At 34.8% G+C, this 72,089-nt stretch overlaps 1 protein-coding gene and 1 long non-coding RNA gene across 2 annotated transcripts in view; one reads left to right on the forward strand and one right to left on the reverse strand.

Moving 5' to 3' along the window:
- Positions 1–24,689: 24,689 nt before the first annotated feature.
- Positions 24,690–29,345, reverse strand: LOC136036859 (uncharacterized). Its single transcript, XR_010619794.1, has 2 exons — positions 29,186–29,345; positions 24,690–25,157 (listed from the first exon to the last, which is right to left on the reverse strand). It is a non-coding gene; the product is annotated as an uncharacterized LOC136036859 (long non-coding RNA).
- Positions 29,346–57,743: 28,398 nt separating this feature from the next.
- Positions 57,744–72,089, forward strand: part of LOC136037184 (uncharacterized) — a 78,876-nt gene continuing 64,530 nt past the window's right edge. The window contains exon 1 of the mRNA XM_065719740.1: positions 57,744–57,892. The gene's annotated coding sequence lies outside the window, so the exon portion shown is untranslated. The remainder of the gene's footprint in view (positions 57,893–72,089) is intronic.

Consider the following 72,089-nt stretch of genomic DNA (forward strand, 5'->3'; position numbering starts at 1 on the left):
ACTGGCTTCAAATTACGCTTAATCTCGACTATTGAATTTCCATCGTACCTGAATATTCGGCCTTGGACGAACAATTTGTCACCTCATAACTTTGGATCACTGCCGTCATTCTGCGCAAGAGTCAACATTTCCTTTAAATGTTTACGGGCCTCCCTTTGTACAGCTGTGTAATCCGGAGCCACCGATAAACCAAACCTTCTTAGTACGGAGCTCTTTCTTAAAATATAGTCTCTGATTTCCACCTAGTTTAGCTTTGCTACTATCGGCCCAGATTTCAATCTAAAAATGTCACGTATATCACTTGATTTATTCCGAGAGACGGCATAGTACGATTTAATAATCCCATTGTTTCTTGCTTCAGAGTATAATCGCCAAGTTGTTGAGGGGTATAATTATATAAGATTAAATTCGTTCTTGTCTGATCTGCTTCGGGCTTGTTGGCTCATTCATAAGAGACTGCTAGGTTAGATTTCACATTTTCCAGCTCTCTTTTAATTTCATCATTTGTCTTAGCATTGTTAGATAACTGCGTAATGATGCTACTTAACTGTACTTGTATGGCATCAATGCTATCCGAAAGTTCAGGAATCGTATTAGCTTTCTGAGAAAGCACCGGTAATAAATCCAGTTTAAAATTAATTTCTTGCAAGAACTGGGCACTTTGTATTTTCTCGGCCTCTCGTCTTTGGTCCGGCATTTACACCCTTGTAAACTTATCAAAGTGCAAAATGTAAAACCTTTATCACTCCTTGATTTGATCCAGTATCGTTAATTAGCAATAAGACTTCTTTTTTTTTCACCATTCGAAAAAAAAATCACAATATTGGCTCAAAGCCACGCAGGAGAGAAACGTTATTTCAATCTTGGTTTAAACTAGTTAGTTACACTTGGTAGATACCAATTGCCATAAAAACTATCTTTTTTCAACTGAAAGTAAGGAGCAAAATTAAAATTTACGACGAACAGTAATTATTCCGTACATGAAAGGGGCTGTTCCCTCCTAAACACCCCACTCTTTACGCTAAAGTTTGACTCTTTCTCACAACTTTACTTTTTAGGACAATAAAAAACCTTAGCATAAAGAGCGGGGCGTTCAGGAGGGAAGAGCCCCTGCATACCTGGAATAATTTCTGTTCGTTTTTAAGTTTTAATGTCGCTCCTTACTTTCAATAGAAAAAACGAGTTTTTTTTTTTATTTAATACATCTAAAGCGTCTAATCGTCAAATTGACTAAAGTACTCTTCTTTTTTTTGGTTTCAAGGTCAATGAAACTTTCTGTCTACCTTAAGTTTTAAAATTGTTTTTACTTTATAACAAGTGTTTGAATTTCTAATGAAAGTATAGACGAAAAAAAAAAAACTTTATTCATTAGAGTTCACTGCCCATTTTGATTTCGTAATAAATTTGAGCTGAACCAAATACTAAGTCTCTTTGAATGGAGAAGTTTTCTCTTTGTCCTGCACAATTTTCTGATTCAGCCAGTTTCATTTGAATTTTCGTGAAGCAAGCATCCTGTAAGGTAAGTTTTCGTTATTGATTAAATTAAAAAAAAAACAAGTTTTCGAACTGAAGGTAAGGAGCAACATTAAAACGAACCGAAATTACTCCTTATATGAAAGAGCTGTCCCCTCCTCAATGCCTCGCTCTTTACGCTTTAGTTTGACTCTTTCTCTCAACTCTACTTTTTAAAACAGTGAAAAACTTTAGCGTAAAGATTGGGGCGTTGAGCAGGGAACAGTCCCTTTTATATACGGAGTAATTTCTGTTCGTTTTAAGTTTTAATGTCGCTCCTTGCTTTCAGTTAGTAAATTATTAGTAAAAATGTACGTAACTTACGAATTCACTTATGTAGCGAAATCCCATATTCGTATGTTTTTATTACGTATATGAGGGGTTCGTCCCCTCGTCAATACCTCGCTATTTACACTAAAGCTTAAATTTTGTCCCAATTCCATAGTAATGATCCCTGTATGACAAATCCCGTAGAATAAACAGTTGAAATTAATAAGATTACTTTATCGTAAAGAGCGAAGTATTAGGAAAAGGTGAAACCTTCATATGCATAATAATTTCTGTTTGTTTCAAGTTTTAATGTCGCTCCTTGCTTTCAGTTAAAAAGAAAGATCTGTTTTCTTTTGTTTAATTTCTGAACGTTTTTGAATTAATGCATGTTTTGCTTTTGGCTCTCCGCATATGAATAATGAAAACAAAATTTGCGTATTAATTTTTTTTTTGGGGGGGGGGGCTAAGTGGCTTTCTCATAGTTTTGATCGGACGATTTTGAGAAAAAAAGGAGCAGGAGTGTAGACCGAGTTACCCTCCAATCCTTGAGTTACTTAAAAAGGCAACTAGAACTTTTAATTTTTTACGAACGTTTTTATTAGTAAAAATATACGTAACTTACGAATTCACTTATGTAGCGAACTCCTATATTCGTATGTTTTTATTACGTATATGAGGGGTTTGTCCCCTCGTCAATACCTCGCTCTTTACACTAAAGCTTAAATTTTGTCCCAATTCCATAGTAATGATCCCTGTATGACAAAGGCCGTAGAATAAACAGTTGAAATTAATAAGATTACTTTATCATAAAGAGCGAAGTATTAGGAAGAGGTGAACCCTTCATATGTGTAATAATTTCTGTTCGTTTTAAGTTTTAATGCTGATCCTTACTTTCAATTGAAAAAACTTTTCATATTTATGTTTTCATTGTTTTTTGAAAATTTGCTAATAAATCCTTCGCCCCCTTCATGGAAATTCTCTTCCCCCATGACAAATTTCTCCATGGAAAGTTCTCCTGCATCACCCTATCTCCTCAACCCCTCCCCGCAAACGAAAAATCCCCCTGAGAGCGTCTGTAAACTTCTCAATAACTATTACTTTATGTAAACAACGGTCAAAGTTTATAGCTTACAACCCCTCCCACGGGGACTGTGGGGGACTAAGTCGTCCCCAATGACATAGTTGTAAGTTTTTTGACTATGCTGAACAAAATGGCTATTTCAGAATTTTCATCCGGTAACTTTGAGAAAAAGGTGAGCATGGGAGGGGGCCTAGGTGCCCTCCAATTTTGGTCACTTAAAAAGGACACTAGAACTTTTAATTTCCATTAGAATGAACCCTCTCGCGACATTCTAGGACCACTGGGGAACCCCTCATCCCTGGGGAAAAACACACAAAAAAACAATAAAACAAGCATCCGTGATCTATCTTCTGGCAAAACATACAAAATTCCACACTTTCGTAGATAGGAGCTTGAAACGTCCTCTATAGAGTTCTCTGATACGCTGAAACTGATGGTGTGATCGTTAAGATTCTATGACTTTTAAAGGGTATTTCCCCCTATTTTCTAAAATCAGGCTAAATTTTCTCAGGCTCGTGACGTTTGATGGGTAAGACTAAACTTGATAAAACTTATATCTTTAAAATTAGCATTAAAACGCGATTCTTTTGATGTAACTATTGGTATGAAAATTTGTATCCGTTTTTTAGAGTTTCGGTCACTATTGAGCCGGGTCGCTCCTTACTACAGTTCGGGTACCACGAACTGTTGATTCTCTCACTTTTTTATAGTGTCATTTTTACTTCTAGCTATTAAGTTCTTTTCACATGCTGAATTAGTCGTAGCTATGATGAAAAATATTAAATTCAAAAATGCCTTAAACCGGTAGTTAGTTTTACCGTTAACATATTTAAGGTATGAGATTTTTAATTTGTAGGATGAAGAATATTTCTGCTAATCAGATTTTCATATTTTCGTTTATTATTACAGGCTACACTTCTTAAAATGATTTTGAATAATAATTTGGCAAATTATTATCTCACTTTCAATTCTACTACCAGGTGAAAAAAGTACTTATATTCTTGAATAATCATAGAATTATCAAAAAAATATCTTGATTTTTGATAAAATCATAAAACGCAAACATTGCAATTTAGCCCTACGAAAAGCTATTTCACATTATTCTTCCATTATGTAAGCTACTTAACACAAAAATATAGCGCTGTGATTAGCAAACTATGAATAATCCACTGATGAGACTTTTTTTCCATATTTTTGGAAAATAGGTAAATAGGGAGCAGTTAAATTTACTGATCTAGGAGTAAGTGGAACATACCACTCCATACCTTTTTTATGCTCTTTCTCGACATAATAACCGCTTTAGTCGCAAATTCAATTTTAATTCATTTATTGACCCTTAAAGGGAAATTAAGGAGTGACATTAAAACTTAAAACAAACAGAAATTACTCCGTATATGAAAGGGGCTGTCCCCTCCTCGACGCCTCACTCTTTACGCTAAAGTTTGACTCTTTTTCCCAACCCTACTTTTTAAAACAGTAAAAAAAACTTAAGAGTAAAGAGCGGGGCGTTGAGGAGGGAATAACCCCTTTCATATACAGAGTAATTTCTGTTCGTTTTAAGTTTTAATGTTGCTCCTTACTTTCAGTTAAGCAAAAAAATTTGTTAAGCAAAAAACGATTTTGAGAAAAAAAGGAGCAGGAGTGTAGACCGAGTTACCCTCCAATCTTTGAGTTACTTAAAAAGGCAACTAGAACTTTTAATTTCTTACGAACGTTTTTATTAGTAAAAATACACGTAACTTAGGAATTAACTTACGTAACGAACTTCTATTTTCGTATGTTTTTGTTACGTATATGAGGGTGTTCGTCCCCTCGCCAATACCTCGTTCTTTACACTAAAGACTAAATCTTGTCCCGATTTCTTAGAAATGACCCCTGTATGACAAAGGCTGTAGAATAAATAGTTGAAATTAATAAAATTACTTTATCGTAAAGAGCGAGGTATTAGTAGGAGGTGAATTCCTCATATGCGTAATAATTTCTATTTCGTTTTAATTTTAATGCTGCTCCTTAATTTCAGTTGAAAAAACTTTTCGTATGTATTTTTCATTGTTTTTTAAAAAATTGCTAAGAAATCTTACGCCCCTTCATGGAAATTCTCTTCCCCCATGAAAAATTCCTCCGTGGAAAGTTACCCCCGCATTAACCCCTCCCCTCAACCCCCCTCCCTTAACCCCTCCCCTCAAACTAAAAAAAATCCCCCTGACTTGTTGCAAAAAATACAAAATTCCGCATTTTTGTACATAGGAGCTTGAAACCTCTACTGTAAAGTTCTCTGATACACTGAATCTGATGGTGTGATTTTCGTTAAGATTCTATGATCTTTAAGGCGTATTTCCTCCTATTTTCTAAAAAAAAGGCAAATATTCTCAGGCTTGCAACTTTTGATGGGTAAGACTAAACTTGATGAAACTTATGTACTTAAAATCAGAATTAAAATACGATTCTTTTAATGTAACTATTGGTATCAAAATTCCATTTTTTAGAGTTTTGGCTACTATTGACCCGGGTCGCTCCTTACTACAGTTTGTTACCACGAACTGTTGATGTATGACATTTCTCTCACTTTTTTAGAGTCAGTTTTACTTCTAGCTATGAAGTTCTTTTCATATGCTGAATTAGTCATAGCTATGACGAAAAATATTAAATTCACAAATTTCCTAAACTGGTAGTTTTACCGTTAACATATATTGGCTATGAGAGTTTTAATTTATAGGATGAAGAATGTTTCCACTAATCAGATTATCATATTTTCTACAGGGTTACTACGCTTCTTCAAATGATTTTGAATAATAATTTGGCAAACAATTATCCTACCCTCAATGTTACTACCAGGCGAAAAAAGTACTTTTATTCTTGAATGATCATAAAATTAGCAAAAAAAAAAAAAATCACTTGATTTTTGAAAAAATCATACAACGCAAAAATTGCAATTTAGCCCTAAAAAAAGCTATTTCACATTGTTATTCCATAATGTAGGCTATTTAACACGAAAATATAGCGCTCTGATTAGTAAGCTATGAAAATTTCACTAATGAGATTTAAGTTCATATTTTTGAAGACCTCAAGTAATCCTTGTAAATAGAAAGCAGTTAAACTTACTGACCTAGGAATAAGTGGAACATACCGCTCAATACCTTTTTTATGCTCTTTCTCGATATAACAACCGTTTTAGTCGCAAATTCAATTTTAAGTCATTTATTGACCCTCAAAGATGACCCTACTCTTTTCTCGTGGCTACCCTAGCCCTTTACTGACCCTAACCTTTTCTCTTATTTTAGTTACCGCTTATATACCTCTTTTAGCGTCACTCTGGTTAAAACCGGTTTACCCGTAAATTGAATCGGTGTTGGCGAAATCCAGCATCTGAAAACGCATAAGAAATATATAACTTGGGCTAAATATTTTCACATGAAGGCGGGGGGGGGAGTAAGGGTGGAGAATAACGAAGCTACAATTGGAATGTATTAACTACAATTATTCTGCATACGATGAACTATGTGTTGTTTCTAATCCTTTTATATAACTAAAAATAAGAGATAAAGGTATCAAACAGTACGTGGTAACGAACTGTAGTAAGGAGCGACCCGGCTCAATAGTAAACGAAACTCTAAAAAACGGAATTTTGATACTAATAGATAGATCAAAAGAATCGCATTTTTCCAATGATTTTGAATATATATAAGTTTAATCAAATTTAGACATATCCATCAAAAGTTAGAAGAATTTGCTCCTTGAAAAAATTTGCCTTATTTTGGAAAGTAGGGGGAAAACATCCCCTAAAAGTCATAGAATCTTCACGAAAATAACACCATCGCATTGGGCGTATCAGAAAATCCCACTGTAGAACTTTCAACCTTCTATCTACAAAATTGTGGAATTTCATATTTTTTGCCAGAAGATCGACCAGTGGTGCGTGTTTATTTGTTTTCTTTTTTCCCCAGGGGTGATCGTATCGACCCAGTGGTGTTAGATTGTCACGAGACGGCTCATTCTAACGGAAATAAGAAATTTTAGTGCCCTTTATAAGTGACCTAAAAATAGGAGGTCAGCTAGACCCCCTCCCACGCTCATTTTACCCCCAAAGTCAACGGATCAAAATTTTAAGACAGCCATTTTGCTCAACATGGTAAAAAATCTAATAACAATGTATTTGAGGACGATTTACTCCCTCACAGTTCAAGGGGAGGGGCTGCAAGTTACAAATTTGATCAGCGTTGAGGTATAGTAATGGTTATTGGGAAGTGTACAGACGTTTCCAGGGGGATTTTTTGGTTGGGAGGGGGGAGGGTTGAGGGGAGGGGTTACGTGGGAGGATCTTTCCATGGAGGAATTTGTCATGGGAGAAGATAATTTCCATGAAGGGGGCACAGGATATTCTAGCACTATTTAAAACAAAAAAAAAAACAATTAAAAAATAAACATGGAAAAGTTTTTTCAACTGAAAGCAAGGATCAGCACGATTAAAATGCGATTCTTTTGATCTTTTGATGCGATTCAATCCCCTAAAATTCATAGAATCTTAACGAAAATCACACCGTCAGATTCAGCGTATCAGAGAACCCCACTGTTCAAGTTCCAAGCTCCTATCTACAAAAATGTGGAATTTTGTATTTTTTGCCAGAAGACAAGTCACGGATGCGTGTTTATTTTTTTTTTCTTTTTCCCAGGGGTAATCGTATCGACCCAGTGGTCCGAGAATTTTGCGAGAGGGCTCATTGGAACGGAAATGAAAAGTTTTAGTGCTCTTTTTAAGTGACCAAAAAAATTGGAGGGCACCTAGGCCCCCTCTCACGCTCATTTTTCCCAAAGTTGTCGGATGCAAATTCTGAGATAGCCATTTTATTTAGCATAGTCGAAAAAACTTACAACTATGTCTTTGGGACGACTTATTCCCCCACAGTCCCCATGGGAGGGGCTGCAAGTTGCAAATTTCGACCACTGTTTGCATATAGTAATGGTTATTGGGAAGTGTAGAGACGTTTTTAGGAGGATTTTTGGTTTGGAGGGGGGTCGAGAAGAAAGTATTATGTAGGGGAAATTTCCCATGGAGGAATTTGTCATGGGGGAAGAAGATTTCTATAAAGGGGGCGCAGCATTTTCTAGTATTATTTAAAAAAACAATGAGAAAATAAATATGAAAAAGTTTTTTTTCAACTGAAAGTAAGGAGTAGCATTAGAACTTAAAACGAACAGAAAATATTACACATGTAAGGGGTTCACCTCCTCCTAATACCTTACTCTTTACGCTAAAGGATTTTTAGTAATTTCAACTATTTATTCTACGGCCTTTGTGATTCAGGGGGACGAAAGTTAAGCTTTAATGTAAAGAGTTATTGACGAGTGGGTGAACCCTCTCATATACATAATAAAGACATACGAATATAGAATTTTGTTACGTAAGCTAATTCGTAAGTTACGTATATCTTTTACTAATGAAAACGTTCGTAAAAACTAAAAGTTCTAGTTGCCTTTTTAAGTACCCAAAAAATTGGCGGGCAACTAGGCCTCCTCCCCCTCCTTTTTTCTCAAAATCTTTCGATCAAAATAATGGGAAAGCCATTTAGCCAAATAAATAAATATGCAAATTTCGCTTTAATTACTCATCTGCGGAGAGCCGAAATCAATACATGGATTAATTAAAAAACGTTCAGAAATTAAATAAAAAAAAACAAGTTTTTTTTTAACTGAAAGTAAGGAGCGACATTAAAACTAAAACAGAACAGAAATTACCCCGTATATGAAAGGGGCTGCTCCCTCTTCAACGCCCTGCTCTTTACGGTACAGTTTTTAATGTTTTAAAAAGTAGAGTTGAGAGAAAGAGTCTAGTGCAAAGAGTTTAGCGCAAAGAGCAAGGCATTAAAGAGGGAGCATCCCCTTTCATATACGGGGTAATTTTTGTTCGTTTTAAGTTTTAATGTCGCTCCTTACTTTCAGTTAAAAAAAACTGTTAATTTTAAATTTTCATCTTTGAGGGTCCATAATGAGTTTAAAATTGAACTTGTAAGCAAAGCAATTATTATACTCTGAAGGAAAAAAGGTTTTGAGTCCAAAGAAAATAACCCCTTAAATATAAAGTCTTTTAATAAAGTCCCGTTAAAATACCCGTGGTTCACGTATATGCTATCAGCAGGCCACATTCTAGCTCTCTAGATACATTCATAGCAGCAGCTCACTCGTTCCTTAACACTCATCAGTCAGAATAATATCGCAATACTGATGATACTGACGTTGACAATTTAATATTATTTCCTTCCATAAATTATATATCCTACCAGTTGAATCATTAAAATAATGGCACCTGCAACCCTGCATCAAAAAATGTATCTCCCTCCTTTATAATAGGTTATGTGCATTTACAAGTAACTGCATATAATTTCTAGAAATAAGCGAAAAAATCAATTCTGGGAGAATTACCAAAGCTGATTCATGAATGATTAAATAAAAAAAAAGTAACAGAAAGTAAGGAGTGACATTAAAAGTTAAAATTAACAGAAATTATTCCGTATATAAAAGTGGGTGTCCCCTCCTCCACGCCTCGATCTTTACGCTAAAGTTTGACTCTTTGTCGCAACTCTAGCTTTTAAAACAAACATAGCTTTAGCGTAAAAAGTTAATATTCAAGGGGAAATGTTACACTGAGGGGATTTGACATAATATTTATACGACAATATTTTTAGTACTCTTGGATTCTCATTGCCGAAATTTTTTTATTTGGAGATGTTCCAGACGATTTTGGGGTTAAAAGGGGCTTGGGAGGGGGGCCAGCTGGTCTCCAATCTTTTTGGTCTCAGAAAAAAAGAAAAATAAACACACGTCTGTGATCTTTCTTCTGGAAAAAATTACCAAACTCCATGTTTTTGTGGATAGGAACTTGAAACCTCTATACTCGGGTTTGCTGATACACTGAATCTGGTGGTATGGTTTTCAATAACATTCTTTGACTTTTAGGAGTTATTCCCTCTCCATTTTCGAAAATCAAGAAAATTTTCTCAGGCTCATAGCATTTGATGGGTAACACTGAGTTTAATTAATCTTATACATTTGGAATCAGAATAATAAGTACATTCATTTGGTATGTCCATTGATATCAAATTGTCGTATTTTAAAGTTTTGGCTACTAGTGAGTCGCCTCGCTCCTCGCATACATTTAAGGAAGATATCCAGTGATGTATCCATTTTCATCCTTGCTAAATTATCTCGGAAACTGTAAATCTACTGAAATGGCAATTTTTTCTCCCTAGACAGTTTTTTTCAGAAACATTTCTTAGAGTTTTGGTTACCATGCGCTATTTTGAACTCTCTTAGCCCCTTTAAAGGTTCAAACTGTAATTTCATCGAAACGATTACTGAAAAAAAGAGCATAAAACACAGGATCAAGTGATGTATTCAATTTGGGCATTTGGCCATAATAATGTACTTTTTGATGTCTCAAGCATACTCTCCTCCCCACTTACATCAAAATTCACCGGTCGTATTCTCTATTTGCTGATCAGTTTGTATACAGACGACTATAACGAACCGAAAAAACTGACAAAACAACAATGAGGATAGTTTTTGAGTATATTAATAATGAAACAAAGTAAATAATTTGGCAAGGACTTTCGTTAAGATGGTAAAAAACTAACCTTCCGAATTTCTCACGAATCAAATTTGAAGATTTGAGATTCAAATTTGAAGATTCAAAGCTTGAAGAAAAGAAGAAGGGAAAAGAGAAAGAAAATGGGGCCCAACTACTGGTAATGAAAGACAAAGGGTGACAGAAAGTTAGAACTAAATGATTTGGGTTTTTAAAGCGTTAAGGGCCAGAGCAGAATCAAAATCTTCGGTTTTACTCTTAGACTTTAGACACTTTGTTGTTGAAAGTTTATGTTCATGTAAAATGGAATTAGTTCATAGACCGTTTTCATCTTTTTAAGGTATTGCTAAATCGATGGGATGCAGAGACTAAAAATCTCTTTCCAAATTGGATCTCATTGATCTTGCTGGCTCTGGACACAGTGAGGCAGCAACTGGACACTGTGGTGCTCGCTTTGAGGAAGGGAGGAGCATCAATAAGTCTTTATTAGCTCTTGGTAAACCTTTGTTTTCGTTATGCATAGTGCCAAAGAATGTCGGAAACTGTTAATAGGAATTTTTTACATTGTGCATTTAATGGGAAGCAGTGCCTCTAGGAGTGCAGCATCTCCCAGCCTAATCAGAAATATTTAAAACAGACAGCTTTAATTTATAAAATGTTGATTTTGACTAAAAATTTAGCTTCAGGAGGGCTCTCTTGTTTAATTTCTTTTTATTATTATTAGGACTATACGTCTATGAAGAATACACTAAACTAGTTTTTCTTTTACGTAGGCATTTTAATTATACCTGTTGTGCTCTCTTGGTAAAAGTAGTTGTTTTTATCATTGACCAAATGATAAGCCAAAAAGGAAGAGAAGTATTAACAATATCTTCCTTAGCTCTTTATAACTTGACTTTAAAACTTTGCTGGGGTCAAACAGTCAAAAAGGGCCATCTTCATCACTTTCCTTTGAATTCACATGTTGCACACACACATTTTTTCCTTCACCCCTAGATTAAAAACTACGAAAAGTTAGATTTCTACTTGTCTAATAAATCTGATTTCCGAAAAACACCATCTTTGCATAGTACATTTAAAATTCAAATACAACGCTTTAGGTCCCTATGTTACAATGACTTTTTGCCAGGCAGGATATTAGCAATTATATTATGTTTCGTGATTGAGACAAGTGTCAATAGAACTCATTTAGAGTTTTTTCAGCTTTCAGGTTGGCTATTTGTAAAGTTTCTTCAACAACTTTACAATCAGTATAACCTTTCAAAAATTGTTTCAAAGGAAAAAATTACAGAATGACCTTTTCTGAAATGCCTGATCTTTTTAAAGATTTTTGTATAACTGAGTAAACTATTTTCATTTTTTAGTTATACTGTATAAAACAAAGCTTAAATATTCAAAATCTATAATTCAACATGTGTTCTGTCTATTGCAAAATTTTAATCATAAAACCATTTCATCAAAATAATGAAGAGGGAGCGAATCAAGGACTTCAAAAGAAAGCATCAATAATTTTATGCACTAATAGAGGGTTTGGACACTCTTAGCTGATATTAGATTACAATGTATTTTAATTTCGGAATCACCAGTAAAGTTATCTGGTTTAAGTTTCAGAAGTTTAATAGTGAAAATTGTATCAGAAAAATTACAAATTAAAATTACAATATAGGATGGAAGGGGGGGGGGGAGATTTTGCAATACATAGAGTGGAATAACTAGGGTTTCTCAGGCTCGTAGTATTTGACACGAGTTTAATTAATTTTATACATTTGGAATCAGAATAATAAGTAAATTCATTTGGTATGTCCATTGATATCAAATTGTCGTATTTTAAAGTTTTGGCTACTAGTGAGCCGCCTCGCTCCTCGCATACATTTAAGGAAGATATCCAGTGATGTATTCATTATCAGCCTTGCTAAATTATCTCGGAAACTGTAAATCTACTGAAATGGTAATTTTTTCTCCCTAGACAGTTTTTTTAGAAACATTTCTTAGAGTTTTGGTTACCATGCGCTATTTTGAACTCTCTTAGGCCCTTTAAGGGTCCAAACTGTAATTTCCTCAAAAACGGCTACTGAAAACAAAGAGCATAAGAAACAGCTTCAAGTGATGTATTCAATTTGGGCATTTGGCCATAATAATGTACTTTTTTGATGTCACAAGGATACGCTCCTCCCCATATACATCAAAATTCACTGGTCGTATACTCTATTTGCTGATCATTTTGTATGCAGACGACTATAACGAACCCAAAAAACTGACAAAACAATGAGGATAGTTTTGAGTATATTAATAATGAAACAAAGTAAATAATTTGGCAAGAACTTCCGTCAAGATGGTAAAAAACTAATCTTCCGAATTTCTCAAGAATCAAATTCAAGCTTGAAGAATTGAAGAAGAGAGAAGAGACAGAAAATGGGACCCAACTACTGGTAATGAAAGACAAAGAATGTTAGAACTAAATGATTTGGGTTTTTAACCCGTTAAGGGCCAGAGCGGAATCAAAATCTTCGGTTTTACTCTTAGACTTTAGAAACTTTATTGTTGAAAATTAATGTTCATGTAAATCTCAACATACACATCTCTAAAATGGAATTAGTTCACGGACCGTTTTCTTCTTTTTAAGTTATTGCTAAAGCGATGGGATCCAAAGACGGAAACGGAATCTCTTTCCAAATTGGATCTCATTGATCTTGCTGGCTCTGGACACAGTGAGGCAGCAACTGGATACTGTGGCGCTCGCTTCGAGGTAGGGAGGAGCATCAATAAGTCCCTATTACCCCTTGGCAAACTCCTTGCTAGCTCTGGACACAGTGAGGCAGCAACTGGATACTGTGGCGCTCGCTTCGAGGTAGGGAGGAGCATCAATAAGTCCCTATTACCCCTTGGCAAACTCCTTGCTAGCTCTGGACACAGTGAGGCAGCAACTGGACACTGTGGTGATCGCTTCGAGGAAGGGAGGAGCGTCAATAAGTCTTTATTAGTTCTTGGTAAACCTTTGTTTTCGTTATGCATAGTGCCAAAGAATGTCGGAAACTGTTAATAGGAATTTTTTACGATGTGCATTTAATGGGAAGCAGTGCCTCTGGGAGTGCAGCATATCCCAGCAGAATTAGAAATATTTAAAACGGACAGCTTTAATTTATAAAATGTGGATTTTGACTAAAGATTTAACTTCAGGAAGGTTTTTTTGTTTAATTTCTTTTTATTAGTATTAGGACTATACGTCTATGAAGAATACACTAAATTAGTATTTCTTTTACGTAGGCCTTGTAATTATACCTGTCATGCTCTCTTGACTAAAGTAGTTATTTTTATCCTTGACCAAATGATAACCCAAAAAGGAAGAAAAGTATTAACAATATCTTCCTTAGCTCTTTTTTGGCTTGATTTTATAATTTTGCTGGGACTGGTATTTTTTTTTTTTTTTGCCTTTTTTTTTGCTGACGAACCTCTTATCAGGTTTCCATACTCTTTGTCAAGTGCCCTTCAATCGAATTGGACACTTAGATATTTGTCTAAACTATGTTTAATTTTTAACTTTTTTTGTGTGTACAAATCTTCATAAACAAGACAAAAGACTTAATTTTTCCATTTTAGTAAATGTTTTTGGGGGATATCTTGTATATAGCGTAGCCTGGAAATATACCTATCCCAGGATGGAATAGCTTAAAGATAAATCAATTTCAAAATGGACTTTTTTAATTCGAATTTATCCTATTGTTGTTTTTGCTGGTGGAATCTTCCCCGGGGATATTTTGCTTGAATATTCTTTCTTTTAAGGTCGCAGCAATACGCGACGAGTAAGTCAGTTATAGATCCAATAATTGCTGTTGGTGGACATAAAAACCAAAAAACAAAGGAAAAAAAAATTCTATAGAGGAAAAACGCCTGGTTGGGGTTTGGAAAGTTGTGTGTAATAGAATATAATATCCGGATTTATCTCCAGTAACGTATGTCGAACTCCAGTAATTTATATCCAGTAATTTATGTCGAAAAAGTGTTCATTATTGTATCACTTTTAGTGTTGTTATGAATAACCTATATTACAAAATTTGTTTTCACAAGCTTCTGGATGGTTTTTCAACGTTGTAAAATTGTGGCAACTAGATAGATGGACAAAAATTTTAAAATATATTGAGATAGGCATTTCTTAGCACTTTTCCAAACTCGATATCTGCTACTACTACTATTCCAGACTTTTCATCGCTGCAAAAAGCCAGCACTCATCCTCCCCCCACTCTTTTCAGAGAATTTACTCTCATTAAACGCTTATCCAACTTTTTCTCTTAAGTAAATTCCTCTACATCTTTTCTTATGGCTTTCCCTAGCCTCATCCAAGCATGTCTTGTTTTTCATTTGGCCGTAGCTGCATTTCCAAATGATGCAATATTTTTAAACTAATTATCTCATTTATAAAGCTTGACAAGAAAATTTTAAAGTTTTGTTCAGGATAGACTAAACAAGGGGATTCAGTCACATTTTTCATTCAGCTAATTTTTTTTGTATACGTTAGACAAACATGTATTTGAAATTATCGCTTGTCAATTCTTATGAAAAACACATACGGTACCATATCTTCTTCGACCTCTTGAAGAGCTCATGTTCCAGAGCGATACTTGATCTCCGTCTTCACCCTGTCTTCTAGCATCCTAATGTTGGTTCTATTTGTTATATACATTATCTCCCAAACTTTTTACAACCATTAACCCCCCCCCCCCTGCGCCTGGAGTATTCTACTTTTCATTGTCACTAGATCCACCTTTCCTACTAACAATGCTTCCTTGGTAAATGAAGCCATGCACTTTGACAGTTTTCTTGCTACCTAAGATCATTTCTTTATCTTCATTTATTCCTAACTTTAGCCTAATCCTTTTTATTTTTAATCCATTTCTAATTCCTAATTACCTCATTCCTGATCCTTTCATTTATTCCTTACTTTAAATAAATAACTTTATTTATCTAACCATTTCTTGCACACTGGAATATCAAATATGTTAGATTTGAATATGCTAGATTAAGTATATTAGATTTAAAATAAGAGATTTTATAAATACAAAATCTAACTAGGTAATTTCCTAAAAATATCTGTTGATTTTTCCTCCCTCGGTTAATGGGTTCTTTAACGTGTCGACTTACTTCTATTAATTCTAAAAAAAAAATTATATTGAATGTTTGATTCTGTTAATTTCAATATAGATAGAAGGATACAGTTCCGATGGGACAATCACAGCACTCAGTTTAATTTAAAGAAGAAAATGTTAAAGTAGGACAGTAATCTTAAGAACAATAAAAGCGAATAGCGTGGCTCTAAAATTGCAGCAGTCTATTACCAGGGCTATTTTTCTTTCCAACACCAAAAAAGCCTAAATTAGGTTTTTCCTATACGTTCCTATATTATTTGTTTAACATGCCTAACTTTTGACTTTGACTTTTAGGGGGTATCCCCCCACTTTCGAAAATCAAGAAAATTTCCTAATGCTCATAGCATTTGATAAGTAACACTGAGTTTAATGAATCTTAAGCATTTGGAATCAGCATAATAAGCTGATTCTTTTGGTATGTCTATTGATATCAAAATTTCAAATTTTAAAGTTTCGACTACTAGTGAGCCGCGTCGCTCCTCACAATCGGTTAAGGAAAATATCAAGTGATGTATTCATTTTTAGAGTTGCTAAATTATCTCGGAAACTGTATATTCACTGAAATGGCAATTTTTTCTTGTTAGACAAAATTTTTAGAAACATTTTTTTTTAGATTTTGGTTACCATGTGATATTTTACTGTTTTATTTTACTGTTTCAAAAAGTAGAGTTGAGAAAAAGATTCAAACTTTAACGTAAAGAGCGGGGTGTTGAGGAGGGAACAGTTCCTTTTATGTACGGATTAATTTCTGTTCGTTTTAAGTTTTAATGTCGCTCTCAACTTTCAGTTAAAAAACTTGTTTTTTTTTTATTTAATGTAAAATCAAAGAACTAATCCTGTCTTCAAAAAAATATTGTTCATCTTGTCATTACGCTAGTCCTGGCCATAACCAAAATCTTGTTCGTATTGATATTTTTACGTGGGGTATGAAAATTGTCATGACCGCTGTAAAGCCGTTCATAAAATCAAAAAGTCTTTCTATTAAGTTTCATAATATTCTTTGTGACACTCAGAAAAAATTGAGATAATATGTTGAATGGATACCGCAGAAAACAGTCCTAAAATATCGTTATATGTTTTTATCCCCCCCCCCCTACTGACATGAATAGGGTGGGGCACCGTTATAATGTACAAGGTTGCTCAGCTTTTGTTTACCATAAAGTGCAGAATCGACGCTGTATTATTCGAAGGTTTAGTGAGAATACGGCCTTCGGCGTATGCAGAATGATTTTGTTTATTTTAAGTTTTAATGTTGCTTCCTAATTTCATTTAGAACTTGTTTATTTTTTAATTTAAGTTTATCACTTATATGGGTGTTTGTATATTAAGTGTTTTAATAATTTTTGAAACATCTCCATATGTAGGACAATTAATGTTAAGAATTAAAAAAAAAACCTTTTCCACAAAATAAACCCTTCAAATAAAAATAGAAAATCCAAAGCCCCCCCCCCCCTGATTTGTTTTCTAAGCCATTTGGACTAAACATTGTAAGCTTCAAAATATCCCTTTTTAGTTTTCTCTTGTCTCTCATCTCTTGTTAGTTATTTTTATTCATTCCATTTTTTTAGGAATTAAGGCGAGTCACCTGAAATCAGTAAATGGGTCACTCTGTGGCCCAAGGGTGTTAGGCTGCCGACCCCTAGCTTAGAATTTATTTGGCCGTAGATAAGTTTTTAAAAATAAATCTGCATATGGTCTCCTTAGCGTATTCAACTTAGTTCTATATAATATAACTTGCTACTTTGCTTTGTAGTTTCATTAGAATATAATACATGAAATACATTGAGAAGCGCACTGAGAAAATAAATAGGCCTACGGAAATAAGTTGAATGAAATTAAAATTTAAATTTACCTTTTTAAATGTGACTCTTATTTCCAGGGTCAGTCAACGCCGCCTTATTTTGGATTATGTAAGTAAGTTGAGTTTATAGATAAGTGTTTAAACACAATTACCGGGCATAATCTAAAGGCAGCTTAATAGAAATTTAGTTTAATTTTATCATATTTTTCAACACCACGGGGAAGGGGCACTTTCTTTTCAATTTTTCAATGATAATACTAAATAATTTGCTAATGTGGACTCCAAGATACCTTGCTTGTTTGAAATTTTTTCTTTTTCCGATTTTTCCCTTAATTTCCTTCTTTCCATTTTTCCTCCTTTCCATTATTCCTTACTTCCTGGCGGCTTTCCATGACTTGTGCAGAAGCAGAGACTTGCTCCAACCAGTACATATGAAAAGAAGATGCTTGCTTCACGAAAAGGAGAAGAAAATCACAAACAGAAACTCAGCAGTCTTTTTTGAATCAGCATTTTTTTTCCTGCAAAAATAAATTGGTTGTACTTTTATTTATCGTTTGAATTTAATTTTTATATTTAGATAGAGATTTCTGTAGGTTAACATTCAGAGTTTTATACAGATTAAATGAGCACTTAGCTATCAGGAATTTCAAATGGAATTTCTTTTTACTGTGGGTATGTTTAGTCTCTTGTCTAGTTTGTTTAAGCAATATTAAATGTGCTGCGAGAGCAACACTTTGGTTTTGTGTTTTTTTCCCCTAGCATCCTGATTCCAGCTTATTCCTTGAAAGTGGTAAGGGTGTAAACTCTGGAGTTTTTACAGAAAGTGTGGACCTTATGCTGGATTGATGAATAGGACTTTGCATTTTGGACAGCTTCGTAGAACTCTTGCCTGGGGCCAAAAATCTATTGTTTCTACCCATTTCTGTTCGTGATTCCAGCTGAGTTTATCATTCGTTTTTTTTTTTGCACTTAGGATTGCGGGAGAGATGGTATCAGATCTTTACAAGTTGAACTTTACAAGATTTCTCATTGCTAAAGAAATTAGAGTTTATCCTTTGCTCTTTTCTAAGTGATGACGTTAGAAACTTGGCCTACGGCAAAAAAGTCAACCTTTGAACTAAGACAGATAGATTTTTTTCGACGGCAGTCAATAGCTCTTGATGAGCTGATCAAAGTATATGTCATCCATTTTTTGGTAGAAAAATTCCTTCATGAGATATATCAGTTTGAAAGTTTAAAGGGGTTGACAACTTCAGTAAAAAGGTACACACTGAAACCAAAAATAGGCCGATACAGAAATGGTATCAGATGCGCTTCTTAAACCATAAAAGTTCTCTCATTGCTAAAGAAATTAGAGTATATCCTTTGCTCCTTTCTAAGTGATGACATTAGAAACTTGACCTCCGGCAAGAAAGTCAACTTTTGAACTAAGACAGATATATTTTTTTTTCGACGGCAGTCGATAGCTCTTGTTGAGCTGATCAAAGTATTGTTCATCAACTGTTTGGTAGAAAACTTCCTTCATGAGATATACTAGTTTGAAAGTTTAAAGGGGTTGACAACTTCAGTAGTAAGGTACACATTGAAACCAAAAATACGCCAATACCAATTGTGAGACGCACAGGGGAATTTTAAACAATAGTTGGCTATTGCCTCATAATAATCTTCGGCAATGAGGGGGTCGCAACTTTTGCTAGTTGTTGTCGCTATTATTTGTTTCCAGTGTGTTTGATGGTAAGACCAATTTGGTTCCAGTGGTAAGATATGTAGGGTATTTGTAAGTAATAGTCGGCTGTTAGGCTACAATCATCTTCAGCAATGAGGGATTTGCAATTTTTGCGAGTTGGTGTACCTAGTATTTATTTTAAGATCCATACAGATTAACAACTTCAGTGTTTAATCGAAGCGAGGAAACAAAACCAAGGGGTTGCTCTCGCAACACTTTACTCGTCGAAGCCGAACAAAGGTTGCCACAACACCTCACGTTGCCCATGCAACGTTGATCTAGTTCTATTTTAAAAGATGTCCCATATAACAAAAATGTAAATTAAACTGCCAAGCCAGATTTTATTTTCCCATTTCTTTAAAAATTAAGATTTTTTTTTTAGGAATATCTCTCTTGATGTCCTTTTTAGATAGAAGGGTCAAGCAAGATTTATTTTAATTTTTTCATTTCTTTAAAATAGAGATGTTCTGTTTTTTTTTTGAATATCCTTCTTTTAGGCTTGGAGTTTACCTGACATAGTGTGTATATACTTTTCTCCTCTATGACAATAAATTTCGAAGAGGAGAAAGGAGTAACATTAAAACCTAAATGGAGCAGAAATAAAGCCATATAATTAGTCAAAGTAGAACAAACAGAGATTACTACAAAAAAAGTTGTGTTACCACCTCGCTGAACAGTCTAAAAGGCTAATGTCCTTAGTGCTTTACTGAAAATATATTTATTTTAAAATGTATACAGGAAAGAAAAAAAATAGTAGAGTTATAAAATTTTGTGAATTTCGATTTAATTTCTCTATTTTAAGACACTATTTTCGACATTGGTTTTTATTTTTGGTTTGATTTCCTTCAAATGTGCAAAAAAGCAAAAAAAAAATTATGAATAAACTGCAAAAGCGAACGTTGGTAACTTTACAAGCAAACTATTTACTTCCTTTATGGAATATTTTGAATTTGAGAATTCAATTAACAATTAACATATTAATTGTATATTAATTGCATACTAATGCAGTTAACATATTAAAATAATTTTGTTTTGAAGGTAACAAGGGCTTGGCCTTGATGAAACGTAAAAAAAGACAAGTTTTTTCAAACGACAGTAAAGGGCTGCATTAAAACTTAAAAATAAATCACAATTATTCCGTGTTTGAGAGGAGCTACATCCTCTTTAACCCCACCCTTTACGCTATGAGGTTTATAACGATCAAATTAATTGTGAAGATAACAGATACTGATACCGGTAAATAAATACATTTTAAAAGGATTAAAAATCAAACTGAATGCTCGAGTCAAAATTAAAATGAATAAAAATTACTACAAACAAGAGATTGGCTACAGCCCTCCCCCCTAGTCGTATAAATTTTAGAGCCTATTAAGTTTTTATCGTTCTATTGAAGACTATACATTTTTTGAACAGTTTGCTTTTGTTTTTCAAAGCGTTGACAACAAATAAAATAAACCAAAATAATAATCAAGATGACAGGAAAGAACTAATGAAATAAGTGAATGTTCAATATATGGTGATTTTAATTTCTGGAAACTCAGCAATTCAATATTTTATTAGAAACCATCCCACAACTTTTTCCTTCTTCCGAATAATATTTCTAATTTTTAATGAAAAACTCTGTCAAGCCGGAATTAATTTTAAATTGAAGTTAAACCAAGCACTAAGGTGTGCCGCTTCTTGTTTAAACCAGGATCATGCAACGATTTTCAGTCTATTTACTAAGGGGTTGTCAGGAGCCCTTGGTGTTTCCGGACCCTTCTCCCCACCACCCCAACCAGTCGTTTTAGTTAAAATGTAAGCTTGTATCACCTTTTTAGAGACACAAATTAAGCAGGGATTTTCAGTAAGTATGATTCGAGAGTCAAGGTGGTTTTCTTAAACACCGACCTCTCGGCAGAGCGGTAAATTTTTTGTACCTTGTTTGAAGCGTAATAACGCAAAATTTTTGATCTATGTGTCTGGAAAACAAAAATGGGGCAATGACCCTTTCATAGCCCCTGTCCTTTCTTGGGAACTGTTTAGCAGCAAAAAACATATTGGGAATGACATATATAGCAAAAACGCCAGCCCTCCAAAATCCCTCCCCTTCTCCCCAGCAGGTTTTTAGCAGAAAAAGCAGGCATGCTAGATATATTTTGCAGCGAAAGCATCACCACTGGGCCCATCACCACTTCTTAGCCCTACCTACCTTCCACACTAATCAGTCTGAATCCACTTGAAATGTGATTAGAAGGTAATTATGCTACAGTCAAGGGCAAAATATATCTAGCATGCCTGCTTTTTCTGCTAAAAACCTGCTGGGGAGAAGGGGAGGGATTTTGGAGGGCTGGTGTTTTTGCTATATATGTCATTCCCAATATGTTTTTTGCTGCTAAACAGTTCCCAAGAAAGGACAGGGGCTATGAAAGGGTCATTGCCCCATTTTTGTTTTCCAGACACATAGATCAAAAATTTTGCGTTATTACGCTTCAAACAAGCTAAAAAAAAATTACCGCTCTGCCGAGAGGTCGGTGTTTAAGAAAACCACCTTGACTCTCGAATCATACTTACTGAAAATCCTTGCTTAATTCGTGTTTCTAACAAGGTGATACAAGCTTACATTTTAACTAAAACGACTGGTTGGGGTGGTGGGGAGAAGGGTCCGGAAACACCAAGGGCTCCTGACAACCCCTTAGTAAATAGACTGAAAATCGTTGCATGATCCTGGTTTAAACAAGAAGCGGCACACCTTAGTGCTTGGTTTAACTTCAATTTAAAATTAATTCCGGCTTGACAGAGTTTTTCATTAAAAATTAGAAATATTATTCGGAAGAATGAAAAAGTTGTGGGATGGTTTCTAATAAAATATTGAATTGCTGAGTTTCCAGAAATTAAAATCACCATATATTGAACATTCACTTATTTCATTAGTTCTTTCCTGTCATCTTGATTATTATTTTGGTTTATTTTATTTGTTGTCAACGCTTTGAAAAACAAAAGCAAACTGTTCAAAAAATGTATAGTCTTCAATAGAACGATAAAAACTTAATAGGCTCTAAAATTTATACGACTAGGGGGGAGGGCTGTAGCCAATCTCTTGTTTGTAGTAATTTTTATTCATTTTAATTTTGACTCGAGCATTCAGTTTGATTTTTAATCCTTTTAAAATGTATTTATTTACCGGTATCAGTATCTGTTATCTTCACAATTAATTTGATCGTTATAAACCTCATAGCGTAAAGGGTGGGGTTAAAGAGGATGTAGCTCCTCTCAAACACGGAATAATTGTGATTTATTTTTAAGTTTTAATGCAGCCCTTTACTGTCGTTTGAAAAAACTTGTCTTTTTTTACGTTTCATCAAGGCCAAGCCCTTGTTACCTTCAAAACAAAATTATTTTAATATGTTAACTGCATTAGTATGCAATTAATATACAATTAATATGTTAATTGTTAATTGAATTCTCAAATTCAAAATATTCCATAAAGGAAGTAAATAGTTTGCTTGTAAAGTTACCAACGTTCGCTTTTGCAGTTTATTCATAATTTTTTTTTTGCTTTTTTGCACATTTGAAGGAAATCAAACCAAAAATAAAAACCAATGTCGAAAATAGTGTCTTAAAATAGAGAAATTAAATCGAAATTCACAAAATTTTATAACTCTACTATTTTTTTTCTTTCCTGTATACATTTTAAAATAAATATATTTTCAGTAAAGCACTAAGGACATTAGCCTTTTAGACTGTTCAGCGAGGTGGTAACACAACTTTTTTTGTAGTAATCTCTGTTTGTTCTACTTTGACTAATTATATGGCTTTATTTCTGCTCCATTTAGGTTTTAATGTTACTCCTTTCTCCTCTTCGAAATTTATTGTCATAGAGGAGAAAAGTATATACACACTATGTCAGGTAAACTCCAAGCCTAAAAGAAGGATATTCAAAAAAAAAACAGAACATCTCTATTTTAAAGAAATGAAAAAATTAAAATAAATCTTGCTTGACCCTTCTATCTAAAAAGGACATCAAGAGAGATATTCCTAAAAAAAAAATCTTAATTTTTAAAGAAATGGGAAAATAAAATCTGGCTTGGCAGTTTAATTTACATTTTTGTTATATGGGACATCTTTTAAAATAGAACTAGATCAACGTTGCATGGGCAACGTGAGGTGTTGTGGCAACCTTTGTTCGGCTTCGACGAGTAAAGTGTTGCGAGAGCAACCCCTTGGTTTTGTTTCCTCGCTTCGATTAAACACTGAAGTTGTTAATCTGTATGGATCTTAAAATAAATACTAGGTACACCAACTCGCAAAAATTGCAAATCCCTCATTGCTGAAGATGATTGTAGCCTAACAGCCGACTATTACTTACAAATACCCTACATGTCTTACCACTGGAACCAAATTGGTCTTACCATCAAACACACAGGAAACAAATAATAGCGACACCAACTAGCAAAAGTTGCGAGCCCCTCATTGCCGAAGATCATTATGAGCCAATAGCCAACTATTGTTTAAAATTCCCCTGTGCGTCTCACAATTGGTATTGGCGTATTTTTGGTTTCAATGTGTACCTTACTACTGAAGTTGTCAACCCCTTTAAACTTTCAAACTAGTATATCTCATGAAGGAAGTTTTCTACCAAACAGTTGATGAACAATACTTTGATCAGCTCAACAAGAGCTATCGACTGCCGTCGAAAAAAAAATATATCTGTCTTAGTTCAAAAGTTGACTTTCTTGCCGGAGGTCAAGTTTCTAATGTCATCACTTAGAAAGGAGCAAAGGATATACTCTAATTTCTTTAGCAATGAGAGAACTTTTATGGTTTAAGAAGCGCATCTGATACCATTTCTGTATCGGCCTATTTTTGGTTTCAGTGTGTACCTTACTACTGAAGTTGTCAACCCCTTTAAACTTTCAAACTGATATATCTCATGAAGGAATTTTTCTACCAAAAAATGGATGACATATGCTTTGATCAGCTCATCAAGAGCTATTGACTGCTGTCGAAAAAAATCTATCTATCTTAGTTCAAAGGTTGACTTTTTTGCCGTAGGCCAAGTTTCTAACGTCATCACTTAGAAAAGAGCAAAGGATAAACTCTAATTTCTTTAGCAATGAGAAATCTTGTAAAGTTCAACTTGTAAAGATCTGATACCATCTCTCCCGCAATCCTAAGTGCAAAAAAAAAAACGAATGATAAACTCAGCTGGAATCACGAACAGAAATGGGTAGAAACAATAGATTTTTGGCCCCAGGCAAGAGTTCTACGAAGCTGTCCAAAATGCAAAGTCCTATTCATCAATCCAGCATAAGGTCCACACTTTCTGTAAAAACTCCAGAGTTTACACCCTTACCACTTTCAAGGAATAAGCTGGAATCAGGATGCTAGGGGAAAAAAACACAAAACCAAAGTGTTGCTCTCGCAGCACATTTAATATTGCTTAAACAAACTAGACAAGAGACTAAACATACCCACAGTAAAAAGAAATTCCATTTGAAATTCCTGATAGCTAAGTGCTCATTTAATCTGTATAAAACTCTGAATGTTAACCTACAGAAATCTCTATCTAAATATAAAAATTAAATTCAAACGATAAATAAAAGTACAACCAATTTATTTTTGCAGGAAAAAAAATGCTGATTCAAAAAAGACTGCTGAGTTTCTGTTTGTGATTTTCTTCTCCTTTTCGTGAAGCAAGCATCTTCTTTTCATATGTACTGGTTGGAGCAAGTCTCTGCTTCTGCACAAGTCATGGAAAGCCGCCAGGAAGTAAGGAATAATGGAAAGGAGGAAAAATGGAAAGAAGGAAATTAAGGGAAAAATCGGAAAAAGAAAAAATTTCAAACAAGCAAGGTATCTTGGAGTCCACATTAGCAAATTATTTAGTATTATCATTGAAAAATTGAAAAGAAAGTGCCCCTTCCCCGTGGTGTTGAAAAATATGATAAAATTAAACTAAATTTCTATTAAGCTGCCTTTAGATTATGCCCGGTAATTGTGTTTAAACACTTATCTATAAACTCAACTTACTTACATAATCCAAAATAAGGCGGCGTTGACTGACCCTGGAAATAAGAGTCACATTTAAAAAGGTAAATTTAAATTTTAATTTCATTCAACTTATTTCCGTAGGCCTATTTATTTTCTCAGTGCGCTTCTCAATGTATTTCATGTATTATATTCTAATGAAACTACAAAGCAAAGTAGCAAGTTATATTATATAGAACTAAGTTGAATACGCTAAGGAGACCATATGCAGATTTATTTTTAAAAACTTATCTACGGCCAAATAAATTCTAAGCTAGGGGTCGGCAGCCTAACACCCTTGGGCCACAGAGTGACCCATTTACTGATTTCAGGTGACTCGCCTTAATTCCTAAAAAAATGGAATGAATAAAAATAACTAACAAGAGATGAGAGACAAGAGAAAACTAAAAAGGGATATTTTGAAGCTTACAATGTTTAGTCCAAATGGCTTAGAAAACAAATCAGGGGGGGGGGGGGGGCTTTGGATTTTCTATTTTTATTTGAAGGGTTTATTTTGTGGAAAAGGTTTTTTTTTTAATTCTTAACATTAATTGTCCTACATATGGAGATGTTTCAAAAATTATTAAAACACTTAATATACAAACACCCATATAAGTGATAAACTTAAATTAAAAAATAAACAAGTTCTAAATGAAATTAGGAAGCAACATTAAAACTTAAAATAAACAAAATCATTCTGCATACGCCGAAGGCCGTATTCTCACTAAACCTTCGAATAATACAGCGTCGATTCTGCACTTTATGGTAAACAAAAGCTGAGCAACCTTGTACATTATAACGGTGCCCCACCCTATTCATGTCAGTAGGGGGGGGGGGGGATAAAAACATATAACGATATTTTAGGACTGTTTTCTGCGGTATCCATTCAACATATTATCTCAATTTTTTCTGAGTGTCACAAAGAATATTATGAAACTTAATAGAAAGACTTTTTGATTTTATGAACGGCTTTACAGCGGTCATGACAATTTTCATACCCCACGAAAAAATATCAATACGAACAAGATTTTGGTTATGGCCAGGACTAGCGTAATGACAAGATGAACAATATTTTTTTGAAGACAGGATTAGTTCTTTGATTTTACATTAAATAAAAAAAAAACAAGTTTTTTAACTGAAAGTTGAGAGCGACATTAAAACTTAAAACGAACAGAAATTAATCCGTACATAAAAGGAACTGTTCCCTCCTCAACACCCCGCTCTTTACGTTAAAGTTTGAATCTTTTTCTCAACTCTACTTTTTGAAACAGTAAAATAAAACAGTAAAATATCACATGGTAACCAAAATCTAAAAAAAAATGTTTCTAAAAATTTTGTCTAACAAGAAAAAATTGCCATTTCAGTGAATATACAGTTTCCGAGATAATTTAGCAACTCTAAAAATGAATACATCACTTGATATTTTCCTTAACCGATTGTGAGGAGCGACGCGGCTCACTAGTAGTCGAAACTTTAAAATTTGAAATTTTGATATCAATAGACATACCAAAAGAATCAGCTTATTATGCTGATTCCAAATGCTTAAGATTCATTAAACTCAGTGTTACTTATCAAATGCTATGAGCCTTAGGAAATTTTCTTGATTTTCGAAAGTGGGGGGATACCCCCTAAAAGTCAAAGTCAAAAGTTAGGTATGTTAAACAAATAATATAGGAACGTATAGGAAAAACCTAATTTAGGCTTTTTTGGTGTTGGAAAGAAAAATAGCCCTGGTAATAGACTGCTGCAATTTTAGAGCCACGCTATTCGCTTTTATTGTTCTTAAGATTACTGTCCTACTTTAACATTTTCTTCTTTAAATTAAACTGAGTGCTGTGATTGTCCCATCGGAACTGTATCCTTCTATCTATATTGAAATTAACAGAATCAAACATTCAATATAATTTTTTTTTTAGAATTAATAGAAGTAAGTCGACACGTTAAAGAACCCATTAACCGAGGGAGGAAAAATCAACAGATATTTTTAGGAAATTACCTAGTTAGATTTTGTATTTATAAAATCTCTTATTTTAAATCTAATATACTTAATCTAGCATATTCAAATCTAACATATTTGATATTCCAGTGTGCAAGAAATGGTTAGATAAATAAAGTTATTTATTTAAAGTAAGGAATAAATGAAAGGATCAGGAATGAGGTAATTAGGAATTAGAAATGGATTAAAAATAAAAAGGATTAGGCTAAAGTTAGGAATAAATGAAGATAAAGAAATGATCTTAGGTAGCAAGAAAACTGTCAAAGTGCATGGCTTCATTTACCAAGGAAGCATTGTTAGTAGGAAAGGTGGATCTAGTGACAATGAAAAGTAGAATACTCCAGGCGCAGGGGGGGGGGGTTAATGGTTGTAAAAAGTTTGGGAGATAATGTATATAACAAATAGAACCAACATTAGGATGCTAGAAGACAGGGTGAAGACGGAGATCAAGTATCGCTCTGGAACATGAGCTCTTCAAGAGGTCGAAGAAGATATGGTACCGTATGTGTTTTTCATAAGAATTGACAAGCGATAATTTCAAATACATGTTTGTCTAACGTATACAAAAAAAATTAGCTGAATGAAAAATGTGACTGAATCCCCTTGTTTAGTCTATCCTGAACAAAACTTTAAAATTTTCTTGTCAAGCTTTATAAATGAGATAATTAGTTTAAAAATATTGCATCATTTGGAAATGCAGCTACGGCCAAATGAAAAACAAGACATGCTTGGATGAGGCTAGGGAAAGCCATAAGAAAAGATGTAGAGGAATTTACTTAAGAGAAAAAGTTGGATAAGCGTTTAATGAGAGTAAATTCTCTGAAAAGAGTGGGGGGAGGATGAGTGCTGGCTTTTTGCAGCGATGAAAAGTCTGGAATAGTAGTAGTAGCAGATATCGAGTTTGGAAAAGTGCTAAGAAATGCCTATCTCAATATATTTTAAAATTTTTGTCCATCTATCTAGTTGCCACAATTTTACAACGTTGAAAAACCATCCAGAAGCTTGTGAAAACAAATTTTGTAATATAGGTTATTCATAACAACACTAAAAGTGATACAATAATGAACACTTTTTCGACATAAATTACTGGATATAAATTACTGGAGTTCGACATACGTTACTGGAGATAAATCCGGATATTATATTCTATTACACACAACTTTCCAAACCCCAACCAGGCGTTTTTCCTCTATAGAATTTTTTTTTCCTTTGTTTTTTGGTTTTTATGTTCACCAACAGCAATTATTGGATCTATAACTGACTTACTCGTCGCGTATTGCTGCGACCTCAAAAGAAAGGATATTCAAGCAAAATATCCCCGGGGAAGATTCCACCAGCAAAAACAACAATAGGCTAAATTCGAATTAAAATAGTCCCTTTTGAAATTGATTTATCTTTAAGCTATTCCATCCTGCGATAAGTGCATTTCCAGGCTATGCTATATACAAGATATGCCCCAAAAAACTTTATTGAAATGAAAAATTAAGTCTTTTGTCTTGTTTATGAAGATTTGTACACACAAAAAAAGTTAAAAATTAAACATAGTTTAGACAAATATCTAAGTGTCCAATTCGATTGAAGGGCACTTGACAAAGAGAATGGAAACCTGATAAGAGGTTCGTCAGCAAAAAAAAAGGCAAAAAAAACACCATTCCCAGCAAAATTATAAAGTCAAGCCACAAAGAACTAAGGAAGATATTGTTAATACTTTTCTTCCTTTTTGGCTTATCATTTGGTCAATGATAAAAATAACTACTTTTGTCAAGAGAGCATGACAGGTATAATTACAAGGCCTACGTAAAAGAAAAACTAATTTAGTGTATTCTTCATAGACGTATAGTCCTAATAATAATAAAAAGAAATTAAACAAAATAACCCTCCTGAAGTTAAATCTTTAGTCAAAATCCACATTTGATAAATTAAAGCTGTCCGTTTTAAATATTTCTAATTCTGCTGGAAGATGCTGCACTCCTAGAGGCACTGCTTCCCATTAAATGCACATCGTAAAAAATTCCTATTAACAGTTTCCGACATTCTTTGGCACTATGCATAACGAAAACAAAGGTTTACCAAGAACTAATAAAGACTTATTGACGCTCCTCCCTTCCTCGAAGCGAGCACCACAGTGTCCAGTTGCTGCCTCACTGTGTCCAGAGCTAGCAAGGAGTTTGCCAAGGGGTAATAGGGACTTATTGATGCTCCTCCCTACCTCGAAGCGAGCGCCACAGTATCCAGTTGCTGCCTCACTGTGTCCAGAGCTAGCAAGGAGTTTGCCAAGGGGTAATAGGGACTTATTGATGCTCCTCCCTACCTCGAAGCGAGCGCCACAGTATCCAGTTGCTGCCTCACTGTGTCCAGAGCCAGCAAGATCAATGAGATCCAATTTGGAAAGAGATTCCGTTTCCGTCTTTGGATCCCATCGCTTTAGCAATAACTTAAAAAGAAGAAAACGGTCCGTGAACTAATTCCATTTTAGAGATGTGTATGTTGAGATTTACATGAACATTAATTTTCAACAATAAAGTTTCTAAAGTCTAAGAGTAAAACCGAAGATTTTGATTCCGCTCTGGCCCTTAACGGGTTAAAAACCCAAATCATTTAGTTCTAACATTCTGTCACCCTTTGTCTTTCATTACCAGTAGTTGGGTCCCATTTTCTGTCTCTTCTCTCTTCTTCAATTCTTCAAGCTTGAATTTGATTCTTGAGAAATTCGGAAGATTAGTTTTTTACCATCTTGACGGAAGTTCTTGCCAAATTATTTACTTTGTTTCATTATTAATATACTCAAAACTATCCTCATTGTTTTGTCAGTTTTTTGGGTTCGTTATAGTCGTCTGCATACAAAATGATCAGCAAATAGAGTATACGACCAGTGAATTTTGATGTATATGGGGAGGAGCGTATCCTTGTGACATCAAAAAAGTACATTATTATGGCCAAATGCCCAAATTGAATACATCACTTGATGCTGTTTTTTATGCTCTTTGTTTTCAGTAACCGTTTTTGAGGAAATTACAGTTTGAACCCTTAAAGGGCCTAAGAGAGTTCAAAATAGCGCATGGTAACCAAAACTCTAAGAAATGTTTCTAAAAAAAACTGTCTAGGGAGAAAAAATTACCATTTCAGTAGATTTACAGTTTCCGAGATAATTTAGCAAGGCTGATAATGAATACATCACTGGATATCTTCCTTAAATGTATGCGAGGAGCGAGGCGGCTCACTAGTAGCCAAAACTTTAAATGAAAAAATAAATATGAAGATTTTTTTTCAACTGAAATTACGGAGCGGCATTAAAATTTAAAACAAACAGAAATTATTATGCATATGTGGGTTCACCTCTTTCTAATACTTCGCTCTTTACCATAAAGTAATCTTATTAATTTCAACTGTTTATTCCATGGCCTTTGTCATACAGGGGTCATTCCTATGGAATCGGGACAAAATTTAAGCTTTAATGTAAAGAGCGAGGTATTGGCGAGGGGACGAACCCCCTCATGTACGTAATAAAAACATACGAATATAGAAGTTCGCTACGTAAGTGAATTCATAAGTTACGTAAATTTTCACTTATAAAAACGTTCGTAAAAAAAAATTAAAAGTTCTAGTTGCCTTTTTAAGTAACTCGAAAATTGGAGGGTAGCTAGGCCTACTCTCCTGCTCCTTTTTTTCTCAAAATCGTTCAATCAAAACTATGAGAAGGCCCTTTAGCCAAAAAATAAATTAATGCTCAAATTTCGTTTTAATTATTTATGTGCGGAGAGCCAAAATCAAAACATGCATTGATTCAAAAACGTTCAGAAATTACTGTTTTAAAAAGTAGAGTTTAGAGAAAGAGTCAAACTATAGCGTAAAGAGCGAGGCGTTGAGGAGGGGACAGCCCCTTTCATATACGGAGTAATTTCTGTTCGTTTTAATGTTGCTCCTTACCTTCAGTTCGAAAACTTGTTTTTTTTTATTTAATCAATAACAAAAACTTACCTGACGGGATGCTTGCTTCACGAAAGTTCAAATGAAACTGGCTGAATCAGAAAATTGTGCAGGACAAAGAGAAAACTTTTCAATTCAAAGGGACTTAGTATTTGGTTCAGCTCAAATTTATTACGAGATCAAAGTGGGCAGTGAACTCTAATGAATAAAGTTTTTTTTGTCTATATTTTCATTATACAATCACACACTTGTTATAAAGTAAAAACAATTTTAAAACTCAAGGTAGACAGAAACTTTCATTTACCTTGAAACCAAAAGAAAGAAGAGTACTATAGTCAATTTGACAATTGGACGCTTTAGATGTATTAAATAAAGAAAACTAGTTTTTTCTACTGAAAGTAAGGAGCGACATTAAAACTTAAAAACAAACAGTAATTATTCCATGTATGTAGGGGTTGTTCCCTCTTGAACGCCCCACTCTTTACGCTATTTTTTTTTTTAAGTTTAAGCTGTGAGAAACGTAAAGAGTGGGGCATTGAAGAGGGAACAGCCCCTTTCATATAAGGAATAATTACTTTTCGTTTTAAGTTTTAATGTCGCTCCTTACTTTCAGTTGAAAAAAACTAGTTTTTTTTTCATTCCATTTCTGAACTTTTTTGAATTGTTTGTAATTGTCTTTGAAAAAAGTGCCTCGTTAATCGTGGTTACGGTTCTGTTTGTAGGGGTATCTACAATCTTGTCGGAGATACAAGATTGTGAGAAAAAAAATGAGGAATTGATCACTAAATCTATAACCCAGCGATTTGCGTAATTTTGTCAATATCCCCTGGGGGGGGGGTCAAAGCTGGAGCCAATTTTCCCAAATTAAGTAAAAATGAAAAACGAGCCATATAGTAAAAAAAAGGTAATGAAATACTAAAGAAAACTGACCTGTTTCAACGGATGCTTGAATTATGCAGACTTGTCTTAGTTTTGACAACATTTTTAGAGAAACTACATTTCACTTGGGGGACAAACTGGAATCTGGGGAAAAACTGTGGTCTCAGAGAGGCAGTTCTCCCCTCTACCTTATGGGAAATTATGCTCCTGACTCCAAACCCTTGCCACTTGGTGGCTGAAGAAATATAGGCATGCGGTTCTCGAAGGTTTTGGTTAAAAGAAGGATTGCTTATTGTTATATCTACTTATTCAAATTATTTACTTGACAATTCGACTGTAATATTCCTTCCATATGTAAGATTATACATCCAAAGAGGAAGAAAGACAAATGAAGACAGTTGTGTAGGAGAATTCAGGTAATTCTTCCCAACATTTTTGAAATGAAAAAAACTTAGTTTATAATACCATTTATCGTATCTACACAAGAAATGATTTTTTGAACTTTCGATTCATTTTTAATTAATGAGTGGCTTTTCTATTTAGGGACAGATCAAATAACTCCCTAAGCCTAAAGACACATTTCTGTTGAGCTAGCAACATTTTTCATAATTTTTTGTATCAAAGCTACTCGCCAGGACCTACTAAGTGCGACTAAATTTAATATTTTTCAACAAAGAATTAAAGGTCAATTTTTTCTTTAAAAACAATTTTTTTTTACAAAAAGAAAAAAAAATTTTCCCCCTAGATTTCCGGTGATTAAAAAAAAATGAGTTTTGAACTGAAACTAAGGAAAAACATCAAAACTTAAAACGACCAGAAATTATCTCGCAAAATAAAAAAGGTAATGGAGGTCTTTTTTCTACATTACATTTTAATCAAAAACAAGAAAATATTGATTTGAAAAACAATTGTTTTCCGAGGGAAGTAAAGAGCGAAGTTGAAACTTAAAACGAACAAAAATTATTAATTCAGAGCCTATCAAACATATATCAATAAAACTAGTGTAAATAAATCAACTGGTGATATTTCCCTATGTTTGTTGTTTTGATCTTGGCTCTCCGCACATAAATAATTAAAACGAAAATTGCATATTAATTAATTCCAATTAATCGGAAGATTTTGAGAAAAAAGGAGCGAGGGAGGAGGCCTAGTTGCCCTCTAATTTTTTGATTACTTAAAAAAGCAACTAGAACTTTTAATTTTTTACAAACGTTTTCATTGGTAAAAAAATATACGTAACTTACGAATTAACTTATGTAACGAACTTCTATAGTCGTATGTTTTTATTGCGTTCTCCCCCCTAAACCAAAAAAATCCCCCTGAAAACGTCTGTACACTTGCCAGTAACCGTTACTATATGTAAACACAGGTCAAAGTTTGTAACTTGCAGCCCTTCCCACGGGGACTTCGGGGGAGTAAGTCGTCCTTAAATAAATATTTATTAGGTGTTTCGACTATGATGAATAAGATTGCTATCTCAGAATTTTGATCCGGTGACCTTTGGGAAAAAATGAGCGTGTGAGGGGGCCTAGGTGCCCTCCATTTTTTGGTCACTTAAAAAGGGCACTAGAACTTTTAATTTCCGTTATAATAAGCCCTCTAGTGACATTCTAGGACCACTCAGTTGACACAATCACCCCTGGAAAAAAAAAACAACAAAAAAACAAATACGCTTCAGTGATGTCTTCTGGCAAAAAAAATGCGAAATTCCACATTTTTATAGATAGGAGCTTGAAACTTCTACAACATGGTTCTCTGATACGCTGAATCTGATGGTGTGATTTTCGTTAAGATTATATGACTTTTAGGGGGTTTCCCCCCCCTATTTTTTTAAATGAGGCAAATTTTCCCAGGCTCGTAACTTTTGTTGGTTATAATTGATCTTGATGAAACTTATATATTTGGAATCAGCATTAAAATGCGATTCTTTTGATATAACTATTGGTATCAAAATTTAATTTTTTAGAGTTTTGGTTACTATTTAGCCGGGTCGCTCCTTATTACAGTTCGTTACCACGAACTGTTTGAAAAGTAAACAGCATGCAGTTTACCAAAGCTGTATGCATAAGCAGCAACTCCCATTTATAGGAGTACAGGACGGGTATCCCACCTTGGACAAGATTACTAATATCCATGTCTTTCCTTCAGAATAATCCATCTGGCTTTAAAAGGCACCAGCAAATATGACAAAAATACTAGATTTAAGCTGGTTGAATGGCTTACATATTGAATAAATAAAAAGCTTAGACAATAAAGCCGATTACTTATAGAGTCGATTACGATTACGATGTCATAAGAAAAGCCTATTTTCAATTTAAAGTCGGAATTGATTGTCTCTAAAACTTTAATAAATGTAAACTTGCCTCGTTGGCCGCCCAGACACAAAATTATAGTGTGTAGCATTAATTTAATCGAATGTTTCTATTTCTTTCATGACGTCATAAAAAGGTCATGATCCCAAGATAATAGGATAAGTTTAAGTTTACTCCTTTCTGAACTGATTTGGAAAAGATTATATATTCAAAACTCTAAATAAAGATTTGACAATTAAATATGATACCACTTGTAGCAAAAAAGTATGATACATTTTGTGACACATTATGGAATCTGAGATGATACAAAAAGCACATTTTTGGGAAAAGATATGACACATTTCTTTGAAAAAATTTGGCAGCCTTGCTCTAAGACATCATGTTTCTTAGGTGTGTCTTGATTCCCCGAAGAGTGAAAAAGGAGTGCTCTGATGTGCTGGTTGATAGAGGTAAAGTGATAAAAATATTAATCCTAATATAGATGTTTGGAAATATTGTTTATCACAAATATTTAGAAAATCGGTTGCACTGACGTGGTGTGCCTTGCTGCGTTGGAGAAAAGCTTGTCAAACTCTGTCATCGACACGTTTAAGTTGTTGTTTTCATAAACTTGAATCAACTTCAAAAACACATCTTTTATCTCTTTTCTTTCTTGACTATTCTCTGGATAAGTATGCAGTGAAACCCTTTCCAAATATTCTTGCGTTTTAAGAGACGTCCTTCGATGCAGAAAATAAAACTTTGAATCCAGAAAATGAATACGTTAATTCTATAAGATTTTTCTGGGCTTTCGGCTGAGACATTGCTTCTCTGTGTTTGCCTCCCAACAATCCCTGGAAGTCTAATTGTAGTTTCATTCAGTTCGTCCATTTTTTGTGCCTCTTGAAACAAGACTGAAAACTCTTCATCGACTTTTACTCTTAGTGACTTCAGACTCTGAAGCAAATGGTCAGCAGATCCGCCTGGGTAGAGAATTCTGAATCCTTGGTTTTGGAAATTGTAGGAACAAAGACCTCTTTAAGTACTCTCAACCTCAGACACTTTCCCCAAAGAATTTCTAGTTTCATAATAATGATAAAATTAATTGTAATTGAACCTTTCCCAAAACCAGTCAAGAGGAACATCGATAACAAAAGAAAGACAAGAAAAAAAAATCGACATTCTCTTCAAGAAAAAAAAATAGACACGCACTCTAGGTTGACATACTTAGATGTTTACCTACAAGTTATTCGCCGGAGTACGGGAAAAATTCCCAAACAGTGAAACTTTAAATTCCGCAGGCACCTGGGCTATAGAATTTACAGTCTAATGCTTCGTGAGTAAAGTCACGAAGCATTAGACTGTAAATTCTATAGCCCAGGTGCCTGCGGAATTTAAAGTTTCACTGTTTGGGAATTTTTCCCGTACTCCGGCGAATAACTTGTAGGTAAACATCTAAGTATGTCAACCTAGAGTGCGTGTCTATTTTTTTTTCTTGAAGAGAATGTCGATTTTTTTTTCTTGTCTTTCTTTTGTTATCGATGTTCCTCTTGACTGGTTTTGGGAAAGGTTCAATTACAATTAATTTTATCATTATTATGAAACTAGAAATTCTTTGGGGAAAGTGTCTGAGGTTGAGAGTACTTAAAGAGGTCTTTGTTCCTACAATTTCCAAAACCAAGGATTCAGAATTCTCTACCCAGGCGGATCTGCTGACCATTTGCTTCAGAGTCTGAAGTCACTAAGAGTAAAAGTCGATGAAGAGTTTTCAGTCTTGTTTCAAGAGGCACAAAAAATGGACGAACTGAATGAAACTACAATTAGACTTCCAGGGATTGTTGGGAGGCAAACACAGAGAAGCAATGTCTCAGCCGAAAGCCCAGAAAAATCTTATAGAATTAACGTATTCATTTTCTGGATTCAAAGTTTTATTTTCTGCATCGAAGGACGTCTCTTAAAACGCAAGAATATTTGGAAAGGGTTTCACTGCATACTTATCCAGAAAATAGTCAAGAAAGAAAAGAGATAAAAGATGTGTTTTTGAAGTTGATTCAAGTTTATGAAAACAACAACTTAAACGTGTCGATGACAGAGTTTGACAAGCTTTTCTCCAACGCAGCAAGGCACACCACGTCAGTGCAACCGATTTTCTAAATATTTGTGATAAACAATATTTCCAAACATCTATATTAGGATTAATATTTTTATCACTTTACCTCTATCAACCAGCACATCAGAGCACTCCTTTTTCACTCTTCGGGGAATCAAGACACACCTAAGAAACATGATGTCTTAGAGCAAGGCTGCCAAATTTTTTCAAAGAAATGTGTCATATCTTTTCCCAAAAATGTGCTTTTTGTATCATCTCAGATTCCATAATGTGTCACAAAATGTATCATACTTTTTTGCTACAAGTGGTATCATATTTAATTGTCAAATCTTTATTTAGAGTTTTGAATATATAATCTTTTCCAAATCAGTTCAGAAAGGAGTAAACTTAAACTTATCCTATTATCTTGGGATCATGACCTTTTTATGACGTCATGAAAGAAATAGAAACATTCGATTAAATTAATGCTACACACTATAATTTTGTGTCTGGGCGGCCAACGAGGCAAGTTTACATTTATTAAAGTTTTAGAGACAATCAATTCCGACTTTAAATTGAAAATAGGCTTTTCTTATGACATCGTAATCGTAATCGACTCTATAAGTAATCGGCTTTATTGTCTAAGCTTTTTATTTATTCAATATGTAAGCCATTCAACCAGCTTAAATCTAGTATTTTTGTCATATTTGCTGGTGCCTTTTAAAGCCAGATGGATTATTCTGAAGGAAAGACATGGATATTAGTAATCTTGTCCAAGGTGGGATACCCGTCCTGTACTCCTATAAATGGGAGTTGCTGCTTATGCATACAGCTTTGGTAAACTGCATGCTGTTTACTTTTCAAACAGTTCGTGGTAACGAACTGTAATAAGGAGCGACCCGGCTAAATAGTAACCAAAACTCTAAAAAATTAAATTTTGATACCAATAGTTATATCAAAAGAATCGCATTTTAATGCTGATTCCAAATATATAAGTTTCATCAAGATCAATTATAACCAACAAAAGTTACGAGCCTGGGAAAATTTGCCTCATTTAAAAAAATAGGGGGGGGAAACCCCCTAAAAGTCATATAATCTTAACGAAAATCACACCATCAGATTCAGCGTATCAGAGAACCATGTTGTAGAAGTTTCAAGCTCCTATCTATAAAAATGTGGAATTTCGCATTTTTTTTGCCAGAAGACATCACTGAAGCGTATTTGTTTTTTTGTTGTTTTTTTTTTCCAGGGGTGATTGTGTCAACTGAGTGGTCCTAGAATGTCACTAGAGGGCTTATTATAACGGAAATTAAAAGTTCTAGTGCCCTTTTTAAGTGACCAAAAAATGGAGGGCACCTAGGCCCCCTCACACGCTCATTTTTTCCCAAAGGTCACCGGATCAAAATTCTGAGATAGCAATCTTATTCATCATAGTCGAAACACCTAATAAATATTTATTTAAGGACGACTTACTCCCCCGAAGTCCCCGTGGGAAGGGCTGCAAGTTACAAACTTTGACCTGTGTTTACATATAGTAACGGTTACTGGCAAGTGTACAGACGTTTTCAGGGGGATTTTTTTGGTTTAGGGGGGAGAACGCAATAAAAACATACGACTATAGAAGTTCGTTACATAAGTTAATTCGTAAGTTACGTATATTTTTTTACCAATGAAAACGTTTGTAAAAAATTAAAAGTTCTAGTTGCTTTTTTAAGTAATCAAAAAATTAGAGGGCAACTAGGCCTCCTCCCTCGCTCCTTTTTTCTCAAAATCTTCCGATTAATTGGAATTAATTAATATGCAATTTTCGTTTTAATTATTTATGTGCGGAGAGCCAAGATCAAAACAACAAACATAGGGAAATATCACCAGTTGATTTATTTACACTAGTTTTATTGATATATGTTTGATAGGCTCTGAATTAATAATTTTTGTTCGTTTTAAGTTTCAACTTCGCTCTTTACTTCCCTCGGAAAACAATTGTTTTTCAAATCAATATTTTCTTGTTTTTGATTAAAATGTAATGTAGAAAAAAGACCTCCATTACCTTTTTTATTTTGCGAGATAATTTCTGGTCGTTTTAAGTTTTGATGTTTTTCCTTAGTTTCAGTTCAAAACTCATTTTTTTTTAATCACCGGAAATCTAGGGGGAAAATTTTTTTTTCTTTTTGTAAAAAAAAATTGTTTTTAAAGAAAAAATTGACCTTTAATTCTTTGTTGAAAAATATTAAATTTAGTCGCACTTAGTAGGTCCTGGCGAGTAGCTTTGATACAAAAAATTATGAAAAATGTTGCTAGCTCAACAGAAATGTGTCTTTAGGCTTAGGGAGTTATTTGATCTGTCCCTAAATAGAAAAGCCACTCATTAATTAAAAATGAATCGAAAGTTCAAAAAATCATTTCTTGTGTAGATACGATAAATGGTATTATAAACTAAGTTTTTTTCATTTCAAAAATGTTGGGAAGAATTACCTGAATTCTCCTACACAACTGTCTTCATTTGTCTTTCTTCCTCTTTGGATGTATAATCTTACATATGGAAGGAATATTACAGTCGAATTGTCAAGTAAATAATTTGAATAAGTAGATATAACAATAAGCAATCCTTCTTTTAACCAAAACCTTCGAGAACCGCATGCCTATATTTCTTCAGCCACCAAGTGGCAAGGGTTTGGAGTCAGGAGCATAATTTCCCATAAGGTAGAGGGGAGAACTGCCTCTCTGAGACCACAGTTTTTCCCCAGATTCCAGTTTGTCCCCCAAGTGAAATGTAGTTTCTCTAAAAATGTTGTCAAAACTAAGACAAGTCTGCATAATTCAAGCATCCGTTGAAACAGGTCAGTTTTCTTTAGTATTTCATTACCTTTTTTTTACTATATGGCTCGTTTTTCATTTTTACTTAATTTGGGAAAATTGGCTCCAGCTTTGACCCCCCCCCCAGGGGATATTGACAAAATTACGCAAATCGCTGGGTTATAGATTTAGTGATCAATTCCTCATTTTTTTTCTCACAATCTTGTATCTCCGACAAGATTGTAGATACCCCTACAAACAGAACCGTAACCACGATTAACGAGGCACTTTTTTCAAAGACAATTACAAACAATTCAAAAAAGTTCAGAAATGGAATGAAAAAAAAACTAGTTTTTTTCAACTGAAAGTAAGGAGCGACATTAAAACTTAAAACGAAAAGTAATTATTCCTTATATGAAAGGGGCTGTTCCCTCTTCAATGCCCCACTCTTTACGTTTCTCACAGCTTAAACTTAAAAAAAAAAATAGCGTAAAGAGTGGGGCGTTCAAGAGGGAACAACCCCTACATACATGGAATAATTACTGTTCGTTTTTAAGTTTTAATGTCGCTCCTTACTTTCAGTAGAAAAAACTAGTTTTCTTTATTTAATACATCTAAAGCGTCTAATCGTCAAATTGACTCTTTTGGTTTCAAGGTGAATGAAAGTTTCTGTCTACCTTGAGTTTTAAAATTGTTTTTACTTTATAACAAGTGTGTGAATTTATAATGAAAATGTAGACAAAAAAAACTTTATTCATTAGAGTTCACTGCCCACTTTGATTTCGTAATACATTTGAGGTGAACCAAATACTAAGTCCCTTTGAATGGAAAAGTTTTCTCTTTGTCCTGCACAATTTTCTGATTCAGCCAGTTTCATTTGAACTTTCGTGAAGCAAGCATCCCATCAGGTAAGTTTTTGTTATTGATTAAATAAAAAAAAACAAGTTTTCAAACTGAAGGTAAGGAGCAACATTAAAAAGAACAGAAATTACTCCGTATATGAAAGGGGCTGTCCGCTCCTCAACGTCTCGCTCTTTACGCTATAGTTTGACTCTTTCTCTAAACTCTACTTTTCAAAACAGTAATTTCTGAACGTTTTTGAATCAATGGATGTTTTGATTTTGGCTCTCCGCACATAAATAATTAAAACGAAATTTGAGCATTAATTTATTTTTTGGCTAAAGGGCCTCCTCATAGTTTTGATTGAATGATTTTGAGAAAAAAAGGAGCAGGAGAGTAGGCCTAGCTACCCTCCAATTTTCGAGTTACTTAAAAAGGCAACTAGAACTTTTAATTTTTGTTTTACGAACGTTTTTATAAGTGAAAATTTACGTAACTTATGAATTTACTTACGTAGCGAACTTCTATATTCGTATGTTTTTATTACGTACATGAGGGGGTTCGTCCCCTCGCCAATACCTCGCTCTTTACACTAAAGCTTAAATTTTGTCCCAATTCCATAAGAATGAACCCTGTATGACAAAGGCCGTGGAATAAACAGTTGAAATTAATAAGATTACTTTATGGTAAAGAGCGAAGTATTAGAAAGAGGTGAACCCACATATGCATAATAATTTCTGTTTGTTTTAAATTTTAATGCCGCTCCGTAATTTCAGTTGAAAAAAAATCTTCATATTTATTTTTTCTTTGTTTTTCAAAAAATTGCTAAGAAATCCCTCGCCCCCTCATGGAAATTCTCTTCCCCAGTGACAAATTTCTCCATGAAAAGTTCTTCCACATCACCCATCTCTTCAAGACCCCCCCAAACCAAAAAAATCCTCCTCAAAGCGTCTGTAAACTTCCCAATAACCATTACTATATGTAAACACGGGTCAAAGTTTGTAGCTTGCAGCCCCTCCCAAGGGGACTGTGGGGGAGTATGTCGTCCTTAATGACATAGTTATAAGGTATTTCAACTATGCTTAATAAAATGGCTATCTTAGAATTTTCGTCCGGTGACTTTGAGAAAAAATTGAGCGTGGCAGGGGGTCTATTTGACCTCCAATTTTTTTGGTCAATTAAAAAGGGTACTAGAACTTTTAATTTACATTAGAATGAGCCCTCTTGCGAAATTCTAGGACCACTGGGCCGATACGATCACCCCTGGGGAAAAAAAACAAAAAAACAACAAATAAACACGCATCCGTGATCTGTCTTGGGGCAAAAAATACAAAACTCCGCATTTTTGTAGACAGGAGCTTGAAACTTCTATTGTAGGATTTTCTGATACGCTGAATCTGATGGTGCAATTTTTGTTAAGATTCTATGACTTTTAAGGGGTCATATATTTACGACTCATATATTTCAAATCAGCATTTTACGGCATAAAAAATAGCATTTTATATTTAAAATCATATTTTTAAAACCAGCATTCGTACATTTTACGACTCATATATTTAAAATCAGCATTAAAACGTGATTCTTTTGATGTAACTATTGTTATTAAAATTCCGTTTTTTAGAGTTCCGGTTACTATTGAGCCGGGTCGCTCCTTACCACAGTTCGGTTTCCACAAACTGTTGATTCTCTTTTTTTTTTAGAGTCAGTTTTACTTCTAGCTGTGAAGTTCTTTTCATATGTTGAATTAGTCTTAGCTATGATGAAAAATATTAAATTCAAAAATGCCTTAAACTGGTAGTTAGTTTTACCGTTAACATATATAAGCTATGAGATTTTTAAAACGAACAGAAATTACTCCGTGTCTGAAAGGGGCTGTTCCCTTATCAACACCCGCTATTTACGCTAAAGTTTGACTCTTTCTTTAAATTCTACTTTATTAAACAGTAAAAAACTTTAGCGTAAAGAGCGGGGCGTTGAGAAGGGAACAGCTCCTTTCAGACACGGAGTAATTTCTGTTCGTTTTAAGTTTTAATGTCGCTCCTTACTTTCAGTTAAAAAACTAGTTTTTTTTATATTTCTGAACGTTTTTCAATTAATGCATGTTTGATTTTGGCTCTCCGTAGATAAATTATTGAAATGAAATTTGCATATTAATTCTTTTTTTTTGGCTAAATGGCTTTCTCTTAGTTTTGATCAGTTGATTTTGAGAAATAAGGGGTGGGGAAGGAGGCCTAGTTGCCCTCCAATTTTTCGGCTACTTAAAAAGGCAACTAGAACTTTTGATTTTTAACGAACGTTTTTATTAGTAAAAAATATACCTAACTTAAGAATTAACTTACGTAACAAACTTCTTTATTCTTATATTTTTATTATGTATATGAGGGGTTTGTCCCCTCGTTAATACTAAATTTAAGCTTTACAATAAATCTTAAGTTTTGTCCCGATTCTTTAAGAATGACCCCTGAATCAGAAAGGCCGTAGAATAAATAGTTGAAATTACTAAAAATACTTAGCATAAAGAGCGAAGTATTTAGGAGGAGAAGAACCCCTTATATGCGTAATATGCGTAATAATCTCTGTTCATTTTAAGTTTTAATACTACTCCTTACTTTCAATTGAAAAACTTTTTCATGTTTATTTTTTCATTGTTTTTTTATAGTAATGCTTAAAAAATCCTGCGCCCTTTTCATTGAATTTCTCTTTCCCCATGACATATTCCTCCAAGGAAAGATCCTCCCACGTAGACCCCTCCCATAAGGCCCCCCCAAACCAAAAAATCCCCCTGAAAACGTCTGTACACTTCCCAATAATCATTGCTGTGTGTAAACACTGGTCAAAGTTTGTAACTTGCAGCCCCTTCCCTGGGGACTGTGGGGAGTAAGTCATTACCAAAGACATAGTTATTATTATTGTTTTCGACTATGTGGAAAAAAATGGCTATCTCGAAATTTTGATCCGTTAACCTTGGGGAAAAAATGAGCGTGGGAGGGGGCCTAGATGCCCTCAAATTTTTTGGTCACTTAAAAAGGGCACTAGAACTTTTCAATTCCGTTAGAATGAGCCCCTTTGCGACATTCTAGGACCACTTGGTCGATAAGATGACCCATGGGAAAAAAAACAAAACAAAAACAAATAAACACGCACCCGTGATCTGTCTTCTGGCAAAAAATACGAAATTCCACATTTTTGTAGGTAAGAGCTTGAAATTTTTGCTCTGATAGAACGGCACTAGAATTTTTAATTTACATTAGAATGAGCCCTCTTGCGACATTCTATGACCACTGGGTCGATGCGATCACCCTTGGAAAAAAAAACACAAAAAAAAACATTAAACACGCACCCGTGATCTGTCTTCTGGCAAAAAATACGAAATTCCACATTTTTGTAGGTAAGAGCTTGAAATTTTTACTCTGATAGAACGGCACTAGAATTTTTAATTTACATTAGAATGAGCCTTCTTGCGACATTCTATGTCCACTGGGTCGATGCGATCACCCCTGGGAGAAAAAACACAAAAAAAACAAATAAACACGCATCCGTGATCTGTCTTGTGGAAAAAAAAACTCTACATTTTTGTAGACAGGAGCTTGAAACTTCTATTGTAGGGTTCTCTGATACGCTGAATGCGATGGTGTGATTTTCGTTAAGTTTCTATAAATTTTATGGGGTGTTTTCCCCTATTTTTCAAAATAAGGCACTTTTTCTCAGGCTCCTAACTTTTGATGACAAAGACTAAATTTGATGAAACTTATATATTTAAAATACGCATGAAATTCCGATTCTTTTGATGTATCTTTTAGCATCAAGATTCGGTTTTTTACAGTTTCGTTTACTATTGAGCCGGGTCGCTCCTTACTGCAGTTCGTTACCACGAACTGTTTGAAAATACCCATAGTTCACGGATATGCTATCAGTAGGCAACATTCTAGCGCTCTAGATACATTTATAGTAGCTACTCAAAACGTTCCTTAACACTCATCAGTCAGGATAATATAACAATACTGATGATACTAACGTTGATGATGCAATTTTATTTTCTTCTATAAATTATATATCCTACCAGTTGAATTATTAAAATCATTTAGACGTATAGAATTGAAGATTTTTTTTTTTTTGAATATTAATTTATTTACCTTCTGTTACTGAAGTCGCAGTGATGATAATGTAATGCTATTCGATATTTTGAATATTCAAACATTAAGAAAAAAAAAATGATTTTAATGGGACACTCAAAGGCACCACATTGTGTGCGTGTTTATTTTCTGACTAATGTATCCACACAGAGAATCTCAAGCGTCCAGAGATCAGATATCAATTCTACCTCATCTCCCCCTTTCCCTAAAACTCATTCTGTGAATCGGGGATCAATGAGAGCTAGGATATTCGGACATTAAAATGTACTCTTTGATGCATCTACAACCCTGCCTCAAAAAATATATCCCCCTCCTTTATAATAGGCTATGTGCATTTACGCGTAACTGTATATAATTTCTAGAAATATGCGAAAAAATCAATTCAGGGAGAATTGCCAAAGCTGATACATGGATGATTAAATAAAAAAAAAACAAAACAGAAAGTAAGGAGTGACATTAAAACTTAAATTTCAGAACTTATTCTATACATGAAAGGAAATGTCCCCTCCTCCACACCTCGATCTTTTTGCTAAATTTTGACTCTGCCGCAACACAAGCTTTTAAAACAAATATAACTTTAGCATACAAAAACCTAAACTAGAAAAAATTACTAAATTCCATGTTTTTGCAGATAGGAACTTGAAACCTCTGCAATTGGGTTTGCTGATACACTGGATCTGATGGTATGGTTTTCACTAACGTACTTTGACTATTAGGGGGTATCCCCCCTCCATTTTCAAAAATCAAGAAAATTTTCTCAGGCTCGTAGCATTTGACACTGAGTTTAATTAATCTTATACATTTGGAATCAGAATAATAAGTAAATTCATCTGGTATGTCCATTGATATCAAATTGTCGTATTTTAAAGTTTCGGCTACTAGTAAGCCGCCTCGCTCCTCGCGTATATTTAAGGACGATATCCAGTGATGTATCCATTTTCATCCTTGCTAAATTATCTCGGAAACTGTAAATCTACTGAAATGGCAATTTTTTCTCCCTAGACAGTTTTTTTAGAAACATTTTTTAGAGTTTTGGTTACCATGCGCTATTTTGAACTCTCTTAGCCCCTTTAAAGGTTCAAACTGTAATTTCATCAAAACGATTACTGAAAAAAAGAGCATAAAACACAGGATCAAGTGATGTATTCAATTTGGGCATTTGGCCATAATAATGTACTTTTTGATGTCTCAAGCATACTCTCCTCCCCACTTACATCAAAATTCACCGGTCGTATTCTCTATTTGCTGATCAGTTTGTATACAGACGACTATAACGAACCGAAAAAACTGACAAAACAACAATGAGGATAGTTTTTGAGTGTATTAATAATGAAACAAAGTAAATAATTTGGTAAGGACTTTCGTTAAGATGATAAAAAACTAACGTTCCGAATTTCTCACGAATCAAATTTGAAGATTTGAGATTCAAAGTTAAAGATTCAAAGCTTGAAGAAAAGAAGAAGGGAAAAGAGACAGAAAATGGGGCCCAACTACTGGTAATGAAAGACAAAGGGTGACTGAAAGTTAGAACTAAATGATTTGGGTTTTTAAAGCGTTAAGGGCCAGAGCAGAATCAAAATCTTCGGTTTTACTCTTAGACTTTAGACGCTTTGTTGTTGAAAGTTTATATTCATGTAAAATCGAATTAGTTCATAGACCGTTTTCATCTTTTTAAGGTATTGCTAAATCGATGGGATACAGAGACTAAAAATCTCTTTCCAAATTGGATCTCATTGATCTTGCTGGCTCTGGACACAGTGAGGCAGCAACTGGACACCGTGGCACTCGCTTCGAGGTAGGGAGGAGCATCAATAAGTCCCTATTACCCCTTGGCAAACTTCTTGCTAGCTCTGGACACAGTGAGGCAGCAACTGGTCACTGTGGTGCTCGCTTTGAGGAAGGGAGGAGCATCAATAAGTCTTTATTAGCTCTTGGTAAACTTTTGTTTTCGTTATGCATAGTGCCAAAGAATGTCGGAAACTGTTAATAGGAATTTTTTACATTGTGTATTTAATGGGAAGCAGTTCCTCTGGGAATGTAGCATCTCCCAGCAGAATTAGAAATATTTAAAACGGACAGCTTTAATTTATAAAATGTGGATTTTGACTAAATATTTAGCTTCAGGAGGACTCTTTTGTTTAATTTCTTTTTATTATTATTAGGACTATACGTCTATGAAGAATACACTAAACTAGTTTTTCTTTTACGTAGGCCTTTTAATTATACCTGTTGTGCTCTCTTGGTAAAAGTAGTTGTTTTTATCATTGACCAAATGATAAGCCAAAAAGGAAGAGAAGTATTAACAATATCTTCCTTAGCTCTTTGTGGCTTGACTTTAAAGCTTTGCTGGGGTCAAACAGTCAAAAAGGGCCATCTTCATCACTTTCCTTTGAATTCAAATGTTGCACACACACACTTTTTCCTTCACCCCAAGATTAAAAACTACGAAGAGTTAAAATTCTGCTTCTCTAATAAATCTGATTTTCGAAAAACACCTGCTTTGCAAAGTACATTTAAAATTGAAATACAACGCTTTAATTAGGTCCCTATGTTACAATGACTTTCCAGCCAGCAATTAAATTATGTTTCATGATTGATAGAAGTGTTAATAGAACTCGATTAGAGTTCTTTCAGCTTTCAGGTTGGCTAATTGTAAAGTTTCTTCAACAACTTTACAATCAGTATAACCTTTCAAAAATTGTTCTAAGAAGTTGGAAAATTTGGTTTCTCCACCTTCGTGCAAATGCCTGATTTATTTAAATATTTTTGTCTATCTGAGTAAACCATTTACATTTTTTAGTTATACTGTATAGAAAAAGCTTAAATATTCAAAATCTAAAATTTAACATGTTTCCTGTCTATTGCAAAATTTTAATCATAAGACCATTTTATCAAAATAATGAAGAGAGAGCGAATAAAGGACTTCAAAAGAAAACATCAATAATTTTATGCCATAATAGAGGGGTTGGACACTCTTAGCTGATATTAGATTACAATGTATTTTAATTTCGGAATCACCAGTAAAGTTATCTGGTTTAAGTTTCAGAAGTTTAATAGGGAAAATCGCATCGGAAAAATTACAAATTGAAATTACAATATAGGGTGGAAGGGAGGGGGGGGGAGAGATTATGCAACATATAGAGTGGAATAACTAGGGTTTCGCACCCCGAGCTCTTCTAAATACAATTAAATAAAAAAAAACAACAAAAAAACCCTTGTGTTTTTTGCCTTTTATTGCTGACGAACCTCTTTCAGGTTTCCATACTCTTTGTCAAATGCCCTTTAATTGAATTGGAAACTTGTGTATTTTTCTAAACTATGATTTTTTATAACTTTTTTGTGTGTACAAATCTTCATAAACAAGATAAAAGACTTAATTTTCCATTTTAGTAAAGTTTTTTGGGGTATATCTTGTATATAGCATAGCCTGGAAATGTACCTATCTCAGGATGAAATAGCTTAAAGATAAATCAATTTCAAAACGGACTTTTTTAATTCGAATTTATCCTATTGTTGTTTTTGCTGGTGGAACTATAGATCCAATAATTGCTGTTGGTGGACATAAAAATCAAAAACAAAGGGAAAAAAATCTATAGAGGAAAAACGCCTGGTTGGGGTTTGGAAAGTTGTGTCCAATAGAATATAATATCCAAATTTATCTCCAGTAACGTATTTACACAGTAATATTACCAATAGATGTTTATATTTATGTCGAAAAAGTGTTCATTATTGTATCACTTTTAGTGTTGTTATGAATAACCTATATGACAAAATCTGTTTTTCACAATCTTCTGGGAGGTTTTTCAACGTTGTAAAATTGTGGCAACTAGATAGATGGACAAACATTTTTAAATATATTGAGATAAGCTTTTCCTAGCACTTTCCCAAACTCGATATCTGCTAGTTCTACTACTAAAGACAGTTCACTGCTGCAAAAAGCCAAAACTCGTCTTAAATGATGCGATTTTTGTCAACTAATTATCTCATCTATAAAGCTTGACATGATTATTTTAACATTTTGTTCAGGATAGACTAAACAGTGGGATTCAGTCGCATTTTTCATTCAGCTTTATTTTTTCTTTGTATACGTTAGACAAACATGTATTTGAAATTGCCGCTTGACAATTCTAATGGAAAACACATACGGTAGCATATCTTCTTCAACCTCTTGAAGAGCTCATGTTCCACAGCGATACTTGATCTCCGTCTTCACCCTGTCTTCTAGCATCCTAATGTTGGTTCTATTTATTATATACATTATCTTTCAAACTTTTTACAACCATGTACCCCCCCCCCCCCCCCACGCGCGCCTGGGGTATTCTACTTTTCATTGTCACTAGATCCACCTTTCCTACTAAAAATGCTTCCTTGGTAAATGAAGCCAACCACTTTGACAATTTTCTTGCTACCTAAGATCATTTTTTTATCTTCATTTATTCCTAACCTTAGCCTAATCCTTTATTTTTAATCAATTTCTAATTCCTAATTAATTTATTCCTAACCCTTTCATTTATTCCTTACTTTAAATAAATAACTTTATTTATTTAACCATTTCTTGCACCCTGGAGTCTCAAATATGTTAAATTTGAAGATGATAAATTGTATATGCTAGATTGAAGATGCTAGATTGTATGTATTTTTTATGTTATTTATATAGGTTTTGAGTATAGCCTTTTTTATAGATCTGAGAGAAGGTGGGACTCAACTGTGAGGGCTAGAGGTCTGAGGGGGATGGAAAGAGACTGTGCGTATTATTTTGGCAGGAGAGCGCTTAGAATGAATATTGACAATTACATATCCAAAATTTTAGTATCCGGTACGGTGTTCCACAGAGTTCAGTGCTCAGGCCCTTACTCTACCCAATTTTTGTTGACACCATGCGTTTTACAGCCTTCAGGCATTACTTGCTTCATTTGCTGCGGATGCTTTGTTTAGTAACATACTTTTACATAAACCTTTTCATCGAAAAAGATAATACAGCCCTGGATGAATTGGTAAGTTTTAATAGATGTAACTTTCCATCTTTTAATGTTTTCAAGTCATATTTGCATTTTTTAGTTGGAATGGAACCCGTTATGTTTCAAATAGTATATTTGGTCTTAATTGTGTATTTTTTTATCAATTTTTTTGGTGTTCATATTTTGAGTTAATACCTTGACTGTAGCTTGGGCTGGACACTGTACTGTGATACTGTAACAAACTTCGGTGACACGAGTTGTGAGAGATTTTGGCCTTCTAAGAAGAATAAAGAAAGAACCTGCTCAAAAATCCCAATGGTCTCGTATCATCTTACTATTGGCCCGAGTTTGTATGATGGATGTTTGCTTTGGACTAGTTCTATTGTTTCAAGTTATAAAAAAGTTCATATTTCGAAACATAGAGTTTTTTGTTGGTTAGGGGATAGCATTAGACTTGAAAATAGTGCTTTGAGTTGTTTTTCTAAGCTTAACAAGTGATTAAAACCTAAGAGACTGTCTATTATTTTTTCTTGTCTTTCTTTTGTTATCGATGTTCCTCTTGAATCGCTTTGGGAAAGGTTCAAGTATAATTCATTTTATCATTATTACGAAACAAGAAATTCTTTGGGGAAAGTGTCTGAGATTGAGAGTACTTAAAGAGGTCTTTGTTCCTACAATTTCCAGAACCATGGATTCTGAATTTCCTGCCAGGGCGGATATGCTGACTGTGTACTTCAGAGTCTGAAGTCACTAAGAGTAAAAGTCGATGAAGAGTATTCAGTCTTGTTCCAAGAGGCACAAAAAATGGCTAAACTGAATGAAACTACAATTATAGTTTCAGGGATTGTTGGGAGGCAGACACAAAGAAGCAATGTCTCAGCCGAAAGCCCAGAACAATTTTATAGAATTAACGTATTCCTTTTCTTAATTCAAAGTTTTATCTTGCGAATATGAAGTTTTTATTAGTCCCTGTTCAAAGAAATAATATTATTTATTTTGAGACTAATTTTGATTGATTCCCGAAGCACCTGTTTTATTCCCAAATCCTTACTGATGAGTGAAGATTTTTCAAAAAGTATCGTGTGGGAGGGGTTATTAAATATATGCCAACCTAAAGCAGAATCAAAGGAAAATGCTTTTTGATAGTTTTCGAAAAATCTTCACTCATCAGTAATGATTTGGGGACAAAACAGGTGGTTCGGGAATCAATCGAAATTAGTCTCAAAATAAATAATAATATTTCTTTGAACAGGGACTTGGGGGAATACTCACTAAATTCTTTATACTCAAATTTATTTAAAAATGATTTAACAAAATATTTTACTAAACCGATTTATAGTATTGAAACAGTTACGAAAAGATCTTTGAGACAGGCTGCCAAAACACAAGGTTGGCTCTGAGAACTTGCATTTAATCATTTTGTTCTGTTTTGTTTGAGTGAATTTATCATCTCACTTCATTCTATTTGTCAGTCCTGGTTGAACGTCGTTGAAGTAAGGAGGCTAGGGCTGTTTTAAAAAAGTTTTTTAAAAATCATTATTAGTTTTAATTCTCACATTTTAATGTAAGTTTATATATATATATATATATATATATATATATATATATATATATATATATATATATATATATATATATATATTTTGGTTCTTTTTCGTATTGTGCTGAAGACGGCCCTTGGACATAGGGACGAAATATTCACAGATTTGATTTCTATTGTCTTGAAAATATTTTCCCTATTGTTTCTACTTTGTGTTTGTTTGTTATGGAAAGGCAATGTGGTCTTCGTCGCTTTTTTTATTTGCACTAGTTTTATTGATATATGTTAGATGGGCGGTGAATTACTAATTTTTGTTCGTTTTAAGTTCCAACTTCGCTCTTTACTTCCCTCGGAAAAAAGTTTTTTTTTTTAAATCTATCTTTTCTTGTTTTGATAATGTAATGTAGAAACAAGACCTCCATAATCTTTTCTATTTTACTAGATAATTTCTGGTCGTTTTAAGTTTTAATGTTGTTCCTTAGTTTCAGTTCAAAACTTATTTTTTTATATATAATCGCTAATCACCTCCAATCTAGGAAAACAAAGTGCTGTTTCTTTTTGTAAAAAAATGTTTTAAAAGAAAAAATAGATATTTATTTATTTGTTTAAACATATTAAATTAATTAGCACTTAAGAAAGTAGCTCTAGGCGAGTAGCTTCGACACAAAAGTTTTTGAAAAATTTCAACAGAAATGTGTCTTTAAGCTTAGGGAGTTATTTGACCTGTCCTTAAATGAAAAAGCTATTCATTACTCAAAAATGAATGGAAAGTTCCAAAAAGATCATTTTTTGTGTAGGCACGATAAATGGTATTATTCATTTCATTTTAAAAAATTTATTCATTTTTTTTTCATTTCAAAAATTTTGGGAAAAATTACATGAATTCTCCTACACAACTGTTTTCATTTGTTTTTCTTCCTCTTTGGAGGCACAGTCTTATATATGGAAGGAATATTACGGTGGTTTTGTCAAGTAAATAATTTGAATAAGTAAGCATAACAACAAACAATTCTTCTTTTAACCAGAACCTTCCAGAACCACATGACAACACTTCTTCAATCACCAAGTGGCAAGGGGTTGGGGTCACAAGCATAATTTCCTATAAGGCAGTGGGGGAAACTGCCTCTCCAAGACCACAGTTTTCCCCCAGATTCCAGTTTGTCCCCCAACTTAAATTTAGATTCTCCAAAAATATTGTCAAAACTAAAATAAGTGTGCATAATTCAAGACCCTTTGAAATAGGTCAGTTTTCTTTAGTATTTCTCTACCTTTTTGTTACTATATGGCTCGTTTTTCAGTCTTCTCTGTCATTTTTACTTGATTTTGGAAAATGGCTCCAGCTTTGACGCCCCCTCCAGGGGATATCGGCAAAATTACGCAAATCGTTGGGATATGGATTTAGTAATGTCTTTGCAAACCATGAACTGGATGACCTCTATTCCCTTTTGAATCAAAATGCTCGACAAAATACCTTCCCGAGATATTCTTTAAAATATCACTGCATCACATTTACAAAAACAGTGAAATTATCTGAAAACGATCATAAAGAAGGGGACAAGACCATGGTTGAAAAAACCAAACAGTTAGGAATCGAGCGCAAGACACTAATTTGAAGTCCCACGCTGTACTAACAGAACCATGCCTCTAATAATCTGATTTCATATATTGGCGTTTCTACCTTAATTGCGGAGCTTGTTAAGGAAGCTTGGAGAAGGAACATACGGGAGGGGTTCTCGCAAACCTCCAGATAAGGGTTCTGGACCATAATTATTGAAATTATGATATCGTTTTATACTTTCAAGCTTTTCTACTTAAGAAGTGACACGAAAAGTGTTGTTTTAGTCAGGGGTGTAATTTGCAACGGGGCAGGAAGATAACTGTCCCCTCAAAACCCCAGTTTCGCCCAGACCCCAGTTTGTACCCCCAGCTGAAATTTCGCTTATTCAAAAATCTTGTCAAAACTATGATAAACCTGCATAATTCAGAGAAACAGGTCAGTTTTCTTCAGTATTTCCTTGCATTGATGATACTATTTTTCATTTTAGATGGTGTCTATTTTTTATTTATCGCTGACATTTTCACTTGGTCTGGGAAAGTTTGGTCTGGGAAAGTATTGTCCACATTTGCCACTTTTGCTCCAGGGTTTGACGAAATTACACCCTGTTTTTAGTGTTATATTACACTCCTGGGTAATAGAATTGATAAAAATCATGTTGATATGAGCAACAGCTTTCAAATGAGCCATTAAACGTCACTCTGAAAATTTTGGTAGCCCAATTGTCTGAGCTTTTTCACTTGACCCATGGCACCAAAAGTGACGTTTTTAGTGCCATTTGGAACTTGCCGATGTTGGAATGTATAGGAATGACGTAAATATGAGCAATATCTTTTATATTAGCTTCTAAAAATCTGTCGAAGATACCAGCGATATTAATGCGTCCAACATCAATACGCCCATACCGATACGCTTGATATTCATACGTCCCATATCGATACAGCGTACAGTCCTTTCCCCAGGGACTATTGAGGGTCATATCGTTACGAAAACCATAGATATTGGACCTTGAACTATGTTGAACAAAATTGCTATGTGAAAATTTTGATTGTATGAATTTTGGGGGAGGGGCCTTTAGGAGGGGGGCTTGTTGCCCTTCAATCTCTTAGGGAAGAAACTTTTCTTAGAAGGGGGGGGGGGGCTAGTTGCCAACCAATCTTTTTTGTCGCTTAAAACGGGCTCTGGGAAATTTGATTTTTATTCGAATGAGCTATCACACATCTGTCTATGATGTTCTGGCCCCCTCTGCTAGAAAAAAACGAAAAAAAAAGGAGACGGATCACTGCTACCGATGCGAAAAAGGGATTTTCCTTGCTGTTCAAGGAGAGGGGCTATAATTTCCCTGTATGGGGTTTTCGACCATACTGATTCCAATAGTACGCTTGTCATTTTGATCTGACGCTATTTTTGAGGGGCTTCAGGCTTTTTTTCGAAACCACCATAAATTTCGTTTCGATGTAAACTTTTCCTTTTAGGATGATTCGAAATAACAGGTACCATTCCTGAATCAGTGTCAGATGGCAATTTTATTTTTAACTAGGTAGCTTTTTTCTAAACGTGTTTTTCAACTTTTGGTTACTATGGGCTCTGGTTCGCTCTTTACTAGGTTGCAGCTACCGCTCCAACCAGATGTGAGAGTTGAGACAAATTATTGTTGATTTATCTATAATCCATGTTTAGAGGGTATTTAATTCAAGAAAAGTCCATTGACCAAAAAAAACCTGTACAAATAATTTAGCACTCTCAATTTTTGCAAAATAACCTAGATTTCTAATTTTGAAACAAAAGATCTTCAAGTTAATCAGAAAATTTTTAGAATGCCACCAGACAAGAAATTTTAAAGCAAGTTCAAAGTTCATTGGTCTAGCTCCATATTTCTACTCTATATCTTTACTTGATTTTTTTTTTCATAGTGCTAAATTAGCACTATGAAGGTTGAAGATAATGTAACATTTTTTTGTGAGCATTTGTCACATTCGGTACTTTTTAGTGATGTGATTAAAATATGCCCTATGTAAAATCCACCCAGTGAAAGTGGACCCATAAAAGTATTCTTAGGAACAAAATAGTGTAATTTAGGAATAGGTGTCAGAAATACCCTTTGATTACTTGGTACGATGATAATAATAATAATAATAGCTTGTTCCATAAAAAACAAAAAAATTACATTAGAAACAAAACAACGAATTAAACTAAGATAAATTAATTCTATTTAAAGAAAACGCTCACGATGTGCAGCTGCAATCCTGACAAACCTTGCTATCCTTTTAATACTCAGAAAATTTATCTCTTTCGTTCGATCTACCATCCATACCTCATTCAATTTTTCTTTGGCATACATCTCTCGCCTCCATTCATTCAATTCGACACATTCGCACAAAAAATGTATCAAACTTTCATCCAGAGATCCACACATAGGACAAGCAATAGGTTCCACCTTCTCCCCTTTTCTCCCTAGATACTTTCTTTTCTCTCCAGTCAAAAATCCATTTCCCCTCCAATCCAAATATGCCTTCAAATACTCTCTAATCAACCCAACCTTCCAAAATACCTCCTTCCCCCAAATACTCTTTATCTGTCTATACAATTTTAACGACCCTGAATGATCCAGACTTGCCCATGATATTATAAGCAAATAAACTCTTGAGTCTGCCTAAGGATGATTCTGTTGCGCCCCAAGTTGCAAATGGCTAATAAATTTTTCACGTCATCTCCATTTTGAAAAATAAATCTATGCTATAGCCAAGCTAGAAAAAAAGATGCCGCTGTAATAGCTGATGGCCTAGAAAATAACATAATAATAGGAAGTATGACTATTAAGAATATTTTTATCTAATTTATTAAAAAAGGGCACTCATAAAAGAGTGAAGAATCTAATCTTCTAAAAGACCCGATCTGCAAGTTTTTTAACATTTGGGAAGCCATTTTCGATTTTTTTTTTTTTATCTTAGCCACCTCTCTTCCCTGGAAATTGTTTGTAGACTTGCACACTTGAATTATTTCTAAAGGTGCTACGTATAGTTAGTACAAAAAAGAGCTTTATACATTATGAAATGTCATCCTCAAATATGTACTTCTGCTTTTATTGCATATATAAGAAAAATAATACTAAAAACGCCGGAAAGGCTTTTACTGCAAATACACGGGGCTTTCTATAATTAAAAAACGAATAAGTGCAAAACCAACATTTGTCCATAGCAAGTATGAAATGAGAATGCTGGAAAGATAATAAAAATACAGTAACAGACATAAAATATCATCATAAAAATGTAAATGTAATTATTATAGCAATAGTAATGCAGACTTACACATAAGAAAAAAGATATTACGATGGTTGCAAAAATTTAAGAAGAAGTTAAGTCAGTTTTCAACTTTCACATTTATTAGTGGTTTTATGTATTATAGAAGATTAGGCTATAATAAGGGTGTTCTTTCATTTTATCATCAAAAGTGAAATATTTGCTCAGAAATTTCAGATTGCTATTGCAATCTGGCAAACATCTTTTTTAGAGCGGATCAATCAAAATGAAATGCACTGCAGAAATATCCCTATTTAATGTATTTAATTTATTTTCCCTCGAAGTATAATAGGAAATAGTGGTGTTTTCTAAGCATTTGCTGGCTGTTATAGCATTAAGAAATTTACAATTTTACAGAATTTGTCAGTGCGCTGGTGCTTACCACTTTATTTGTAATATTTTTACAGCTCTTGGATCAAACTTTCTTTATTTCTTTAAAGTATCTTATCTGTTGAGTTCACTTTCTTGCTATCTTCACTAGGCTCTTTATCAACGAAAATGTTCATCATTAAGTCTTAAATTATTTTTCAATTATTCTACTTTAAAAGGTTAGAGCAATTCCAGGAGAGGGCAAATACGAGATTATACGTACCTATTGGGGGGGGGGGGGTACAGGGGGATGGTGATATTATTCCCTGTATTTTGAGGAATATGTTATTACAAGAAAAAGCCTTGTCTCCCGTACATTTGTGTGATTTGGCACCACTGCATGATGTAAGGTTTACAACATTCAAGGATATGATTGTTTAAATATTTTTTTTCTAGGATATCCGTATATTAGGCCTAACAAATACAAATTAGCTAGCACCGTGGAAACAAAGCTAAATTGAATCAATGATATTCACCAATCAATGGGAAGGTGTGTATTTACGTTAATAGTTTGCGTTATTAGGAAGACTAAAGACAAATTCTAATCATTTTCTTCACATACAAGCCATTGTTCTAGGGACATCTCGCATTTCCCTTTAATTCGTCCATTAGTTGAATTGTTGCATAAGAATTAAAAAAACACGATCAAAAACATATGGCATAGGCAAAGGTGCAATATTTTCACTAGAGACTAGTTGTATCTTAAGAAAATAAACAAAATAGGTATAATCAAAAATGTGCTACTTAACAAGCGTTGAAAATGGATTGTATCAATTGCTATTTAAGTATTTAATGAATGAAGATATACTATTTTTGGTATTAATACAATAAAAAACAAAAGTGACATTATAAACCAGGTCAATATTATCAAAGGCACTTTATCACAGTTGTAGGCACCAAGTACTACCATATCAAACATTTTTTTACTTTAGAAAGATAATATTATACCTGGGATGTTTTTGGCGTAAAACTATGAAAAGGTGCCCCTTTTTGACAGACCCTAAGATATTCATATGAGTTTGATTCTCATGTATAAATGTTTTAACAGAAGGGCAGAAACGTAGGAAAATGATCTTAGATTGCGCACCACACTTTTTTTCAATTACAAGCAATCAAGGCATTTGGCTGTACAGGCTCAGTATATCGGAAGCTACAAGTTCAAATTCTAAAATGGAAAAGTCAGCCTTTCTCAGAAGCTACTAACAATGATGCAGAACACTTGGAATCTAAATTCAGAAGTATATTCCAGGATGAACTAGGGACAATATAAGTTAAATTTTGACAGGAGACAAATTATTTACGAACAGCGTCCATCGACACAATTGCAACATAATTAATAAGCACTGTTTCTTAGAAATAGAAATTTAACCACAAGAAAGCCTATTTTCTGTTTTTTTTTTACTTTTCTGATTTAATTTTCTTTTCTTACAATAATACTAAAGCAGTGCCATCAGCTTTTTGCTGGATTTAGAAGTTCTCATTGGATATTATGGTGTTTTGACAGAATGGAGACACAAGGAAGAGGTTTAGTATAGGAAATATGAAACGTGGTGCTTAATGCAGTTGAAGATTTAGTTTACTTATGATGTAAGTTTATTTCAAATGGTAGTTGGAAAATTGATAAGTAGCTTGTTAAGGTTTTTGGTCATATGATTAGTTTTAAGAAGTTGTGTTCTTAAAGTAGACCTAACAGACCTTAAGCATTAGAAAAGGATATTCCAAACTAAGCTACTTCCTGTTATATCTTATTCAGTGGCAAGCTCAACCGTGTAGTATTAAAAGGAGTTTTAGGTTTGTTAACTTTATCAGCAGGAAGGTTAGTGTGGATAGTAAAAAATTGCAAAAGGATTATGGGAAAGGCTAGCGAGAAATACATATGAAGAATTGCAATAGATGGCAGGAAAAGCTCTTAGCCTAACCAGATGGGTTTGATACTGAAAGATGTGTCTTTTGTCAGTATTAGAATGAGGTAAAAGAGTTAGGTTTGGCAGTGGATCTAATAGCCGAAAATTTAAAGGATTGACTCATGAAAATGGAAATTCATGATGGGCTAAAACAGAAGTCATCCTAGACGTTTCTGAGGCTATATGGTCTGTCTAACAAGGTCTGGGACGAAGAAGTTTATTTTAAAACAAGGATGAGTGATGAGTGGGTGTACGATGGGTAACTGTTTGGGCATTGGTTAGAGGAGGAAACTATAGAAAATGGTCCTTATCAATGCCCTTTGTGTGAAGAGAAAGAAGAATTAATGCATTTTATTGGTACTGGGTGAGGAGTTAGTGGATTTGAGGAGGGAGGTGTTTTCAATGCATTTTGGAAGGATTGATTGGCTTGAGAAACTGTTAAAAGGTGGAAATTCTGGCAATTTTAAATGTCGGGTATATAGGCTATTTACCTTCATGGTTTCACGAGAAAGCACTGACAAAAATGTCATGACAATGTTTAGGATATTTCCCGTAGAAGAAGATGATGAATAAACAAGACAAAAGACAAAATCACCCATTAGCAAAGCACGAGTTGCTTATAGATTGGTCTAAAATTAGACTCTAAATGGTTCTAATATTTTCAGAAAAAATGAAAAAATGTGACCAAGAATTAGTTTGTTTGTATGTAAGACCCTCTCCCCTGGGAAAATGCATAAATTTGTAAAACTGGTATCCATGAATCTGACTTGAAAACTGGTATCCATCAAATGAACTAACGTCATTTTTATACAATCGTAATAACTGGGTTAATGCCTCTCACTCAATCGGACTATTTGTCTATCTTCTACAGTTTTCCATGGCTTGATGCCCACAGCTACTTGATTTTAATTCAAAATCAACGTAGTGGATTACAAAGATCCATGATCTTTCTAATCAGCGGCTTTGATATCATGACATACTTTCAAATCGTGTGAAGATTAGGTGTCAATGAGGCAATACATTTTTATACCTAAATACTGTTTTAGTCATTCAGGTCATTTTAAGAGTCAAGCACCACTTGAAGGAACTTACACCGGATAAATTTGTGGTCAGCCGGTTTAAAATGACTATAAAAGTCCATTTAAGTTGCGTGAAATGGAGGTGTCGATGGCAACTGATTAATATAAACATTCAAGTTTGTTCACTTGATGGTTCGTAAATATATGAAAAGCGGTTATTATCAAGGAGGGGTGGTGGGCCATTATGTAGGTGGATAGGAATACCAGATGCCTCAAAGATTGATTTTTTGATTGATTGAAAGTCCAAAGTATCTAACTGTCCATAAGCATTCAGACAAATATAAAAAGGGGTCTGTAATGAAGGGCGAAGGTAGGGATTAATCTCTAAGCTCCCTTAATTTAAACTTGACTGGAATAAGAGTGCTGCGGGGAAATAACTCCCTTCTTATTGCCGAAAAATGTTTTGTTTCGTAATATAAAAGCTTTCATTCTTATTCTTACAGGCCCAAAATGCTGAGAGGTTGGGGATGGGAATAATTCATGAGCACAGTAAGGTAGCCTACAAAGAGGGGGAGGCAGATGACACAAGGGATTTCATTTTTATCAACTTATTGGGTCTTATTTTTATTGGTCTATGATGTACTGTTCGTGTCAACGAAGTTTAAATAAGGAACAACTCATTCTAATAGTGACTAAAACTCGTAAAAAGAACTTTAATAATAATATATGCACCAAAAGAATTGGTTTTTATGATGATTCCAAATCTATAAAATTCAGTGGGTTCAAAGATACCTAATAAAAGTTATGAGCCTGAGAAACTGTTTCCAATTTAAAAAAAGGAAATAACCCAAACAGCATGAATGATACTGATGAAAATAACGCCATTGAATTCAGCATAAAAGAATATTTATCGCAGAGGTTTCAAACCCTCTATAGGTTTCAAGAGGTTTACATTTTGTAGTTTTTTGACAAGCATGGTCTTTTGTAGTGACAAAACCACAATTTTAGCCCAAAGGGTGCTAAAATACCATTGAATGAAAAATAGCCAATCGATCAAAATTTATGAACTTCGTAATTTTAGAGACAGTAATGTCTCGAGTCCCACGCAGGCACAGTTAGTGTAGAAACTGATCTCTAATCATCTTGATTCGTGGGAATATTTTTGGCCTCCGCTTTTAATATGGTGCTGGGGATGATAACACCTCTTCCATAGGGACAATCTTTTTCTATATAGGATAAACACTTAAAGTCACATGCTTATTGGCATTGGGTGGATCATCGCGAGTGTCCCCAGAAAATTTCTTGGGGGGAAAGGGTAACAATTGCTACGAGGAGCTTTGTTTTCATCAAGTTTTAAAGGTAAAATATTTCTCATTTTCTGTTTACATGCAATGTTTAATGTCTGTTTGTTCCCCGTAGCATCGTCTTTCTACTGGTTTCCACAGAGAACATCTTGATAAAACAGTTTAGTTGGAAAAATCTACCTTTAAAACCGTGAAAACGGTGACCTATTATGCAATTTGCGATTTTCAGACCCCCACCGTCTTATTAAGTATTTGAAGAGTACTTTTTTTCAAGGATGAATGTCTTTGAATTAAAATTTAATTCTGCAAGGAGTGTCAAGCATTGGTTTACAAATATTAAACATAAATGTAAAAATGGGAGTTAAAGAAGAGAAGAGTAGCCTTCCTTCACACTTAAGAGAGTCTTGGGTAGAACATTTCGCAGTAACAAACTGTGAGTAAAGGACCATTGCCAGTTGAAACCAGAAGAGCTTTTGTTACACTATAGGAGTAGTATCCCCTCCACGGTTTTGACGAGACCCATAGCCACTGCTCTTTTCTTCCTTTAATGAATTAAGATGACGAAGAAGTTTAACAGCGGCCTCCTCAGGGCAAGACGCAGGTGCATGTTACGTAATAGGGAATGTTTTATTCAAGATGCAGGTGTTAATTACGTAGTAGGGAGTGTTTTTTCTGTGGTTGTTATGTTTATAAAACTTGTTAGGGCTAGGGAAAAGCCTTCAGGGCCCCGCTAAATCAGCACATATTTGGTTGTTGCGTAATAGTTTTTTTTTTTACTTTTAGTTGTTACGTAATAGGGTTCGTTTTCTTTTGAAAATGATTTCTTCGGTTGTTATGTAGTAGGACTTGTTAAAGGGCCAGGGAAAAGCCTTCAGGGGCCCCTCTCAAGTATGGACATGCTCTAAATTGATCGTGGTTCAATATTTTCATGCTTCACACACACACATAGCCCTTTGCTGTCTGCAAACAAAGAGTTTTCCACCATTTTTAGGACCAGAACTGTTCTAAACTCTAGAAGCCTATTGATTTTTCTAGGAACACAGGTTTGTTATTCATGACAAATAAAGGGTGTCCAGCAATTTACCAGGAAACAGGAGCGTCAAGTGATCTGCTATGGATTCCTATTCTTCTGACGGAGAACGAGTAAATTCCTCTGTTTCCGGGAGTATAAAAACATGGTCTTGGGCGAACTTCCCCGTCAGTTTTACATGAGATTTTGGAAGTTTTTAGAACTCGACTTAAAAAATAGATATGTCTCAAAGATACCAACAGGTAAGGCTTTTTCTATATATCCCCTCCCCCCTCGGGTGTGTCAGACTCCACTATCTTTGGCGAAGGATTATAGTTCCTGATCTATTTAATTTACTGTGTGACGTCACCAATACATAACCGGTCGTATAACCTTCTCTGGACTTTAATTAAGCGACAATTTAAAGAACTTTTAATACGGATAAATGTTCTGTGGTCTATTGTCCTAATTCATAATACTTATTTATATCTTGAATGTTTAGTTAATCCATTTAATTCGGATTCAATTGTGGTATGCCAAGTCGTTTTTCTTTTATTGTCAGAGATAGACTGTGCTGAAGGGAGCGATATCGAACATCAAGTGCCGTAGTACGCGCTGGATTTTTAAATCCTTAAATTGCTGGGGATAGGTGATTCGAGTATACGCATTTCCCACAGATTCTATTTGCTGCAAGATCTTCGTTACGAGATCATAGTTTAAAGTAATTTGGTTACGCAATGATGGATTCTATTTATGTGTGCCCTGTGCTGAACTTTTTACAGCGACAAATAGTGAAGGACAAAGACAAAGTGATAAAAATAACTGCAAAGTTTTTTGGGAAAGAGGCGATCAAACAGGCGATTGAAGTGTGCAAAACTGCTTTGGACCTTGACGTCCTTGATAAACGCAGAGGTACGCATCCTGTTGCTACTTTTTTGAGGGATTGTTTTGATTTGATCAGTAGCCGTGTAGAGCGTGGTATCCAATTGCCGCTTTTTGTGATTGTAGTCCCATCTGACGTACCTTCCATTCCTAACGACCCAAGTACGATCGTAGCTTCACGCCTTAATGACTGCGTAAAAATGAGGAACTTTCTGGTGGAAAACCAGGACACTAGAGCCCAAACTCCAAACTCAGTAGCCTGGCGTTCAGCACCAACTAGGCAGCCCGAGACTACCCCTCTAGTATTGATGAATATTCCTGAAGGATTAAACGTAAAGAATCCTACGAAACAACGCGAATTTATTCAAAAGCTCGGGTGTGCGGACGAAATAAAACACATTACAGCTTGCAGGGATAGGGTTGTCGTGCATATGTCAGATGAAAAGTCCACTGTAGCAGCAGTCGCAGTGATACCTAGTTCACTGAAAATTCGCGCTAAAGTCATTAAGTCAGAACATTTTGGCATTGTTAAAATGGATACTTAATTCGATGTTTCTCAAATCCCAGCCCTTGTTGAAAGTGTTATAAGTGCTACACGTTTTGGAAACTCTCTAGTGGTTGAGCTAAAATTCATATCAAAAGAAGCTTTGGACCTGGCATTTGATTACGGTGTCAAATTAGAGTACTGTTTGTTTCGAGTTACCATGCCCATTGAAAAGCCTAAACAGTTCCATAACTGCCAAGGTTTTGGTCACTTAGAACGTGACTGTACCGGCCCAATCAAGTTCAGCAAGTGTGCTGGAAATCATACTATCCGTGATCAGGTGTGCTTGGCGCAAACCATCAAGTGCGCTAACTGTGGGGGGAACCACCGGAGTAATAGCCTAACATGCACTGAACTTAAAAGGCATATTTCAGTCCAGGAGCCAGCGAGAAGAAATGTGACATTTGTTCGTGATCAGTGAGCCCTAATTGATGAGTAGCATAGTGTCTGTATTTTACCAGAATATCAATGGTGCCCGTGAAAAATTAAGGTCTCTTGAGCACTTGCTTTATACTTATGATATTGTGTGCTTTACTGAACATCTTCTAAATGCTGATAATGTATCAATTCTGGAGGTATCCACAGAACACAAGTTTTTTGTGATTCTTGCTAAGGCGACATCAGGTCGTCCGTCTGGTGGTCTCGGTAATAGCAGTTCGTAAAAAGTTCAATAGTAGTTATTTTGAATCCTCTGATTTTTACGTGTCAGTTGATCTAGGCTACCTTGTTTTAGTTTGTGTCTATATGTCCACAAATTACCGAAATGAGGCTTCCGGTCGTAAATATGCATCAGCATGCGCATCTTTGTCTAAGACACTTCACAAAATTACGGCAGCTAATAAGCCACTCCAAATTTGCGGTGACTTTAGCACAGATCTTAAAGATGATTCTGCCCCTTTCTTGTGAATGTTACTGCCATCTCTCCCAAGTGGTGTTTCGGTAATCACAAAGTCAAAACCTTTTTCTTATGTGCATAATTCTGGATCTACTTTTGACTTAGATTTCGTTTTAACAAATCTTCCTGAATTCTAGTGATATTTTAATATGTGACCATCTGAGTTTGAAGTTTCATATAGATCTACTTTTCAATTGAATAATCGAACGCCTAAGTGGTTTGTGAGAAGCCAATGGGATCGTATAAATATTCTGGTTTACCAACGTAGTCTTGATTTTATGCTTTCTAAAATTAAAATGCCGTTCCACCTATTATCAACAAATAGAAAAGGTAATAATTTTGATTTAGATTTTTACCTAGTAGAAATCGTACATTCGCTGAAAGTTTCTTCTGCTTCCGCAATACCTTGTACAAACATTCGTGCTGGGACCCGAAAGAAAGGATGGAGTCAAGATGAGCAGTTGCAAAAAGCTAAACACCGCCATAAGCTTTGGTTCAGAATTTGGATTGACTGTGATGGCCCAAGGACCGGATATATATTTCGTATTGTTAAGTTTACTAAGGTTGAATATAGGAAGGCTATCCGCCAATGGAAGCAGAGGCAAGTTTCTAGCATATCAAATGATATCCGTAATAATCCCCAACAACTTTGGAAATATGTATCTAAATTTATTTCTTCGCCTTCTTCACGGCCTAATCTAATTAATAAATTGTCATGGGAAAAAATTTTCTTCGTTACTTTCTGATGATCCCCCACCATTGGATACTAGGTTTTGAGAAATCCTAGAAAAACATCTTTCAAAACCTGACCACACTCGTAATCTGGTTACAATCACTCCATCACGAATTGAGGCTCTGATCAGGTTTCTGAAGAGTAGAAAAGCACCAGGGTTTGATGGTCTTCAGCCCGAATATTTGATTCATGGAACCCCTAAACTATTTGAACATATTGCAATATTGTTTCAGGCATTGGTTGCTCAACAATATGTACCGGATGCATTGTGTGAAGGTATAGTAACGTGTGTCCCTAAGAAAAATAAAGATCCAAAATCTTGTGATTCATATAGACCAATTACAGTATGCTCAGTTTTAGGAAAACTATTTGAAAAGATATTATATAGAGATATTAGTCACAAGTGTGACCACGGGGACCAACAGTTTGGGTTTCGTGAAGGTCTTGATGTCCAAACTGCCCACGCAGCTTTTCTTGCGATTTTTGAACGTCAAAAGCATTCGAAAAGGAATCTTTACGTTTGTACTATTGACATAACTTAAGCCTTTGATAAGATTCTACATTCCCAAGGGATTTTATCTCTACTAAGAAGTGGTGTGGACCCTTTTATTTGTGCATGTCTGTGGACATGGTATCAAAAAACTTCAATTCGAGTGCGAGTAGGAGGCTATGTGAGTGACCGTATTAATGTTAGTCGTGGAGTAAAACAAGGTTCAGTGCTAAGCCCTGTGATTTTTAATAATGCTATTCGTTCGGCTACTCGCCATTTACCGCCATATCTAATTGAGCCATATGTAGATGCAAGTCATTTGTCATATGCGGATGATATTCTTCTTCTGTCTGATGACCTCCAAGGATTACAGAAGGCTGTAGATAGTGTTTGCACTACCTTGAACGGAATCTGACTTTGAGTTGCCACTTCTAAAATAGAATTTCTTGTTTTCGGTTCGGGTTCACAACAATCCACAAATGCGGCTACTCAAGTTGGCCCTATTACTGTATTTACATCTTCTTCACTCAAGTATCTTGGTCTACCATTTGAGAGCTCTATCAAAGCTACTAGAACACTTATTATAAATTCGCTGATGGAGAAACTGAGAAAATCCTATGGGTTGCTTGCTAGGGTAAAAGGCCAATTTGATAAACGAACACTGGGTCGGATATATAATTCATTTTTTGCACCGCATGTGTTTTTCCTAATACCAGAGTGGCGATTATTTTCTCAAAGTGAGCGTAAACAGATCTGTTCAGCATTTTTCCGGTTTTGCAAATATTTTCTATGTATACCCATTTGGATACGAAACAGATACATTTCTAGGCGCTATGGAGTGTTTGGAATATGTGAAAAAATGGATATCCTTGCCTCCAAATTCCGAGAGCGTTGCGACAGAATTGTTGATTTTCCTCTTGCGTGCTTTCTGAACTGAATATATATCAATAGTGTTCGACCTATAGTTCATGTTGATTTCTTTTGTGTTGTTACGTGAGTGGTTTTTTGCTTTTCTTTTTTCTTTTTTCTCATTAGCTCCTCTATGATGCATTTTTTGTACAGAGGGGGTCAATAAATTATTATTGTTATTAGTATGATTTTCCACTAAGTAAAGCCTATTCTAGCAGGGGTGCGATTAACAGTTGTCAAATATTTGGGTTAAAGCGAACAGTCGGGGTTGCGGTAATTGAGTGAAAGGGTGCATTCTTGCCATCTGGTAAATTAAACCCTATTAGAGCTTAACCAGGGCAAGCAGATAACGAATATAGATGCTTTTATTTTCTGATTAAATGGCAAGTTATTTTTCTACGTTAAATCCTTGATTTTTTTTTCTTCGAGGGATGACCTAAATTCTGACTAGTTCCAATTTAACCGGGCAACATCTATTCAATGAGGATGTCGAACAAGTTATTACACGCTAGTGAATTGCTAAAAAGAGGAGGGGTGGCGCTTTTATGACAGTTGCATTCTATTGTGAAACAAATCGAGTTTTAGAACGAAGTGGTTACCTCTTGAGTGCCCTATCTATTATACATATTTCTCATAAAAAGATGTTTCTTATAAAAGGAGTACTCCAAATCCCCCTAAAATTTTTTGTTTAGCTAGTTTTAGCTATCTTGGAAAGGGTTTGGGTCAGGAAAATGAAATTTCCAGAGACGGGTCTTAAAATTTCTTCTAGGAGGCTATTTTGAACCATGTACCAGGGCTATTTGACCTCTGTTTAAGTATATAACTGCAAATCAATGTGCTCGGTCAAACGAAACTCTGTATTCCAAATTGATTGCTGGATTATGGTCTGGATTTGGAATTTTCGCCCTGGAATTTTTTATCCTTGCTAAAATTCTCAGCCAGCGGAATAATGGTAATTTTTAAAATTTTTGTTTTTTACCTTTCATAATTTTAATATTTATCCTCGTTGACCGTCAAACTATGGTTTCTAGCATCGATAGAGAAGGGGTGGTGTGCAATAGGGGAGAGTTAAATTCAAGTCACGACATGTTGAAAATAAGATTTTTTTTTTCACGAGAAAACCAAATTTAATTCTAACCCCCTGCAAACCCATGATAAGGAGATTCTAGTGTTTCCGGTCTTCACCACCCAAGTGGACACCGATAATACCAGCCTACAAGTAAGTAAAATTATTGATATTTTTGTAAAGGTTATTTTTTTCAGCATCAGAAAGTAACTAGGATGTTGAGAGCCTTGTTGGCTACCTCTGAGAGGGGGGTTTAATTGAATTGCCCTATCCTAAAAACAAGCTATTTTTTCAGGCTAATAAAACCATTTCACAATGAAAATAAGGTGTTATTACATTCTGTATTCTAATGTTGAAAACTTGGTGAAAGGGGGCCATGACTCTGAGATGAAGATTTGAAGAGCCACTGTGCCCTTAGATAATTTTCTTTTTCAACCTAGTATAAATTCTTTTTACAGCTTGAAATCACAATTGCCACAAGAAATAAGAATTGTCACTCTTTTTTCTGGCTGTGCCAGTAATGCCTGCATGGATTGATGATTATCTGGAAGATTTCTCCAGGGAAGAAAAAGTAGCAATGGACACAATCTCCCCCTCCGTATGTATTTTTAAGGTTCTTTAGAAAGTTATAATAGCTGAGATGTAAAGAGGGGGCACTCTATCCACGTTTTTTGTGGTAATTTCTGCCTCTTAAATTATTATTCGTAGTGAGGGTCTACAGATCCGAAGGGTCACTCTGGGGATCCATATATGAAATAAATTATGTTCAGTACACCTTTGGGTGGTAGCGAGCTGTCTATGGACCCGAACGGTCACTTTGGGGGTCCACATATGTTATACTTAGCTGGCTCTTAAATTTTTAACTGGGAGTGTTATTAAAGAATAAATTAAACCCTAAACGAACAGAAATTAAAGAAACAATTGTGACAAAAAATATATAACAGGAACTAATGTAAAAAAAATATTTTTTTAAAAAAAGCAAAAATATTTTGCTTTTGAGGCATAAATGAAACCCATAACAAACATAAAATTAATTAAGCAATCATTGCAAGCAAACCAACAATAGTTACTAGTATAAGTGAGTAAGTACAACTTAAAACGAGTGAAACTTAAATTGAATATGAAAATACCGCACAAAACGAACAAAAATCTCTACAAAGAAGAGTTTGGGTCTTGCATCGTTCTTTCAGTGTAAAAGTCTAAAGCCTACTGCGTCATTGGAACTTCACTGAAAACGAAATATATTATAAATATTTTCTTTTGTACTTATTACAACATTGAAAATAAACATAGAAATTACAGTAAAACTAAATTTTGAACTTATGAGCTTTCAACCATTAATATCATCATACATCAAATATTTAGTTTAATTTTATTAGTTCTTTACAAGACTGTTCAAGACAAACATATCTTCACTACAAACAAGAGTTTGAATACTGCCCCCCTCCCTAAATGTAAATGTTTAAAGCCTACTACGCCAATGGTGCTTTACTGAAAACGAAATATATTACAAATATTTAATTTCCCGTTATTGCAGCATTGAAAACGAAAAAAAACTACAGTGAAATAAAATATTGAACTGATGATTTTTCAACAATTAACCCTTTAACTCCGGATGTCCTTTTAAAAGGAGGGAGGATCCAACGGTAACAATGAAGGTGTATGAACTAGTTTCTGACAAGCTGTCCATTTGAAAGGACATCCGTCCGTAAGGGTCAACAACTTGACGGCTATTGTATGAAAGAACATCGAAGGAAAATAATAAGTGTGTTTCATATATTTGAATATGTTTTAGCGAATATATATCCAAAGTATATTTCAAGATGGGTGAAAAGTTTGAGAAGGCATTGAAGAAGTCACGAAACTTGCGCGCTTGGCGAAATTTTGAACCAGAACAAGCCCTAGAAATGTTTATGGAACTTCAAGATGGAGATGTTTCCCAGATGTCGTATCTTTCAGATTTCGGGGAGGACGAGAGTGATAGCCAGTATTCATTGCTGAACCCCAAACTAACCGACTTCTACGAGTCAACGCAGCAGGAACCGATGTGAGACAGCCTCCCTCCCGATATTTTTCTTGAGTCCCATGATCTTGAAGAACCTGGGCCCTCTACTAGCGCTTAGCCCTCTACTAGCTCTGACAGGGCAACTGAAGATCAGCAACCGTCAGCCAAAAAGGTAAACCGACGAAATAGGGGCGAATACAAGTGGTTTTACAAGGACTTCGAATCTTATATTGAAAATCAGCCGGTTATATATGCATATGACGAAGGACAACAAATTCATCGATGTCACAAAACAAGAGATTTACTCTTACCTTTCAATAACTCTCTACATGGGAATAATGAGATTGCCTAGCTACAAACTCGAACCCGCGTCCTCTCAGACAAAGGATCCTGAATCCAGCACACCAATCCACTCGGCCAGGATGGGCTGGCCGAGTGGACTTAATAGTAAAAAATTAAGTACTTACTTTAATCCAACGATTCTTCTTTGCATAAAAGATAAAATAAATAAAAACAATAAATCACAGTGTTGAGCTTGAGACTGTCAGCGATTGAGATCTTTAGGATAAAGATTGTTGGGTTAGAAAAAAAGGATCCACCAACTATTGAGCTTTCTCAAGACAGAGACGTTGTCTGTACTCTACACATAAGTCTCGATCTGAATTAAGGTAATGACCGTGTGATAGTATTCTTACACCGTTCGCGCAAACACAGACTTTATCTGATGTAGCCAACATGGCATTTTTTTACACTTCTTTTTTCTATGGAAAAGGACCATTTTTGAAGGCTACGATCATGAACGATTTGAAATTTGGATATGTAATGATTCAAGCGCAATCTTTTCGACCGGTTACAATGTCAGAACGCAAACGCTTGCACATCTTACCAAAGGTAGAATTTAAAATAATTTCTGGTGGTTTTGAGTTTGAGTTATTGTTGATTTTCATTTCTTTTGATCTTAAGATAAACGTGGCCTTTATTTCTGTTCTGAAAACTTCTTTTGGAAAGTATTTCTTTTTAAATTAATTTCTGTTTGTTTTTCCAAAAAACAGTTTTGTTTGTTGATTGCCAATGTTTCAAATTTCTCAAAATTCTTTATTTGAAAGTTTTTTTTTATTCTGAAATAAATCAACAGTTTCGGTAAGAACTAAGGTAAATGTTTAGTTTCGTCACAAGCTGTCTAAACTGGAAACTATACTGCGAAGCAGAAGCAGCGTAGTTTCCAGTTTAGAGCACTTAGAAAAGCTAATTCTAGAAATGCATCCATTTTTTAGCTTTCTAAAATCACCCTTCGACAAACTAAAAATGCGTAAAGTGGGCAGGGTTTTGAAGCCGAGTTAAATGTTGGGGTTGTACAATATGAATGAAATTATATTTCAAATATTATTTCCAGTCATCACTGGTAATTTCTGTATAGTAGGATGTCGGAAGATAATCAAAAAAATTACGCATCCATTAATGCTACTTATTCACCTTCACTTTCGAGTTTAAACGAGCCAGTGAACCGATGAATTAGAGCGATTAGTTAAATATTACGTTTATGTTCCGTTTATTTGAAGAAATGACTTCCGACGGAATGTAGATTATACAGTTTTTCAGTTCAAGATTCAATTTGTTTGAAAAGATTCTTTGGCTTTGGGAAGGCCTTGGTGAAGTAAATTTGGTTGAATACTGAGGTAATATTACCTATAGAGCGAAGCGAATTAGCCCATGAGCCCCGCGGGCAACGAGGTGAGATCTGTATTCTATATTTATTGAATAATTATTCGGCTTGAAGCCTGGAAGAGTAAACAAAAAGTGGGTCATAAACATCAATTAGCAAGTCAACCGATCAGAATACAGACCTCGACCCGCTGCCCGTGGGGCTCGTGGACTAATTCACTTCACTCTATAGGTAGTGTCAGGTAATCGAACGTTTGTTTTCTTCAAATAGATGGCAAGTTTAAACTCGAAAGTGAAAGCGAAAGTGTCCTCCCATATCTTTTGACTCTTGAAAAGTGAACTAGATCTTTCAATTTCTAATCAAATGAGCCCTCTCTGAAATTTAAATGACATTCCTTCCATAAAAACCCTATATAACCCTATGGAATAACTTGCAACCCCTGGGGAGTTGCGTTGACACCGGAGTTTTGTTATATGATCTTTGAATTATTTTAACGAAATGGGCATCTCAAAATTATTATCGGATGCATTTGTGATAGGAACGTGGGGGAGGGGGCTGGTTACCTCCCGTTCACTTTTGACTCTTGAAAAGAGCACTCAAACTTCAAATATCCAATCGAATGAGCCTCCTCCGATGTTTATCGACCCCTTCCAACCGAAGCGTCTCTGGGAAAAAATAAAACATTGGAGACGTATGGCGGTTACTATAGGCAACGCTATAGTGTTGCCTCTGAAAAGTGAACTAGAACTTTCAATTTCCAATCAAATTATTTCTCTCTAAGGCTTATACGAGCATCTCTTCCATAAGAACCATGTATACCTCCAGGGGATAACTTACAGCCCCTGCCCTCGGGTCTTGGGGTGTTGTGTCGACGCTGAAGTTTTGTTATTTGATGTTTGATCTATTCTCAAGAAAATGGCTACCAAAATTTTATGGGAAGAGTTTGAAGAAAATGGGCGTGGTGGGGGGGGGGAGTTAGTTGCCCTTGAATCTCTTTTGACTCTTAAAAGACGAACTAGAACTTTCAATTTCCAATCAAATGAGCCCTCTCTGAGGTTTGTACGAGCATCCCTTCCATAAGAACCATATATGCCCCCAGGGAATAGCTTACAATGCTTCTCCCGGGCCCATGGGGGGGGGGGCATTATCGATACCGGAGTTTTCGTTATCTGACCTTTGAACTATTTTCAACAAAGTGTCGTCCTCAAAATTTTCATCTAATGCACTTGAGACCGTAGGGGGGGGGGAGGCTAGCTGCCCCCAATCTCTCTTAACATTGAAAAGATAAACTTGAACTTTTAATTTCCATTCAAACGAACCCAATCTGAAGCTTATACAAGCATCCCTTCCATAAGGACGATATTTGCCCCCGGGGCATAACTTACAGCACTTTCCCCCAGGCCCTGGGGGGGAGGTGTCGACTCTGGAGTTTTTGTTCTATGATCTTCAAACTATTTTTAACAAAACAGCTATCTCAAATTTTCATCGGATGTATTTGAGGGAAAAAAGCGTAGAGGGAAGGGGGGGAGCAATTGCCCTCCAATCACTTTTTACTCTGAAAAAGAGAACTAGAGCTTTTAATTTCCAAGCAAACGAGCCCTCTCTGAAGTTTATATGAGCATCCCTTCAACAAGAACCATATTTGCCCCAGGACATAACTTACAATGGAACGCCTGGGTTGTGTCGACCCTGTAGTTTTGTTATATGTCCTTCGAACTGTTTTTATCAAAATGGCTCCCTCAGAACTTTTATCGGATGTATTTGGGGAGAAAGGGCGCGTGAATGTTAGGTGCCCTCCGATCCATTTTGATTCTTAATTCGGCACTAGAACTCTCAATTTTCAATCGAATGAGCTCCTTTTAAGTTTATGCGACGAAA

The sequence above is a fragment of the Artemia franciscana genome, chromosome 16, assembly GCF_032884065.1.
Source record: "Artemia franciscana chromosome 16, ASM3288406v1, whole genome shotgun sequence".
In the NCBI taxonomy this organism is placed as follows: domain Eukaryota; kingdom Metazoa; phylum Arthropoda; class Branchiopoda; order Anostraca; family Artemiidae; genus Artemia; species Artemia franciscana.